Source organism: Dasypus novemcinctus, chromosome 16 (genome assembly GCF_030445035.2).
Source record: "Dasypus novemcinctus isolate mDasNov1 chromosome 16, mDasNov1.1.hap2, whole genome shotgun sequence".
NCBI lineage: Eukaryota > Metazoa > Chordata > Mammalia > Cingulata > Dasypodidae > Dasypus > Dasypus novemcinctus.
Window position 1 is genome coordinate 60452538 of NC_080688.1, and position 72089 is coordinate 60524626.

Below are 72089 nucleotides of genomic sequence, written 5' to 3' on the forward strand. Positions count from 1 at the left end.
AATATAGTCAGACACCTAATGTCATGGTGAAATTGCAGAACAGTGAATTCACTACAGTGTTATAGTAATTAAAATAGTGTGGACTTGGCATAGGCATAGATTATTGGACAAGTAAAATAGAATAAAGAGGTAAAAAATACATCCCCACATATTGGAAAGTTTTATAATTGGCAGAACTCCTATTACACTACAGGAAAAATTCAAGTAATCTAACAAAATATGTCAAAAGATAGAAACAGTCATTATGTAAAAATTAGGGGAAGCAGATGTGGCTCAAGTAATTGGATTCCCACCTACCACATGGGAGGACCTAGGTTCAATCCCTGGAAACTCCTGGTAAAAATAAAAGCATGCCCATGCAGCAAGCCCAGTGCCTGTGCAATAAGCCGAGTGCCCATGAGAATGCCCACATGGCAAGCCAGTGCCCACACAGTGAGCTAAGTGCCTACATGCTGAGCCTGTGCCCATGTAAAGGAGTCATGCAGCAAGATGATGACTCAACAAAAGAGAAATAAAGGGGAAGCAGATTTGGCTCAACAGATAGAGCATCCACCTTCCACATGGGAGGTCCAGGGTTCAAACCCAGGGCCTCCTGACCCATGTGGTGAGCTGGCCCACACACAGTGCTAATGGGCACAAGGAACGCTGTGCCACACAGGGGTGTCCCCTATGTAGGGGAGCCCCATAAGCAAGGAGTACACTCTGTAAGGAGAATTTCTCCATGTGAAAAAAGTGCAGCCTGCCCAGGAGCGGTGCTGCACACATGGATTGCTGATGCAGCAAGATGACACAACAAAAAAAAAGAGACACAGATTCTTGGTGCCAGCGACAAGAATACAAGCAGAAACAGAAGAACACACAGAGAATGGACACAGAGAGCAGATAACTGGCGGGGGGGGGGGGCGGGGGGGCAAGGAGGGGAGAGAAATTGAAAGCAAGAATCTTAAAAAAAAAGAGAGAGATGAAGGGAGAGTCAAGGCAAGGTGCAACAGAAACCAGGAACTGAGGTGGCGCAATTGACAGGGAACCTCTCTCCACATCAAAGGTCCCCAGGATCAAATCCCAGTGAATCCCAGAGAAGAAAAATGAGAAGAGAAGACAAAATGAGAAATAGATACAGAAGATCACACAGAGAGAATGGACATAGACAGCAAAAATAGCAGGGAGGGTAGGAGAGGGGGGAGGGAAAATGTTTTTAAAAAAACAGTGTAAGTTTTTCAGAAAAGAGGAAAAATGATAACTAATAAATTAAAAACAAAAGGTTTTCAACCTCTGTATCAGAGAAATAATCCACTTACAACCCTTGGTGAAAACATAGCTGCTGGGAGTTTAAATAAGTTCAATTTAGGAAAAGAATTTGGCATTCCCCATGAGTATGAGTTGATTATATTCATATGCTATGACTAAGGTGGCCATATGTGCTGGTATGCACAGTGTACCCCCATTTTCTTAGAGAAATCATTAATAATATCCACTTTTGATTTTCAAAATGTCCCAATTAGAACAACCTATTAAAAGATCACTCTACCTATAACCCAGCAATTCTGCTGCTGGCTATATTTACCTGAGAAAAACGTCTGTCCACATGCACAGAGATAAATCTATGGGATACTTCTGTTAACATTATTTGTAATAGCAAAACCTTGAATAAAACTAAATGTCCACCAGTGGTAGAATGAATAAACAAAAGGGGTTATACTGTTTAAACTGGAAGGCTATGTATAAATAAAATTAAATGAAATAAAGCTTCACCCACAACGTGGATGGATCACAAAAACAATGTTGAGTGAAGGAAGCAAGTGACTGAGAAATACATATAGTATTTATGGTTTGATTAACACAAAGTTTAAAAAAGGCAAATCTATATATTGTCAGATGTACACTTGCTGCAAAATTATTTAAAAAGGAAGGTAATGATTCACACAAAATTGAAAATAGTGGTTACTTCTGGCAAGGAAAAAGGGAATCTAAGACAAAAGGTATGTTGAGGATTTCAAATGTACTGGTTTTCCCCTTAAGATAGGTGGGGCTGTTTAATAATAATAATAACAATCACAAAATAGTATTATGTATTTAAATTTTAAAAATTATTAAGCTCTGATAATTGGATAAGTAACAGGCCTAATATTATTTTGGCTCTTTTTTTTTGCATTTAATGTCTGCATATGTGGTCTTTTTCAGTAGAAGTAATGGTGCATTTCATATTGATCCTAACATTTTTTTGCATACTTTGGATAATAACCTGTCATCTATAAAACATATAGGATGTAATTTCACCCTACCTATTGTTAGCAAAAAGATAAATTTATAAATATAATTTTGCTTCCTTTGAAATAGTCCAATATCCCATTGCCATGTCCAGTTTGGGAGTTTGAATTTTTGTAGTTTCATCACCCGACTTTACTTCTTCCAGTATACAATCCCTATTACCTGGAACTGAATAGCCTGCCTAGATTATATCTTTACCCATTGAACCATTTGTTTCTCACCTGGAGGAGAGTTTTTGGGTCTAGCCAAAGAAACTTCCCTTATTAAAAACAGGAAACCAAAGCCCCTGGGGAGGGTGGGATTGCGTCCACATTCCATGGTCAGTGAGCTACAGAGCTGAAAATGGACACAAGACCTCCAGACTCCAAGTCAAGCCCATGGACCATTCACAAAGAGGGCTTTCAGTGAAATTGTTTGTGTACTTGCTTAAGATAAAAATAAATACATATGTGACTTTAAACAGCCAGGTAAAATAACCCTGTGCATGAAGTTCTTGAGATGAGAATGAATGGATGACATATCAAAGATAGGAAACAGGGGAGTCAGGCATAATTGCTAATTACAAATCAATGATAAAAAACGTAAGGTTAATATATTAGAACTGAGCTTACAGCTGAAAGTCAAGACTTAGCCACCAAGGAGAAGAAAATCGCAGGGACTAATATGTTGTAAAGAAACAAACCACATGGTCCCACCACATGCATGCTGTACTATGTTGCATTAATCGTTACTATAGCTTTCATTTTGAGTAGCTACATTGGCCCATCAGTGTAATGGGTAGTGGAAGAAATTACATATTACATGTAATTGTCACATTGAGCTGCACTGTGATATGGGCTTTCTTGGAATTTTAATAGAGCGACCTGGCTGGTTTGCCAGCTAATATAAAATGAGCCTCCTAACTCGTTTCTTTACTGCCATCTTGATGACCTCAACTGATAAACTCTTACGACCTTTCTCAATTTAATTCAATTTGTTAGACATTTCAAATTGAATTTTTTAAAACAAATTGATGGTAAATGAGGGATTTCCCCTACTAACCTCCCCTCCCTTTTGCCTCCCGGAAAGATTAGATAGACGAATCGGAATATAACTAAATAAATTGTATAAATGTTCAACATTAACTCATGCAAGGCAGTGTGTAATTTCATAGTGCATATATTTCCCAAGTTTGTTGCTTTGGGATGAATAGCCAAAACAAATGTTGAGATTATTCTTTCAGTAATGAAAGACTACACTCTGTGGTTAAGAATATGGGCTTTCATGTTGGACAGACATGGGTTTGAATCCTGGTATGACTACTTAGTGACCTATGCTAAATATAATAGAGAAGTTGTTCAATCTCTCTGGTCTTCAGTTCCCTTATTATAAAAATGGGATTTGTACTATCTCCTATAGTGATTATAAGAATAAAGTAAGAAATTGTAGATAAAGAACTTAGATTGGTGTCTGACAAGTTAAAATGCTAGACCACTGGCTTAGATTTATTTTCACTTTTACCACCCCATCAGAGTCTGCCTTCCAGAATCAGCATCTCTTTCTGGTCCAAGATTCTTCACATCAACCAGATGTTCTAAGGTTACAATAGGTTTAATTAGCCAGGCTGGCCTAGGTTTCTGTGAAAACAGAAATCATATAGCATACCTGACTCCCACAGAAGTAAGGTTTAGGTTATGTCAAAGGTCTCTGCCTCTGGATTCTGGGGACACCTGGAAACAGCAATAAGGCAAAGCCACCCCATCCCAGGGCTTTCCAAAATTAAACTAGGGGATAAGATCTATCTTTACCTGTGGTTACCAGATAACTTTGGGTTTGTCTTACAAAGACTCTAAAATATTGAAGGGATGCCTCACATTTGGCCTCAGCTTGGATGTCATGGTTGGATGTACCCAATTCTAGATCAGGAACAAGTTTAAATTGAATAAGCCTACTTGGTACTGCTAGGCAAAATGTTACCCTTCCCCCTGCCAGCTAAAGAATGCTGGTCACTCTCTGCAATTAAGGAAGAACAATTAACAAAGTTACCATATTTTTATTTAGCATCTCTGCTAGCTTTAATTACTCTACTCTGGTCAGAAATCCAAATCATGAGCCTTCCTTTTCAGCAAAGTATATGGAAGTATATGGCTAGTGAAATCCCAAAACTGTTTATTATTTATGATCATCAAAACAAAATTTTTGAGAAGACTGAATAAAAGCATGGCTCTTAAATTGGTTATGACCTGCTTTCATTCTCAGTATTCACTAGTCAAATGGGGAAATATGTAAGATGTGAGCTGTTAACAATCATCATCTTCTTTACAAACTGTCATTTGTATCCAATGAGACCAAACATCCCCACTCTGCAAACCATACACTTTGCCCTCTTTTTCTAATACCACTCATCTCTTGAACACTTCCTCTCACTAAACCCAATGAATGCCTCAAAGATGTAACAAGCCAGTGTTATTGCAATCCCTCAGGTTCCCCTACTAAAAGTACAAGCCACATAAACTCCCTAATTCCCCATTGCCATTAATAGAATTCCAGCCTCAAAGATTTTAAGTTATCTCCTCTATAATCCAAGCTACTGAAATGTTTCCTGTTCTGCCAGCTCAGGTGTCATTATTTCGGAGATATTACTTCTCAACATTTTCCTTTTCTAGTTTCTTGCTTTTATTTTTCAGTATTTGCAGTTCAGTAGCTATTAAGATCCAGTGCTATGGAAAACAACAATAGCAACCAAAGAGGCCCTTAATAACTAAACTTAAAAACCAAACTACTCAGCAATGAACAATGCCTTGTCAACATTTCTAAATGGAGCAGAAAGAAGGGGAGCCAAAAGGACAGTGAGTGGGTGATAGAGAGAAAGGGATGCTTCCTGATGGATGAGTATGTATAAGTGCTTCTGAAAATGGCTAAGAGCTCAGACCTGCATCACATTAAAGAGGAGGAGAGAGGAAAAAAGCCAACGCCCTCAGGCAAGGGTCCCAGTGCAGTGATTTGGGCAGAGCAAACCTTGGCAAAATGCTGATGTCAATAGACTCTCTCTGCGGGTAACTTTCACTCCCCTACTCTCACTTCAAAGCTCTTTACCAGTTTTAGCATCTTAGGATCATTTCCTCTTTTCTGTGTCCTGTTTCCACAGGGCTTTGCCTTCAGATAGGTGAAATAAATCCCCCAGCTGATGAGAGCTAAATATATTCTCCCTCCCAGAGTTATTCACAGAGGCAGCAGAGACTCTCAGAATCCCCAAAGCCTTCCAGGCTTCAAAGTAAAACAACAGATTTCAAAGACAAAGATTTGGGGCCCAGTTTCCAGTATCCATCAGATCACCCCCTAAAGGTATCTGTCTAATCGGTAGTATATTCTTAAGCAGACTTTGTTTTGTGACTTTTTTCTTACAAGAATGAGATCAGAGTTGTGACCAACTGTGATGTCAGTTCCAGAATTGGGACCCACTCTCCATTTACCTCTGTGGTGGGGAGGGACATCTTTCCTCAGAGCGCCAGTCAGCTTGAGTATGTCAAGCAGACAGACCACCCACAAACTGCAACAGATAATGCTATTTCTTCTCAGTTATCCACTCTTCACCCAAGATAACTGGTTAAAATTTGTGATATCCTTCATCTTATTGGAGCACTGTCATACTTCAGTCCTTTTCCATGGTTTTACAAGAACCTGTTGAAAGAATAAAGTTTCATGTGTTGAACTTGTTTCTTGATCACTGGCCTGAAATGATCAAATCAAGAATGGAAGCTTCTATGAATAATTTCCCCAAACAGCTTTTTGTGGATCCACTGACATTGTCTCAGCCTTTTTATTTTTTTTTACAAGACCTTGCCCAATTTGTTGCTCCCTCTAAAATGGAGTTTCCTGATAGATATCATGGCCATTCTGATATCATTTTCCAAATAATCTATTACTTAAAAAGCACCTCCTTGAAAACTGCTCAAAACTCACCAATGTTCTCACACTTTATCTACTGCCCTTGTAAATAAGGCCCCTTGCTAGTGGCCTTTATTCAAGCCTACCTATATGGCATCTTCACATAAATATTTAATAATGATATCATGTCAAAAACCACTCACCTTCTCGTGAGTAAACTGAGTCACATGATTTTATCTAGATGATGTTCTAGAACAAGCAAAAAGAAACCATGATCAGAAAGTTTCAAAAGAGTGGTTGCTTTTAGGGCTGGGGTGGAGACTTACTGGATAGAGCATAAGGATACTTTCTGGAGGTAACGGTGTTTTGATACGGGTTTGTGTTAAACAGATGTATACACACTAATGGTTTGTGTATTCAATGTGTGAAAAGTAAAAAGACAAAAAGAAGCAATCAGGTGATTGCCATCCTTCCAAATTTGTTTTTTTGTCAGTGATTTTCCATCTCAGAAAAAGCCTACCATTCACCTTGTCACTCGGGCCCAAACCTTATCATCTTCTTTGATTTCCCTTCTTGCTACCAATGCATCCTTATAACTCTCCTAAAACTAATCCAGCAACAAATCCTGTTGGTTGTAACTCCCAAGTATAATTGAATTAAAACTTGTTTTATCTTTTTCATTACCAATATTCCAGGCCAAGCCACTATCAATTCTTCCCTGGACCACTGGTCTCCTCCTTGCATCTATCCTTGCCCCTGGCTCTCTCTCCCTGGTCTAGTCTACACAACAGCTATTTTGAACTATGTAAATCATAAATCAGATCATGTTTCTCCCGTGGTCTTTAACAACTTCTCATCACAATTAGAATACCCTGCCCCCCATGGTTACAAGGCACAAATTTATATAATCCCTACCAAATTCTCTGAACTCATTTCTAACCTCTTAATCATCTCTCACTCCACTTTAGCCAGGTTGGCCTCCCTAATGTTCCACCAGTTACACCAACATGCCAAGCACATCCCTAACTCTCAGCCTGGAATTTCCCCACAAATTAGCCTAGCTCCCTCCATCACTTTAAGCAGTGATTCCTTCTAATTTTACCTCCTTAGATAAGTCTTATTGAAAACCCCCTCCAAAATAATATTCCTATCATTTTCTATCATGTCTTTTTTCAAGGCACTCATCATTCTTGTACGTTGATATATATATTTTAGCATATATTTTTAATTGTCTCTGTACTAGAAGATAATCCCCATGAAGTTGAAAAACTTTATATTTTCATTGCAATATTGCTATAATAATACCTAGAACATAATAGGTGATTAAGAAATGCCTCTTAAATCAATAAATAAAGAAGTGATTAATGAAAGGTTTGAAACTCTCTGTGCAGACAGTCAATGACAGCTACCATCATTTCCTTCTCTCCCCATACTTGCAGGCTGCTCCTCCCATCAAAAGGGAGAGAATAATCTTAATCTGAATCTGGGCTGGCCTTAGTGACTTGCATAAATCAATAGAATGAGACAGAAGTGATCTTTTGGGACTTCTGATTGTAGATCATAAGACGTCTTGTAGTTTCCCTCTGAATAACTTGGAACTCTCACTCCTGACTTTGCCTCTGGAAGTCCAGCTGCTAGCTGTGAGACTCCCATGTCACCAGGAAAGCCCACATTATAAGCATTTCTGTTCAGAGTCCAGCCAGGTGCCCAGCTGACAGCCAGCATCCTTGCACAATCAAATGAGTGAGCTCTTTTGCATTTCAGCTGAGTCAAGCTTTCAGACAAGTTCAGGCCCAGTCACCATTTGATGGCAGCTGCATTCCCATTTCTAACTTTACAGCTGAATCCATTCAACCCAAAGAATCATGAGAGATTATAAATTATTTTATGCTAAGCTTTGGGGATGTTTGCTATGCAGCAACAGATAACCAGAATACTCTTCAAAGTATACTCTTCTTTCAACTGTATTTAACATCTCAGTGAGTTTTTTACATAGTAGATTGCAATAAATTAATATGTTGACTCACTGATGCTCTTCTTCATGCCTTCAGATGATGCCAGAGAGTAAAAACTATTGATGGACCATATGTACTCTCTGTGCACCTCCACAAATACTAGTACTATAGTAGTACTTATCTTATTTTAATAAATTGTTCTTATCAGGGTGTTCACTCTCCCTTGTGTATGCAACCTTTTCATGAAACCCTATGCCTAAACCCCCTACATCAATCATCTCTGTTTTATGCTCATCCTCTTTGCCTTTGAGTATACTGCATCCCCATCAAATATTCTCTTTCTCTCATCCTATAAATTTAAATTCTGCACAATCTCTAAAAACCCAGTTCATCTATTTAATAAATAATTATTGAATCTTTCAAATTATTTTGGTAGTATCATCAATTTATCAATATTTATTGGCCTATAAATATTTATCCAGAAATATTCAAGGCTTTGGACATAAAAGAGAAAACAAAGCTCAGTTCTTAACTCTGCTTTTTGATTCGACAGGGAAGAGAGTAATATTTATAAAATGCACTTAGCGTAATATAAACTATTATGTAATGCCAAGATAATTGATGCACATTGGAAATGCAATAGCAATTTGGAGAAGAGAAGGGTCTGTGTCACCTAAAAAAAGTATGAGAAAGCCTTTTGAAAGAAGTGGGTCTTGTGACAAGTCATGAAAAATTGATATAAATTGATTAAGCAGAATAAGTTCAAAAGGTATTTGAGGCAATGTCTTAAAAGATGTAGATTGGGAGTGGTATACACAGGGTAATGAAAAATATTTTGGATTCTTAGAGCTTACAGTGGGGCTGCAGAGTAATAGAAGATGGGACTAGAAGGGTGACTTGAAGTTTGATTATAGAATAGCAATCTGTTCCTCTCACTAGAGTCAGCTTGTCAGTTATTATAAGACATTGGTTAAGTACAACTGCATTGGAGCCAGACTGCCTAGGCTCAAATACAAGTTCCCATACTTGATAGTTGAGTAATTTGGGGCAAGTTACTTAATCTGTCTGTGTTTCAGTTAATCGTGTTCAAGAACAGGAAAATAGTAAGGGTTGCCATGTAAGTTTGGTAAAGGGATTACATCTACTATATCTAGAGCAATCCCTGACCCTTGGTGACCACACAATGAATTTTGGTTAATATCATTAACATTGTGACATGGAGAAAATACTTGCAATGAAATGGCCATTTTGTCCTCTGTGTCACACTGTTAAATCCTGATGAGTTTATGGTCAACTAAAACCTGCACTTTTTCATGTATCTTGAGCATCATCTTTGCTTTTTGATAATTAGACAATTTACTGACCATCTTCCTTATAAGAATATCCTCCAGAATAGCCACTAATGTTTTGTTTTACTATGAATGATAAAGTTAAAATTCATGGGTTCACTATGTGTCAGGTGTTGTTCTATGCATATTTCATTGTCACAACCACCTCCCAAGCTGCAAGAAGCTCATGATAAATGGATAATTAGGTTTGATCTAGTAACTCAAGATTGTGCAAGTACCAAAAAAGGTGTGTGTTATCCAAAATAACCACCAGGCAGAGAGCACAGTGGCATCTGAGCCCACAAATTTTTATTTTCTAATATTTTGTTCTTATACTGGAGATTCAGAAAAACTCTTAGCAACACCTTTATTTTATAGATGAATAAACACAGGTTCACAAACTACCTGATGTCACATGAGTCAAATGCCCTTTCCACTTCCCTACTTTCCTGTGGAATGTATTTGAGGACATAAGTAAGTAGTTTTATCAGGCAACTGGAGGCAACATAACTTTAATGAGGTCAACAAAACCTCCATTATAAAGGTTTGTCTTCAGGGATCCTGGAACCCTGAACAGCAGCATGTTTCTTCTGCCTTCTTCCCACCTGCTCCTCACTCCCCTCTCCAATGCCTCCCCTCTCTTCAAGTTCCCTAACTTACCTTTATCACCAGGTCACCAAAATTGTCACTAGATTTTCAATATTTCTTTTGAAAATCTCACACTTAAATATATTACCTGAGAAATATTCTTTAGGAAAAATATGAATATATAATTTCTTAGATATTTTGAAGAGTTGCACAGATTTCAAAACCTTGGAAATAGAGTAGCTTAGTTCAGAACCTCATCCCAAATGAGTATAGAAAAGTGAATTTATGATGGTGATGGTTATTGGAATAATCCTTTAAATAATTATCTTTAGTCCTTTCTGGCTTTCCTAAAAATGATAACCCTTCTTAAGAGGGTATCCAACAATTCTTTTAGCAAATGCCAATATGTAAACTGGAAAGTCTAGAAGGCTCTTGGGAATTCATCCAGCCACTTCAACCTTACCAGGGTGATTTTTTTTGTTGTTGTTGTTGTTTTTCCAGGGTGATGTTTATAGAGTCATTTCTTTTAGAGCACAGTCACTAACACTGATTATAGAAAGGGCTTCTCTTAGCCTGTACTTCCCCTGCCCAGAGCCTGAGACAAAGTCTTGCATGAGGGTAGTTTAGGGGTTTGAGGGAGAGAGGAAATGACATGAAAGCAGGGTCAATCAATAAATGATGTGTTGAATTGACTACCACAAGGCCACTCATCCTCAAAACTGCAGGACCTTTAGAGGTGCCACATGAATTACATCCAGAATTGTCTTCCAGGCGTAAAGGGGGCTTCCAGGTTGGGTATGCTGAGTGCCAGGACGGGTCCTACAACCATGCTCTAGTGTAAGAGAAGATCCAGAGAAGAAAGGTGGGGGGGGTGTCTGCAAATGGCTCTAAAGAGTTACACATGGAGATATCAAAGTCTTCGTGGTTCCCACAGCAGAGGTAGGAGTAAGAATTAGGATAAAGAGCATTTGTAGTTAATCAAAAGGGAGTGGGATATAGAATCTTAGAGATAGTCTGGCTGAGCCTAATCTTTTTATGGGTGAGGAAATTATGGATCAAGTAGTACTAACTTTCCCAGGGTTGCAAGGACAGATACTGATGGCACCAGAGATATGACGAGGGTTAATAATTCTTAGTGATATCTGCTGTCCTTACTTCCTGTTGGTAAAACAATTTTCACAAACTTGAATTAACTGTATTTCATTTGTATTTCAATTTATACTAAATTCATAGTTCCCCAGAGATGAAGCAAAAGTCTGTTCTGAGTTTGTAATTAGACAGCGTACAGAAGCCAAAATCCTCACCACTGTGTAATTTGAAGTGATGAGACCTCAAGTCCCCTATGGAAATGACATCTACCAACTCCCCATTCACGCTCTCACAAAGACTTTGAAGTGTGTGTCAGTGCATGAGTTTTGGAGGCAGATGACTTGGGTTCAACTTCCAGCTCTACTCTGTACTACACAGGGACCTAGGTCAAGTTGACTTACTTCTGTAGGTCTCAGATTCCTCATCTGTAAAATGCAGAGGGCTGGTGTGAGGAATAAATAAAGCTATCACATATCCAGTATGTGAGACTATGTATAGGAAGATTTCACAAATAAAGTTGAAGAATCCCAAATAACCTGACTGGGCCAAAACAAAATTTCCACAGCCATTGACTGCCTATAAACTTACAACCAATCCCTTTATTTTTGTGTGGAAGGCTATGCACCATATGATTATTTTTTAAATATCTTTATTAGAGAATTTATGTATTTACAGAACAATCATGCATAAAATACAAGAGTCCCATATGCAAGTCCACCACCAACACATTACATTAGTGTGGAACATTGTTTATAATTGATGATAGCATGTTTGTATATTGTGCTATTAATTCAAGTCCACAGTTCAACTTAGGGCCATAAAAGTTAGAGTTGATTGTAGTGTAGTTTCATGAATTTTTAAAAATTTATTGTTACCATTTAGATTAACTAATATTTACCCTTTTAATCATATTCAGATGAAGATTTCAGTCTGGTAATTACATTCACAATATTGTGCTACCATAACCACCATTCAAAACATTTTCATCATTCCAGAAAGAAACCCTGCACAATTTAAGCCTTAATTTCCAATTAATTTCCCTCCAAGATGTCTTATGATCTTCTATTTCTGTGTCCCTACCCCATCCCCTGGAGTACTGATTCTGACTCTATGAATTTGCTTCTTTTAATTGTTTCAAATCAGTGACATCATACAATATTTGTCTTGGCTTATTTCACTCAATGTGATGTCTTCAAGGTTTACCCACATTGTTGCATGAATTAGAGCTTCATTCTTTTTATGGCTGATTAATATTCCATTGTATGTATATACCACATTTTATTTATCCACTCATCAGCTAATGGATACCAGGGTTGCTTCCATCCTTTGGCAACAATAAATACATGCCACATGAACATTGGTGTGCAAATTTATTGAAGTCCCTGCTTTCATTTCTTTTGGGTATACACCTAGTGGTGGGATTGCCAGATCATATGGTAATTCTATACTGAGCTTTTTGAGGAACTGTCAAACTCTCTTCCATAGCAACTGTACCAGTTTACACAGTCACCAGCAATGAATGAATATTGCTATTTGTCCTCATCACCTCCAACACGTGTTATTTTCTGTTTGTTTGTTTATTTTTAATAGCAGTCATACTAATGGGTGTGCAGTGATAACCTCATTGTGGTTTTGATTTGCAATTCTCTGGTGGATAATGAGGTTGGGCATCTTTTCATGAGCTTTCTGGCCATTTGTATATCTTCTTTGGGGAGACTTCTGTTCAAATATTTTTCTCACTTTTTAATTGAATTGTACATTTTTTTTGTTGTTAACTTGAAGGATTCTTTTACATATAACAGATATTAATCCTTTTTTCAATGTATGGTTTCCAAATATTTTCTTCCATTGTGTAGGTTGTCATTCTACTTTCATGATAAAGTTCTTTGAGGAACAAAGTTTTAATTTTGATGAGGTCCCATTTATCTATTTTTTTCTTTTGTTGTCTGTGTATGTGTGTAAAGTCTAAAAAACCATTGCCTAACACAATATCCTGAAGATGCTTTCCTATATTTTCTTCCAGGAGTTTGAAGTTCTAGCTCTTATATTTAGGACTTTGATCCATTCTTGTTGATTTTTGTATATGTTATGAGGTAGGGGTCCTCTTCCTTTTTTGTGCAAATAGAGATCCAGTGTACCAGCACCATTTGTTGAAGGCATTATTCTTTTTCCAATTTAGTGGTCATTGCCACCTTGCCAATAATCAGTTGGCCATAAAAGTTAGAGTTGATTTCTGAGCTCTCAATTTGATTCCACTGGATGATATGTCTGTTTGTGTGCTGTTTTGATTACTGTGACTTTTTAATAAAGTTTAAGTTCAGGAAGTGTTAATCTTCTAACTTCATTCTTCCCTTTCAAGATGGCTTTAGCTATCTGGGGCCCCTTACCATTCCATATCAATTTGATGATTGACTTTATCAATCCTGCAAAGAAGGTTGTTGTAATTTTTATTTGGTTTACATTGAATCTATAAATTTCTTTGTGTAGTATTGACATCTCAAGGATATTTAGTCTTCTAATCCAGGAATATGGAAAACATATCCTTTTATTTAGGTCTTCTTTAATTTCCTTTAACAATGTTTTGTAGTTTGTGTGTGCAAATTCTTTACATCCTTAGTTAGGTTTATTCCTAGATATTTGATTCATTTTGTTGCTACTTGGAATAGAATTTTTTCCTGATTTCTTCTTATGATTGTTCATTGCTTATGTATAGAAGCACTACAGATTCAGGAATGTTGTTCTGGTATCCCCACCACTTTTCTGAATTCATTTATTAGCTTTAGGGGCATTGTGGTGGATTTTTCAGGATTTTCTGTATAGAGGAGCATATCATCATCAAATAGGGGAAGTTTCACTTCTTCCTTTCTAATTTGGCTGTCTTTTATTTCTTTTTCTTGCCTAGTTGATCTGGAAAGAACTACCAGGAAAATGTTGAATAACAGTGGTGGTAGTAGGCATCCTTGTCTTGTTCCTGGTCTTCAAGACAAGGCTATCTATCAGTGTTTCACCATTATGTAGGATGTTGATTGTGGGCTGTTCATATATGCCCTTTATCATTTTGAGGAAATTTCCTTCTATTTCTAGTGTTCTAGGTGTTTTCATCAAGAAAGAGTGCTGAATTTTGTCACATGCTTTTTTTGCATTGATTGAAATGATCATATGCGTTATTTTCTTCATTCTTTTAATGTGGTGTATTACATTAATTGATTTTATTATATTGAACCATCCTTGCATACCAGGGATAAATCCCACTTGATCATGGTGTATAATTCTTTTACTATGCTGTTAGATAGGGTTTGCTAGTATTTTGTTGAGGATATTTTAATCGATATTCATAAGAGATATTAGTCTACAGTTTTGTTTTCTGGTGGTATCTTTATCTGGCTTTTATATGTAGAAAGGTGATGCTTGCCTCAAAGAATGACCTAGGGAGTGTTCCCTACTCTTCAGTATTATAAGTATGAGCAGAATGTAGTTAAGTCTTCTTGGAATGTTTTTGAAGAATTCCCTTGTGAAATCCTCTGGTTCTACACTTTTTTTAGTTGAGAGATTTTAAAAATTATTTATTCAATCTCTTTACTAGTAATTGGTTGTAATCCATATGTGACAGGGTATACTTTTCTTCATGTTTATCCTGCTTGGTATTCTCTGAGCTTCTTAGATATACATATTCATGTCTTTTTCTAAGTTTGGGAAGTTCTTGTCATTATATCTTTGCTCCTTTCTCTTTCTTTTCCTTCTGGGACTCCCGTAATGCATATTTTGGCGTGTTTGATGATGTCCAATAGTTGTCTTAGGCTATTTTCACTTTTAATATTTCTCTTTTCTTTTGCTCCTTAGCTTGACTTATTTCAAGTATCTTGTTTTCAAGTTCTTTTTTTTTCCAGCTCTAAAGTGGTCTTGAAACTTTCTTGGGTATTTTTCATTTCAGGTATTGTGGTCTTCAATTCCTGTACTTCTGTTTTGTTCCCTTTTCAAATTTCTATCTCTTCCCTTAAATTCTCTTAATGTTTATTCTTTGTTTTCCTGATATCCTTTATTTCTTTCTCTGTATTTTGCATCATCTTCTTGAGCATGTTTAAGTTCATTTTTTAAAGGCTTTGTTTGTTATATCCACATTCTCATCTTCTGTACCAGTGTTTTCTATATTTTTATCCTCTTCCTTGGATGGGCCCTCATTTCCTGTTTGTCTTGTACTCTTTTGTTTCATTCTATGCATTTTAGTATTTTCAAATGTTAACTCTCAGATTTACTCCTTGAAATGTCTGTCAAGGTGAATGCAGCATGTAGGTTTTTCCCTGCCATCCTTTGTTAATTGTTTTTAAATTTCCTATTTACAAGTTCAGTTGCCCACTCTATTTTTCAGGGAGAAAATCTCCTGCTCCCATTTATTTGAAGCCAGCAGGCCTTCGGCCCATATTGTCCTCCTCTATAATTGCTGTGTTTGTTTTGTTTTGTTTTTCATAAATAAACTTTTTTGAAAAAGACATTTTAGAGTACAGAAACATTATATCAAAAATATAGGGAATTCTCATATGCCCTGCCTCCTCCCTGTTCCACATTTTCCCCTATTAATATACATCTTACATTAGTGTGGTACATTTGTTACAATTGATGAACAAATATTGAAGCATTGGTAATAATCAAGGTCTATAGTTTACATTATAGTTTAGGTTTTGCAACATACAGTTTTACAGTTTTGACAAAATATGTAATGGCCTGTACGTGTCATTGCAATATCATACAGAATAATTCCAAAGCCCTAAAAATGCCCTGTGTTCTACTCATTTATCCCCCATGCTCTGCCCCCCTCCCTCCACCCCGAACCTCTGGTAACAACTATCTTTGTATCAGTGTTACAGGTACTTTCATTTCTTTCATTACTACAATAATAAAGTCTACTTTGGGTCATGGTTGAATTCCCCTAAGGTTTGTTCATTCCTCAATCTTGAGGATTTTTGGATAGTGATGGCTGCTCTGCTTCAGACTGATACGGGCTTAGGTCTTATGGAGAAGATGAAAGAAACTGTTTTTCTTGCAGTTGTAGATACTCTTTGTTTTTTGGGATGGAGGTTGTCCATCATCTCATTTTGTTAGTTTTCCTGGGTGAGTCTGATGAACTGGAGAGTATGTGTTAGCTGCAACTCTGATGAGATTCAGGGCTCAACGGGCATATGAACAGACCAAAGATTTAAATATTTGGGACATATATTTAATGAGTATAGTGCTAATTATAGGTTCAAATAAAAGGAAGGGAAGACTCATATCTAGGGGAATTATAAATGTGTCTGTGTTACATTGGAGGAATAGATTATCATATATACCAAGGTAAGGCCCACTGATGAGGTCCTGATTTCATGGGATTGTGTGCTTGCCTATGATGGCCAGGGTCCAGATGTCTCTAGGGTCCTCAGGAGCACCCCTACTTGAGGCTTTGTTTACTCTGGCAATTAGTGAGAGCCACCTGAGATGCGCACAAGCATATCATATGGAATGATTTCCCAACTCAATTTGAAATCTCTTTGCCCTAAAAACTCTTTCATATTTAATATTTCACCATTTTGGTCAAGCTCTTTTTCCAGTGCATCAGTGGTTAACATTTGGTATTAATTCCTCAGTGACTGGGAGGTTCATCCCCAGGAGTTATGCCCCACACTGGGAGGAAGGTAGTGCATTTATTTGCTGAGTTTGGCTTAGAAAGAGTCCAGTTATGAGTAACAAGGAGGTTTTCAGAAGGTAACTCTTAGACATATTCCATTCATATTCCAAATTCATACTCCATAGAGGCATGCCCCAGGTGCACCCTTTCCAATACATCACCCTACCATCAACACCCTCTACCAGTGACCCACCCTTGCCATAGATACCAGAGGTAAACTCCCACAATTGTATTCTCCTCCAAAGTCCTCAACCATCCCAGAGTTTACCACTTACATAGTTTCTTACACTACTTTCAGATCTCACGCTGCTTTTGTAAATTCTGGGAAAAGCATCATCCAAGAAGAACTTTCCCAAGTCAGTATTCATGGTCAAACAATGGAAGCTTGAGACCATATACCCATAAAGGGAACACAGACTGGCTCCAAAGTGCCCTAGGCAGGAGATCAAGAAGGGTGCCAATAGGAAACGGACTTTGGCCCAGCGGTTAGGGCGTCCGTCTACCATATGGGAGGTCCGCGGTTCAAACCCCGGGCCTCCTTGACCCGTGTGGAGCTGGCCATGCGCAGTGCTGATGCGCGCAAGGAGTGCCGTGCCACGCAAGGGTGTCCCCCGCGTGGGGGGAGCCCCACGTGCAAGGAGTGCGCCCGTGAGGAAAGCCGCCCAGCGTGAAAAGAAAGTGCAGCCTGCCCAGGAATGGCGCCGCCCACACTTCCTGTGCCGCTGACGACAACAGAAGCGGACAAAGAAACAAAAAAAAAGCAGACAAAGAAACAAGACGCAACAAATAGACACCAAGAACAGACAACCAGGGGAGGGGGGGGAATTAAATAAATAAATAAATCTTTAAAAAAAAAAAAAAAGAAGGTGCCAATAGTTTCTCGAATGGTTCTCTGAGGAAGTACTGCATGTTTAAATTTCCACTGTCCCTTCCCCTGTCCAGAGAGGGTTGAAACAATGGCCACTACTGCCTTTGTCCAGGGTAGAATTATGAGCCAGGACCCAACAATCCTAATTCAGTAATCAAAAGCCATGATCTGTGATCAACCATGCCCACCCTTATTCTTGGGGAAGAGATTTGTATGTTCCTTTCTGCTGACGGCTGGGCTCAGTTGGCTCAGGGAAGCTGCCGGGGGGCCAGGGGCCCTTTGAGTTAGCAGCAGGCGGCTCAAGGTGTGGTGGGGACGCGCAGCACGGTGGAAGAACGCTACGGAGACGAGGGCTGTGCACAGGTCTACTTTATTGAGGAAGTACACTTAGTTTTATAGTGCTGGGTAGGGGAGGGGTTAGTGCGAGGGTGGGCTAGCTATGGGGTGGTGGTGGATAGGTGGGAGTAGGCGGATGGCTATGAGGTAAGCAGTGACTAAGGAAGGAGGCAGATTATATGTTGGCAATGTGGACGGGACTGGCGGGAAGGATAGCAACGGCTGGAGGGGGAAGATAACAATGGCTGGGAGGAGGGGTGAAGGGAGGCAGCAGCATAAGCTGCTGCTAAAAAGGGCTATAGAGCAAAGAGGTTACTAAGGGCCGGCTGGCAGGGGAATTAAGGTGGGGAACAATTGTTCCCTTTTTTGTTTTAATGGGGGGGGATGGAGAGAAGAAAAGGTGGTTTCTGGCCGTACACCGAGGTCAAAAGAGCCCTCGCAATAGGATAGGCGTGACCAGTGAGGGGGGGCGGGTGGTGCAGCCCAAAATCCCCTCTGCACAGAGGGCGGTACACCCATACCTGTGGGTCAGGCGGACGGCACTGGCGCCTAGTGCACGCCCGTCTTTGCCATCCCTAGCGACAGACTCCTGACTGTGTGGCTGGCGGGGCGATGGGAACATGGGGGTAGTTGGGGAGAGGGCGGGGGGGGGGGGGGACTAGGAGGGCGGCGACTGGGGCGTAGACAGGTGAGGTAGCGCTGGTGGCGGTGCGCACGGCAGATGGGGTGGGCTAAGAAGGCCAGGACGGGTGCAGGCGGGCCTGGAAGCGCTCTGGGTGGCTTCTGAAAAACAAAGGAGGAGAGCTGGGGGGGGGGAAAGGTTTATAGGGGGGTGGTTCAGGCTGCGCAGGTGCGGCATGCACGACGCGGAGGGGTTTCGCTGGTGGTGAGGCGTTGGTAGTGAACTTGCACGAAGGAGCTGAAGACTGCGTTTGCTTGATCTTTGGCGAGGCGGACTATCCTTCGGATAGCCCAAGGCCCCACCGTAAGGGCCAGAATGAGGACAATGAGCGGGCCTAAAAAGGGGAGAAGGTACGGGAGGAGAGTGTGGAAAAGATTAGGAAAGTAGTTTGCACTTTCTCGCTCTCGGCGGCGCTTGTCAAGTCCCTCTTGGACCTTTTTTAGATTGTCTTAGGCTAAGCCGGTGAAATTGGCGTAGATGCAGCACTCTTCTCCAAGGGCGGCACACAGGCCCCCTTCTTTAATAAGGAGAAGGTCAAGGCCACGACGGTTTGGGAGGACTACTTCAGAGAGGGAGTTGAGGGAGTCTTTGAGGTATTTGACTGCGTCTCGGAGGTAGGTGATGTCTTCGTCGACGGCTTGTCTGAGCGAGTAAAGGGCAGAAGACTGTGTGGCAAGGGCAGCGATGCCGGTGCCTGCCCCTGCAAGGCCTAGGATGGAACCCACTGTAAGGATGGCAGTGATAGGCTCTCTTTTTTGGACATGAGCGGGGAACTCGTGCCGTTGAAGGGTGGAGAAGAATTCGTCGTCACTGTGGAAAAGGACTCGAGGGGCTAGGAAAACGAGTAGGCAGATTTCATTAGTAGCATTGAGCGTAGCGACGCTGAGGCAGGGGGTTAGTCCGGTGGAGGTGCAAAGCCATTGGGAGGTGTTATGAGGGATTAAGAATTTGGTGGGAGCGTTGGGAGAGGAGTAGTTGGAGCAGGCATTTAGGAGGGGATGGGGACCCTGACGAGAATGCACACAGTGTCCGGTGGAGGAAACAGATTGAAAGGTTAAGGGGATAGAGGAGACGTTCCAATTGCATTCGGTAGGATTCTGGTTGGAGGACTCGGTGAAGGAGAGATTGGTGGCGATAGGTTCATAGAGAGGAAGAGAGGGGGAAAGGCAGAGCCAACAGTTTTGAGTTAGGTTGGGGTGAGACGCGTTTAGAGAGGTGTATGAGGCATTGATTAGTTTAATGAGGGGATTGGAGTACCGCACAGGGGGCAAGCGAGGCTTAGGGGCATGGGAGCTGAGGGAGGCATTGGCAGGGGGGGTGCCGAATGGGGAGGGAGAAGGAGGTTGAGCCTTAGGAGGGTCAAGAACTCGATTTGGGCCGATGTTGGTTGCTGGGTGACTGGAGGGGGATCTTTTCCGGATTGTGAAGAAGGCTCCTGAATCGTAACCGGTCATGTAGAGACGGATTCCCCATATACGTCCCACGAGCCAAGTGTCTGCCGAGGGGTCTTTGACGAGGAGGGAGACGTTTTGGTGTCGGGGGGATAGCTGCCTACTGAGCAAGTAGAGGTTAGGATCTCTGTTAGAAGGTTTACCCCAACCAACAGCCATAGTTTCACATCCCCATGAGGGACAGAAGAAATGAGCGGGGTCATGGCAGGTGGTGGAGGAGGAGGCAATAGAGGAGGGGCAAATATAATAGCCAGAAATGGGGGGGCCTTGAGGGCCGGCGATGGCGTATCCTCTGCCACCGTAACAGCCCTGGCCCTGGCATCCTGGATAGCAGTCGGGAGCCTGGCCAGTCAAGCTGCAAATGTGGAGCGAGAAGGAAGGTGCCCCCGCAGTGACATTAAAGGCAAGAACTGTGTCTGATTTCCAGTCAGAGAGGGTCCAGTTGAAGGGCTGGTGATTCAGGTTGGCGGTAGTGGAGGAGGCGAGGGAAAGCATGATGATGAGGATGTGAAGGAGGATGGGGGTGTTCTGGGCAGGGGGAGTGGTGGAGGATGCCTGGGCACAGGCAAGCCGAAGGAGGAGGAGTATCTGCGGCTGGAGGGGATCCTCAGGGCTATTGATGGTCAGCTGGTGCATGCGATGGGCAAGGAGGCGGCAACGGCGGCGTTCACGGCGGGTGAGCCGAGGGGTAGGCTCTGGGCTGGGCGCTGATGGGCGGCTAGGTGAGTCTGGAGGCGAGGTGGTGGGCGGCATCTGCAAAGACAAGAAGGGGAGAATGGGGGGGGGGAGGAGGAGGAGGGAAGAGAGGAATTTGACTCTCATCTAAGGCATAGGGGCGTTGCTGGTGGGGTTGGGGTCGTCAGTCGGGAGATCAGCTGGACCCTGAGGGGTGAAGGGTTTGACAAGTCGGCCAGGGATCCAAATGGGTTGCGGCTCTGATTCCGGGAAGACACAGGCGAATCCACGTCCCTGGGTCAGGAGTGGTGCAGGTCCGTTCCACTTGGTGGTGAGTGGGTCGCGCCAAAGAACGAGGGGCGCAGGGGTGGGCCGAAAGGAAGGCCCCCAGTGCTTGTGGATAGGCGAGAGTCGCTCAGAGTCGAAGGTCATTAAGTTGTGCTGGATGAGCATCTGTGTGACAGTTTCGCCGGGGGTGAGACGAGGTTGAGTGTTTCTGATTTTTTGGATGAGGTTTTTGAGGGATTAGTGGGCGCGTTCGACAAACCCTTGTCCTTGTGGGTTGTACGGAATGCCGAAGTGATGAGCGATGTTGTAAAGCTTAAGGAAGCTGGCAAAGGCGGTGCTCCGATAGGCGGGGCCATTATCGGTTTTAAGGTCCCATGGAACACCCATGAAAAGGATGGCTTCCCTGAGCGCTTGGATGGAGTACTTGGCCGACTCTCCAGGGAGGGCAGTGGCATAACAAAGGTGTGAAAAGGTGTCTACTGCAACATGGAGGTATTTCCATCGGCCAAACTGTGGGACATGGGTAACGTCAAGTTGCCATCTGGAGTTGGGACGCAGCCTGCGGGGATTGACTCCTTGGGGCTGAAGTGGGCCTAGGGGCAACAAGGGGGCACATGAGCGACAAGCACGCACCAGATGCTTGCAGGTTTCAATAGGCAAATCTGGGAGGAGTCGGTGTAAGGCGGGCTCTCCAAAGTGGAAGCGCGCATGTAGTGTTTTGGCTTGGTTGATAAGGTCCCCAGCTATGGTGGCCGGGGCCACCGCGTGGAGAAAGATTGCTTGGACTGCTTGGTCAGCTAGGTGATTGCCATGGGCCAGAGGGCCGGGGAGGCCGGAGTGGCTCCTAATGTGGGCAATGAACCAGGGGTGTCGGCGTTCTTCAAGCAGGCCTTGAAGGGTAAGAAGAGCCGTGTTGATGGAGTCTGGGCTGGAATTGATGGGCGCTAGGAACGCCGAGAAGGCGAGGACTTGGCAAACTTGCAGGCAATAAAGGCTGTCGGTGAAGATGTTTACTGGGCAGTCGGCAAGGAGGCGGAGGGCTAGGGCAACGGCTCGGAGCTCAGCGACTTGCACGGAGGACTGATGGGGATGGGCATGACAGCAGGGCTGAGAGCGATTGGGGCAGTAAATGATTACTAGTTTGCGTTTGGAGGCATCTGTAAAGGCGATGGTAGCGTTGGGGAGAGGCTTTGAGGATGGGAATGGGTAGTGGTTAGGTGCTGCTATGGGAAGCAGGCGTAAGCCTTGGAGGAGCCAGTGTTGAGGAAAATGGTTGTCGAAAGTTCCCGAAAACATAAGGAGAAGTGCCTGCATGTCAGGGGACTCTCTAAGAAGGAGGCTAACTTGTTGAGCCGTGAGAGGCCAGACAACAGAGTCAGGCTGACGGCCGAAGTGGTGGGTGGCACGCTCAACGAGAGCAGTGGCAAGTTGGATGAAGAGAAGTGACTGTGGACTGATTTTCCGAAGCTTGCTCTTAGCCAAATGGGTCCAGAGGAGTGGTCCATCCTGCCAGAGGAGGCCGGTGGGGGTGCCTCGCGTGGGAAGGACTAGGCCTAGCAATGGCTTGTCGGGGTCGAACCGCTGTAACTCGCAGTTCAGGAGGGCATCGTTGACATATCCGATCGCATCGCTTGCTTCCTGGGTGAGATGGATTTTCTTTGAAGGTGCCTGCGAAGGAGGGCCACTGGTGCACAGAAGTCTGTATAAAGGTTGTAACTGGTCAGTGGTAACTGGCAGAGCTGGGCGGAGCCAGTTGATTTGGCCACAGAGCTGTTGGAGCTCATGGAGTGTTAAAGTCATTGGGACATTGATCATTGGTGCTTGAGGGGCCATGGTTTCTGAGATCTCGAAGCCCAGAAACTGGAATGGAGGGTGTGTTGCTACCTTCTCCTGGTTGACGGTAAGGCCAATGTGTTGGAGGTTTGTGAGCAATTGGGCGACGACAGAACGCAAGTTCGACTCTTCTGGGTGAGCCACAAGGAGGTCGTCCATGTAATGAACAATGGTGGCTTGAGAGCTGAGAGGCTCTACTGCGGTGCGCACGAACAGCTGGCAAATGGCCGGGCTGTTCTTCATGCCCTGAGGGAGGACCTTCCATTGGAATCACTGGGCGGGCCTCTGGTGGTTGGGCTGGGGCACCGTAAACGCGAATTTTGGGCGGTCATCGGGATGAAGAGGAATGGAAAAGAAGCAGTCTTTGATGTCAAGGACGGCTATGTGCCAATGTCGCGGGATAGCTGAAGGGTGTGGCATACCTGGCTGCGGGGAGCCCATTGGCTTGATGTGTTTATTGAGCTCACGCAGGTCATGAAGAAGTCGTGGCTTGCCAGACTTCTTGATGATGAAGAAGATGGGAGTGTTGTACGGGCTGGTGGAGGGCTCAACGTGACCAGCACGGAGTTGCTCGTCCACAAGGTCTTGAAGAACAGTGAGCTTTGAGACAGTCAAAGGCCATTGCTCCACCCATATGGGTTCCTCTGTGTCCCATTGCAGAGGAACGGGTGCGGGAGGTTGAACATGAGCAATGGCCGAAACTATTGGGGGGGCGGCAACGACTGGGATGTGGAGAGGACGGCCCCTGTTTGGTGGAGAATGTCGCGGCCCCACAGGATTTGAGAAACTTCTTTAAGGATGAGTGGACAGAAGAAACCTTGCTGTCCCTCAGTGTCCTGCCAAGAAATGTCTCTGGCTGCTTGCTTGGACGCGGACTGGCCGGTGGCCCCGATGACGAGAGGCCCATCGACGAGTGGAATGCCTTCAGCCTGGCTTAGCGGTATGCAGGAGATTTCTGCACTGGTGTCAAGAAGCCCGGTCATCCATTTTCCATCTACACAGACAGTGAGAAGAGGCTTCTCTGCGGGCGTGATGGGGACAGACCATTGGATGTTTACGGGCGTGGCTGGTGGTGAGTTGGCACACGGCCGCTGGGAGGGGCCTCTTGGTGGCGGGGCTGAGGCTTGCCCCCACGCCCGTTTAAAGGTTGGCGATTGGGGTTGGCGGCACGGCAATCGCGGGCCCAATGGTACCCCTTGCCACAGCGCGGGCATGGGGTAGATGGTAGTCGAGGAGTGCGAGTTGTGGCTGGCGGGCCTGGAGGTTCGGGTACGGGGTGATTGGCTGGATGGTTAGTGCATTCTCTAGCGTAGTGGCCGAGCTCTCCGCAGCAGAAGCACTGGTTGGAGGCTTGAACTGCGGCGACAACCGCGGCGGCCATAGCGGAGGCCTGGCTGGAAACGCCGGAGCAGGCAAGGACCCAGTCGTGGAGAGGTTTATCGCGCAGCAGGCAGATGATAGCTCTGCATGCGGGGTTAGCGCCCTCTTGCAAAAGGTCCTTGATGAAAGACGTCTGGGCCTGAGTTCCAACGACCTTACGCTCGGCGGCTGCTTGCACACGGGCAACAAAGTCATTGAAGGGTTCCTCGGGTTTCTGGAAGAGCTTAGTCAGTGGCTCCGGGGCGGAGGCGGCGCAGGAACGGAAGGCCCTGAGTGCGCACTCCCGAAGCTGGACAAAGAAGCCGGGCGGGAGGCCTATATAGGCTTGGGGCTGGGTGAAGCGGCCGTGGCCGAGGAAGGCGTTGGCCGGAAAGGTGATGCCGGCACGCGCGTTTTCGGTGATCTGTGTCTTGCAGAATGAGCCAAAATGGGCGCGCCAATCAACAAACTGGCCAGGCGTCAACGTGCCCCAAGCGAGGGTGATCCAATCATAGGGAACACAGCAGGGGACGGCCATGCGCTCAAGAATGTCTTGCGCGTGGGGGCTGGCTAACCCGTCCTCCTTAATGGCCGTTCTAAGGGCCTGCATATCTTTGGGTGAGAAGGGGATCCAAATTTGCGGGTTGGCTGGGCTCCGGACGGGGTTCAGGGGGAACATATCGGCAAGCGGGACAGTAGGAGGGCGGAGAAAAGCGCCGTCAGCGTCTGGCTGGGGCGTGTTAGGGTGATTGCCAGGATCCTCGTCCTCATTGTTAAGGGGAGGGTGAGAGGCGGCCCATGGGGAGAATGTCCCCGGATAGAGGTAAGATGGCGGCTGAGGAGCGTAAGATGGCGGTTGATGAACGTAAGATGGCAGCACGGCCGGAAAGGGAGGGCAGTTGTAAGGCGAGTTCCGAGAAGAAGCAGGAAGGGGCGGGGCGATGGACTGGTTCCTCCTTTCGGCTGGGGCCGGCCAAGATGGCGGGGCAGCCGCGTCACTTCCGGGCGCCGGCAAAGATGGCGGTGTAGCCATATCCGGTGGTGGACAAAATGGCGCAGAAGACACTTCCGGTTTAGTGGAAGATGGCGGCCATACAGTTCCCGGGGCGGAACTGGATGTTGACTGAACAGGAAGAGGCGGGTAGAGGCGGGAAGAGGGCATAGGCGAAGGAGAAGGAGGAAGTGCGCCATGTTTATCAGGCGCGGCGGGAGACTTTCCCTGTTTGGAGGAGGAAGAAGGCGGAAGTTCGCCATCTTGCTCAGCGTCTGAGTCAGAGGCGGCGGGGGGGTCTAGCTCGAGGGCGGCTTCGAGTTGAGCAGAGAGAGAGCAGGTTTCGCAGTCAGCGGGAGGGTCAGGGCCAGTGGGGGGGCTTTTCAGACGGAGCGCAGACGAGTGACTCGGCAGGAGAGGGGACGCCTTGCAAGCAGGCGCGGATAGCGACCAAGACCGGGATGAGCCCGGGGGGAAACTGCTTACGCTCATGTTCCATGGCAGAGGTAACATGGGCAATAAGAGTCTCATAAGTCTTAGGGCTCCATAGAGTACAAGTGGCGAGCCACGGATTGAAAGGAAGTAGCAAGTCCCAGTACCGCTGTAGTTGCCGAACCGAAACTCGAACGTTATTAGTCTCTAGGAGGGCGGCGAGTGCGCGGACTTGGGGAACCTGTCGGGACGAGAGGGAGGCTCCCATCTTTGAGTGACGGGGGGGGGTGAGAGACGCCGGAGAGTCCCTACCTTGAGCGGCGGCGTGGGGGGACGGTGAGATGGGCCCCACGTTGGGCGCCAACTGCGGACGGCTGGGCTCAGTTGGCTCAGGGAAGCTGCCGGGGGGCCGGGGGCCCTTTGAGCCAGCAGCAGGCGGCTCAAGGTGTGGTGGGGACGCGCAGCACGGTGGAAGAACGCTACGGAGACGAGGGCTGTGCACAGGTCTACTTTATTGAGGAAGTACACTTAGTTTTATAGTGCTGGGTAGGGGAGGGGTTAGTGCGAGGGTGGGCTAGCTACGGGGTGGTGGTGGATAGGTGGGAGTAGGCGGATGGCTATGAGGTAAGCAGTGACTAAGGAAGGAGGCAGATTATATGTTGGCAATGTGGACGGGACTGGCGGGAAGGATAGCAACGGCTGGAGGGGGAAGATAACAATGGCTGGGAGGAGGGGTGAAGGGAGGCAGCAGCATAAGCTGCTGCTAAAAAGGGCTATAGAGCAAAGAGGTTACTAAGGGCCGGCTGGCAGGGGAATTAAGGTGGGGAACACCTTTCTGTCACCAGCAGCTAGCCATGTGAGTGGGGGTGGGCACCAGTAGCCACTATGGGGAGATAATCATTTATAGTCCTTTACTATAACTTATCAGCTTTTCTCCTGCTCTTCCCTGGATGCTGTTCAATGTTCTTCTGGCCTTGGAGTTTCAAAATAGGTGATTCAGACAGTTCCTGCCTATTTGACAGTTATTTTGGTGGAAGGAGTCCTGGAACTCCCTGCTCCACCAGCTTACCCACTACAGCATGATTTTTACGTACATTTCCTGTTTTAAATCACATCACTGGAAGAACCAGTTAATGTAACTGAAATATTATCACCTGACTATGTTTTTTACTTACCCAACTCTCTGCAGTGTTCTTCCTCTTCTAAGAATGCTCTCTGATTTTTCACTTTGGTGATTTAAATTCCATTCATCTCAATTTTGCCCAAATGATCTGTCTCTCTTTTGAATGACTACATACCATGGGCTGGCTTGTAGCAGAGACAAAATTGATGCACATCCATGGAAAGAGCTAGATGAGTACCTCCTTCACTATGGCACTGTTTTGTAGCTTCAGATAACCCCAGTTGAGCCAGTGAAGGATCAGGAGCAAGCCATCCTTTCCAGAAATACTTCCCAATTTCCTTTAATGAACTAAGCACTAAGTGCGTCTCTGGGAATACAGCAGTGAGCAAAGCAGGCTTATTCTCTGACCTTATGGCACTTATAATTGACTAGTAGGACAAACAGTCAGTGGTTAGTAAAACTAAGCTTCCTAATTGTGGTAATTGCAAGAAAGGAAAAAACAGTATTGTAAGGCCAAAAATCTAGAGGTGTCTTGGGTTTGTTCAGGTAGGTCAGTGAGTACTTCCCTGAGGAGAAGCAATAGATACGAGATATGAAACATAAACTGGGAGGTGACTACATGAGTGGATTGGGAGGAATGGGAGAGTAACACTCATGGAGAAGGAGGAACTCATTTAGAAGACCTTATGAGTAGAGGGATCTTGGTCCAAATGAACACGTAAAGGAAGCCCACTGAGACCCAGTACGACTACTGCACAGAGAGCAAAGAAAAATATGGCATGCTTGAAGCAATTGGAAATTCAATTACAAGAGCACATTTTTAATCACCAGTTATCACCATATCACCAATTCCACTTTAACTGGCAAGATATCAATATTTTATTTCAATGTGCAATGGTCAAAAAATGAAGATGTCATTAATATTCTGTTTGCATCATTTGGATGAAGCACCTCTCCAAGATTCAGCAAACCTAACATTTAGTTTGAAAATATTAATCATTCTTTCTTATTGGAACTTCTTAAATTTATGTGTGTGTTTGTGTGCATGTGTATATATTCGTGCTTGAGAAAGAAATTAGAAACATCAAGATTTGATGGACATTTTTGTTATTAAAGCTATTTCAGATTTAAGAGCTCATTTAATACAATTTTTCCAGAAATGTGGCATCCTAATTATAATAAAGAATACCAGGATTTCCAGATGGTACGTAGCTAGTTAATGGCAACAGTGGAGTTAAAATCTAGTCCTGCTCTCTCCTCAACCATTGTTTAGTCCACTGTCCAATGAAGCTATGAAAGCGTGCTGATCTCCAATAGTCTAAAAGGCAGTCAAAAAATGCTGCAGGAACTCTATTGGAATGAATTGAGTGAAGACTTTAAACAAAGATTTGAATATCTAACTTCCTCTCTTTAAAAGTTTCACACATAAACTGTAGACTTTAGTTAGCAGCAATGCTTCAAAATTGGTTCATCAACTGTAACAAATGTACCATACTAATTTATATTCTATAAATGTAAATCTGAAACTTGCCTAAAAATAAAGTTTGAAAAAACCTTCTCATGGTAACAATTCTCACTGCACACACATACAAACACACACACACCAGAATCAGGTATCTCTACAACCAACATACCAAGGTCTGGAACCTAGATAAAGAGACTGAGAGTTTCATGAAAATTCTACACTCATGTGATTAAAACCTTTCTCTCCTTCCCAAGAAAGAATAAAGAAATCCATGTGAGTGGGTGATATTATAATATGAACCACCTTGCATCTACTCTAATATATCTTTAAGAGTAAATTTCTCACAAAAAAATGTACCTTATTATTAGTAGTAAGTTACTTGTGGCATGTCTCATGACGTGTAACAGCCCATCAGTGCGACTTGAAAGCTCAGTTGGGAACTTTTGCTTTAAAAATGCCTTCTCACTTTTCTTTTTTCCCTTCCTCCACTTCTTCTTCCTCAATTTCCTCACTTTCTTTCCTCTCATGCCCTGCTCTTGTAGAAGATTCCATCCTTTAGGCTGTGAGTATTTATTTTCACAAGAAAGAGAAACAAGAACCAGGTGAACCCCAAAATGCTCACTCCTTAGCAATAGATATACAGGTACCATCTAGACAGACTGAAAGTAACAGGTCACCTGAAACCTTGGAAAAATGTGAATCTTTGCAGATCCAATGGAACAATTGTGCACGCATGTACACACACACATATGCCCACACACACACTTAATCTGACACCAGCCAAATAAATTCCATACCTACCCACCTTAATAGTGAAGGAGCCCATTTGAACAGCCCTTTTCAAGCATATAAAAGGTGAAACAGGGTGGGAGGGGGAGGAGACAGACAATCAGAAGATTATCTTGAGGGTTGGTTTAATTTATGGGGTTTATTTTTGTCCTCTATCATTCAGTGGGAAACCTTGTAAATGATGTTTGCATGTACTAAACTGTGATAACTGAACTGATGAGTTAAAGACTTGACTGAACATTTAATGCTGCTTATTAAATAATTATGACATGGTTTGATGAATGACCCTGATTCCCTGAACTTCCAACTGAGATTTTCAGCACGAGTTTCATTAGACAGCCGTGGATGGAGCCTGCTACAACCCAACTGCAAATGAACTTGAAAACATTTGAAATGGAAACCTTCAAATGTGAATAATTCAACTGTCCTGGTCTATCTTTTTCAGTCCCCAAACTAGCATTTCATTTTCATTTGATGATGGAGTGGAGGCAAATTATTCTATGTCTGTGGGGTTTTCTAAAGTATCATTCCAAGATATCTCCATATATAGTTAATGAAAAATTAATCTGTATTCTTTGTGGAATGATAAAAAAAACTATTCAGCATAAAAATAGAAATTCTTATTTTAATATGTCAGTCACTTTCTTCCGTTACTACTGAGGCAATGTATGCCCAATGCAGGTGAGAGATGAGAAATGCTACAATTTATTGAAGCCAGTGAACTTGTTCAGCTTCTGATTCAGAGTCATTTGTCGTAATGACATGTGCCATGCACTTTTGAAACACCTCCATGCACTGGTGTAAGAGCTTATCAGACCAATCAACAAAATAATTTCAAATAAAAGGTATGGCAAATCTGGGTATTTTGTCCTATATCTTAAACATTTTAAGTGGCAGTGCCTATTTTTTATGGCAGATTCAATTTATGTATCTTCTGACAATTCATATTTGTGTTTAGTGTGTTGATGGCTTTTTTTTTTTTTTTAAGAAGTAAGTCTACTCCACATTCAAAAGGAAAGTGGACTGTGTTGGTATGAAAGGAGCCCTGTGATTCAAGAGAGATGAGTTCAATTCAGAGAGACAGTAGAAGGTGGGGGTGTCTGTGTTTAAATCCTAACTCTACCCCTGTTAGCTGTGGAACAAAGATAGGCTTGGAAATCAAGAGTTTCTCATTTCAAGTTCTGTTTTTTCCAGAAGCCAAAAACTGCATCTTGAGAAGGGACAGATTCTTTAGCCTCCACTGCCACATCTGAAAAACAAAGTTATTTGACCCTATGCATGTTCATATTTAAAACTGATGATTCAGCAAGCAGTTCTCTAAAATTAAAGTCAATTGTAATTACTTAGGAATATTTCACTGGTCCATAAAAAACAGATGATGTTTTGATAAAAATGAATTTTAAAAATTTTAAAGCAAGATTTCAGTATATAGTTTGCTCACAATTTGCTGGGCTTCTAGTAGCTTTGAAAAGTTGATCTGCCTTATCCTGAATTCCTAACTCTTAAATAAAAAATGAACAAGGTACCTAAATTCAGTTTCTTCTTATGTTAATCCAAAAATAGTTTGGAAGCATTTAATAAATGACAGAGAAACACTAGAGGTCGTAAATCATAACTGACAATGTTTCCAGATATGACCATAGTTTGATCCTGATGTTGTTCAACCGTTTTTCTTCTACCCTATCCCCTCATGAGCAGATTTTTCTCCTGCACTAATTCCTACTGATCTCAGAGAAGAAAGCAGATAGAATAGGGGAAAGGTAAAGGGGTCAGTCTGCAAATAGGGATACCATTTTTCAGGTATTTGGTTTAGAGATTCTGAAAAAATGAACACCTGACCCAAGTTCTACCTTCAAATTGGATCATTGCCATTATTATCCTAAATCTTTATTTGAAATACTTTCTCACCTTTGATTGATTTTCTTTTCATGTATTCTTATTGGCTTACATCAGGCTCCCTAGAGAATAGACTTAAAGGTAGATCTCATGGATAAAATGACAAATTTAAATTTTAATGCATGTAGTGATTCCTAACCAGAGTAGCAGAATCTGTATTTTAATCTGCATTGGCTGCTAACCCACACCCTTTGCCACTGTACAGTGAGCCTGCTGTGCAGCCTTGTCGATTGGCCTGTCATCTTTTCTCCTCTAAAGATCCATTTCTACATCTTCTCCACCTACTTTTTAATCCCTAAGAGAGCAAATGCAGGAGCCTTAATGTATGGATTCAAATTTAGCTGCTGCTGCCATCACAGCATCAAAGCCATATTCTCAGAAGTCTGTCTAATCTATTTCTACATTTACTCTTAGCTGAAAAATTATTCTCCCTGATTCTGTGCCCCTATTCTTTCCTTTTTCTAGACTTTTGGATTCTCCTGTGCCCAACTGTAAATATTGACTTGCTCTAGAATTACCCCTAGCATCCCCTACATTTCTGCTTCCCCAGTAGTGTATCACCAGATCCACATATACGGCCATCATTACATGTTGTAGCTTCTGGAATTTCCCACAAACCTTTACCTTACTAGGGATTAACTGATAAAGAGTGGAAGTTAGTGGGTCTCTAAAAAAGGGAGGGAGGAACATGGAACATTAAATTAGAGAATATTCAAAACAAACAATTTTACAAGCCATCTATAAACTAGTCCTTTGTGCTATTAATATTTGGAAGCAGCTAGATAATTTACCTGAATAATTTGGGGATGAAGGGAAAGGCATTGATTTTCAGATTGGTCTCCAGGATTATGAGGACAGGTACCAGGTAAAATGTTACAAAGCACTGGCATTCCTAGAATACACTGGAAAGAGAGAATTTGCTGCAATAATTTCTGCTCAGGTGCCTCTTGATGAGAAAAAGATTCCCTGAGAAGCCAGCAGTAACTTGCAAAGTTGAGGGGGGAAAGAAGAAAATGATAGGAAGGTAAAATTTAAGGTTGGTCAACATACCAAACTCTGGATCATAGTTCCTTGGCTTCTCTTCATTGCCTTCCCTCTCACTTTCTAATTCCCCGGATAACAATTTTGTCTCTAGAAGCCCAGGTTCATCTTCTCCTGACATATATCCATTCCTGAGCACTTATGAGTGCTTGCTAGTTTTGCCAATCTTGTTTTCACCTCCAAAAGAGAAAAAAAAAAATCATTTGTGAAAAAAACAAAAAGCTGAAGTAAACCACTAGATTTAAAAATGGACAAGCAAGGAACAAAATTAGTGAACTAAATAGCTCCTCATCTACACAAGGTCAATAATGGCCTGCGGGCCCAATCTGGCTCACTGCCTATTTTTATAAGGACTGAGAGCTAAAATTGGGTTTTACAGAAGGACTTTCATAAGTGATTTGCTGAGGGGAACACAAGAAACCTCAATTAAATGAAATGTTATTCCTTCTCAAAAAAAAAATGTTCCTAAACATATACTTCACATTACCGTTATAGGTATGGAAAACAATTCCTATTTAATTTTGAGCACTGGAAAGAATAAAGTTTTCCTCAAACCCTTCGTATTATGAATGAAAATCAATTACTAGTTTATATTTCAGACATAAACCTTGTATTTTTGCCTGCAATCTATGGAAAATAATTGACATTTTATTTTATTTCTAGTGATATTATTTTTCAGTGAGAAGAGTATTAGTGTGAGTCTTGATAATTCCTTGTTTAAAAAACCTGCGGGGTTTTTTCCTCAAAAGAAAATCAGAGGTATAATGTTGAATAAATTAATAATTCCATGTTTGGTTTTGTTTTGTTTTTCATTTTAGGAGCTCATTTTTACCTCTCTCCTTAAAACATTTCTTTTAGTTGCAGGAGAAATTATTTTTATTAGCATTTTACATATTCTTAACTTTGCTTTGCTCTTAGTTGCTCTGAATACCTTCATGGTAGATATATTAATGATTCAAAAAAAATCTCAGCTTTAAATTTCCTCTATATGTCTCCATTCTGTGGGTACTTTTTCAGTTTTCTAGTTGGATGCTTCTCATTAGTTAGCTTGTGGCTATGTTATATTTAATTTGCATGTACATATACTACTAATTTTATTTTAGAATAAAAGTAAGTATCTCTATGTGAAAATGCTCAACTTCAATTAGAATTATCCTTGGACAGTAAATATTTACCAGTTAACCAGGAAGAAACAGAGAAATCAAAGCCTCATATGTAGTCCTTTTGAATGAAAAATGATGACATTAAATTTGATTCCTTATTGACAAAACAAAACAAACAAGAAAAAGTACTAGGTAATGTTAGATTTCTTGCCTTCTTTTGTGGTTTAAATGTCCAGTTATAACTTTAGAGTCTGTGATATAATTTCTTCTTCCAAGACCCTGACTCTACTACCTGCAAAGAATAATAAATACCAGGCATTTCTGGATAGCTTTAGAAGTATTCAAATCATATTCAAGTTGCTGTTGAATAGCAACAATCCCCCAAGTGCAACGGCAAAGACGAAAAAAGAAGGAAGGTCCAACAATGAGCCCTTGATTCTAATGACTATGTTTGTGAGCCAGTGCACCTGAAATAAGAACAAGGCCTAGAGCTGAAGGGTACCTTGGAGTGACCTCCTGAGAGCCTTCATGTTGCTCAAATGTGGCCAGTCTCAAAGCAAGACTCAGCATGTAAATGTGTTGCCTTCCCCCTAGTGTGGGACATGACTCCTGGGGATGAACCTTCCTGGTGCCAAGGGATTACTACCAAGTACCAGCTGATGATGTAACTAGAAAAGAACCTTGAATAAAAGGGTCAACTCGGACCAGCAGAATATCTCAGTCTATATATAATACCAGGAGTTAAAAATGCTTTTTGACCTGAAGAAAAGGGGGAAATGGAAAGGACAAATGAGTTTATATGGCTATGAGTCTCCAAAAAGAGCCAGGAGGTTGTCAGAGGGGTTGCCCTTATGCACACCTCAGCAGAGTCCCAGAGACAGATAAAGAAGATACAACCCCAGGTATTGGTTCTGCTGAGGGCTACAGAGACCCACAGGTTCTACGGTCATGGTAGGTGGAGTTCAGTGCCATGCTAGTTGGCTCTTTGGAGTTTGTGTTTCTGTGCAGTGGAGCCAGACTTAGATGTGATCTTTGTCCACAAGTCTTTACTTTTACTTTTACTGGAAATGTAGTTAGTGCTGGGGTTTAACGTATACCCAGGGGACCTGAGTCTCTGGACTGACATGTGATAGCCAGGCCCTGAGCCTCAACAGACTTGCAACTCCTACCCTCTGGTTTATTGGACTTACCCTACTCATCTAACATGGAGATGAAGAAGGTCAACCACCACACCAGAGAGCTAAGACTGCCTGCAACTGAAAGTAGGAGAATTGCACCCAGCATCCATGTGGAATCTAAGCCCCCTCTTGATATAGATATAGAGTGGACACAACCATTCTAAGGCCCACAGGATGGAGGAATAGAATATGGATTAGAGTGGACTTATTGATATTCTATTCATGAACTATTGTGATTAGTAATCGAAGAAAATGTGACATTGGTGTGGAGAAAGTGGCCATGGTGGCTGCTGGGAGCAGGGAGTGGGAGGAAGAGATGAGATGTGGGGGCATTTTCAGGACTTGGAGTTGTCCTGGGTGGTGCTGCAGGGACAGTTACTGGACATTGTATGTCCTCCCATGGGCACTGGGTAGAATGTGGGAGAGTGTGGGCTATAATGTGGACCATTGACTATGAGGTGCAGTGGTGCTCAGAGATGTATTCACTAAATGCAATGAATGTCTCATGATGATGGAGGAGATTGTTTTTATGGGGGTAGGAGTGGGGAACGGGGGGGCATATGGGGACCTCATATTTTTTTAATGTAATATTAAAAAAAATAAAGAGAAAAAAATAAAAGAAAAAGTTGCTGTTGTTTCTTAAAATTTATTTTTATTTCAAAAAAATTTTAACAGCTGTAACAGCTAGCAGGTACTAACTTTTACTTCTTAAAAAAAAGAAAAGATTTTTTCAAGGGACCTTTGGTAACCTTAAAATGTTAAGAAGTTTAAATATGATGACAAAACATTGAATGTTTAAGAGTTCTGTATTATATTTTATATTCTTAATAATTCTTCAAAGTTAATGTGTTACTAAGTATTGACTTATTTTTAAAGTTTGGGTTTAACTGTTGTTGAAACAGTAGGGATCTTGTCTGATGCTTGTATTAATGATAAACTTATTAAAATAAGTTATTTAGCAAAAAAAAAGAATTCCATTCTTATTAGTACATCTGTATTACCAAAAAAAGTACTGTTATTCTAATTATTTTTTAATTTTATAATTGTATATGTAGAAAATTGTTTTCCCTCTTCTGTTATATGAGTAATATCATAATATCATTATGATTATAATAATATAATTGATTTTTACTCTTGACTCACAAAGGCTAAAGAAAAACTTTGCTGACCCTTGTTTTATACTTACAGTCATTATACAGGCCTAAATATTAGTCCCAAATCTCCTTTTCTACAGGTCTTAAGTACTGATTAACTTTTATAAGTATCATGAATGAAGAGCTCTTTGTTCTTGAAGAATGATTAAGATGGGAATTTATCCACCATAATTTCTGGTTGCAGGTTTTAAAGGGCACATAGTAAAACATCACAAAAAGTATAGCAGTTCCTACATATGCAAATGAGTTGAAATATAAAATTAAATGTAACCAAAATACTAATATGAATGCATGCAATATTATAATAGATTTTTATTGAGCTTTATCATGAAAGTAAAAAGAAAACCTACCAAATGGGAGAAATAATTTGTAAATATCTGTTAAGGGATATATTATCAAAATATATAAAGAAATATGACAACTACAACAAAAAGACAAACAACCCAATTTAAAAATAGGCAAATAACTTGAATAGACATCTTTCCAAAGAAGACATGCAAATGGCCAATAAGTGTTGTAGAATATGAGAGAAGTTCAACTACTTGAGTATAGAGAGGCCAGGACTCAGGAATGATTTTGAGAAGGAAAAATGGTTTATTGACGGCCAGCCGGACTTGGGAACTTTCTGTTTGAATCCCAAGCCCCAAACAAGATTTTTTAGTCCCTTTTGTACAGAGAGGAAAGGCCAAAATGGTCCTTTTGTTTCAGTTCTCAATAGGCTTGAATTAGCATATATTCCCACATCTTAGTAAGCTTTTAGCATGGACCTCAGGCATTCGATAAGCTTTTAGCATATTTGCTTTGCATTTCCCCTGAATACTTGAAGTTTATAGACCTTGCATTGTTAAACTGTCTCCTGCTCACCAAGGGCAGGACTGCAACCTTTCATCATCCCACACCCACAAGTCACAGATAGTTTAGGTTACCTCTGAAGAGACAAAAAGCCTACCACCCATAGCCCACATCATAAGCACATGAAAAAATGTTCAACATCATTAGCCCTTAGGTAAGTGCAAATCAAATCCACAATGAGATACCATTCCATACCCACAGAATGGCTACCATTTAAAACACAGAAGATAAATGTTGGAAAGGATGTGGAGAAATAGGAAAACTTGTTCATTGTTGGTGGAAAAGTAAAATGATACAGCCACTGTGAAAACAATTTTGGATCCTCACAAAGTTAAGAATAAAATTACCATAAAACATGTCAATCTCACTTCTAGGCATAGTATATACCCTAAAGAAATGAAAGCAGGGACTTGAACAGATACTTGCATACCAATATTTGTAGAGTCATTATGCACAATTGACAAAAAAAAGTGAAAGCAATGCAGGTGTCCATCAATAGATGAATGAATAAATAAAATGTGATTTATACACATAATGAAAATATTATTCAGCCCTGAAAAGGAATGGAGTTTCGATACATGCAATAACAGGAATGAGTTTTGAAGACAAACTTGAGTGAAATAATCTAGGCAGAAATAACAACTATTAAAACAGATTATCAAGGGGCAGGTGGAGGTAGGGGATGTGGAGTTAGTGCTTAATTGATACAGAATTTCTATATGAGGTGATGGAAAATTTAGGCAGTATATAGTGGTGATGGCAGGGCAACATTTTGATCATAATAGGCAAGACTGAGGTGTATATTTGAATGTAGTGAACAGGTAAATTTTAGGTTGTTTTTATGTTAATAGAATGAAAACTTAAAATAATAAAAGCCATTGGCCTGTACAATAAAAACAGTGAACTCTATTGTAATGTGTGGACTCTGGTAAGGGTTTTTTTGGTTTTGTTTTGTTTTTTAGCTCATTTCAGTGGGTGTGTGTGTGTGTATATATATATATATATATATATATATATATATATACTTGCTTTTATTTTTTTTAAAGAAACTTAGATTACATACATATTACATAAACAATATGGGGATTTCCATATGCTCTGCTACCTAGCCCTCCCACATTTTCCAACATCAACAATATCCTTCATTAGTGTGGTACACTTGCCACAATTGATGAACACTTCTTGGAGCATTGCCACTAAGTGTGGGTTATAATTTATATTGGAGTTTACACTCCCTCCTGCACATTTTTATAAGCTGTTACAAGATATAGAATGGCCTGTATCTGTCATTGCAGTGTCATTCAGGACAATTCCCAAGTCTTGAAAATGCCTCCAAATTACATCTATTTTTCCCTCTCCCTCCCCTCAGAATCTCCAGTGGCCACTAACTCCACATCAATGATAAGAGTTCTTCCATTGCTAGAATCACAATATCTACAGTAGAATAACAATTAGTCTACTCTAGTCCTTTGTTCATTCCCCAATCCTGAGGATTCTGTGATGGTGATCCCCACTGTGCCTCCAATTGAGAGGAGACTTAGATCCCATAGGCAGATGAATGGGACTATCTTGCTTGCAGTTGCAGACTCTCTCTGTTCCTTGAGATGGTTGTTATCCACATCTCCTTGTTAGTTGTCCTGGCTGAGTCCAATAAACTGGAAAGTAGGTATTGCAAATCTGTTGATATTCAGGGTCCAACTGGTACATGGACAGCACAAAGACTTAAGTCTCATTGGACGTACACCTGTCAACTCTAGTACTAAGTATAGGTTCAAAGAAAAGGGGCAGAAGAGCCATGTATAGGGAAACCACCACTGAGTCCAACTCTGTCTCACTGGGGAGCAAAAGTTCCAAAGTAGGGTCCACTGGCAGGGCTCCAACTCCAGAGCTGTCTGCCCTGCTATAGGGTCTGGATGTCTCCAGAGCCCTCAATTTGAGGGAATATTTAGTTTGGCAGTAAATGGTAAGTGTTTAATTGTAGTGTTGGTGCTTTATCAGTTGTAACAGAGGTGCCCCATGCTGGTGAAGTATTGGTGATAAGAAAACTGTGTTTGTAAGGAGGGATATATGGGAACTCTGTATTTTCTGCCTGAATTTTCTGTAAACATGCAACTTCTCTAATTAAAAAATAAACAATAAAAAAGATCAAGAAGAAGGCAGAGTGAGTCATGATGTCACTGAGATTTCTTAAAGTCCTGAGTCAGACTTCCACCGCCTTTGTGGAAACTGGGCTAGATGATCCCTTTGAAGAAATAAAGCCAACAATCTTGCAAAACACCAAGGCGATGATTAGAGAAAACAGGCCACACTTTCATCCTCTTCTCCCACAGGCTGCCCTCCCAAATAAACAGAACATTTGTGTAAGAAACAGTCCTGTAAACCAAATAATTTCCCACAAAGTTCTTATCTGCTAGATAAGATTCATTTTAAGAAGCATTCAGATTCAAAATGAGAAATGAAAGTCATCAGTTAAAATAAAGAAACCAAATGATACCAGCGGAATATTGTTCCAAGAAAAATGGTGACATTTCAGTTGCTACAAAAATTCTGATGCACAATAGATAACATCAAGGAAGTCCCAAGTTTCATTTCAAAGATTCTTTCAGACAATCAATAAACAGATGGTTTCGCTAGCATTCAAATCCCCTTTTTTCCCATTTGTTCTCTAAAACAAGGCAATCAGATTAAGAGAACAGTCATTACAGTTTCACATGGTTGCTGTGTGCATGACAATCTGATATATTGTTCTTGAAGATTTGGGGGAGGAAGTGGGGTGGCCTATTGCTTAATATGAGCAAAAATGTCACATTTCCAAATAATATTGACCAAATGCTGATAGCGACCCAAGACCCTGGGTCAGTAATTGAGTTAAGGGTAGCAGAAAATTCTTTCACCAACAGTGTGGAAACACTGGTTTTGGGGCATGCCAAAAAGTCTAACTCCAAAGCATGATCTCATAGTGCAGTATGATTGACAGGCATATACAATAAAGTTTTCAGTTATAGTTAAGAGAAGGGAAAATATTATTCTCTTTCTCCTTCAGTGGCAGTGATTTATCGTATTTTGGCTTTAGATATTTGAAGATTCAGGCAGTTTCTTTATTAACTCCAGTCTGTGGCCAAGATCCAGACTGGCAAGGTCTGCAGAGCCTGGAGATGATGGGAAGGCAGCCCAGAGATCAGAGACCAAGAACAAAGAAGGATGAGGTCAAAACCAGAAAAGAAATAAACTTTTAGATTCCAACCTAGTCCAGCTCTTTCATGAAGTAATCCAGCTTCTAGACTTCTTGGGAACTGGTCAAACCTCAAGTTCCTGCCCTTGCTACAAGTTAAGCTAGTGAGGGCTGAACAGTTCTGCTACTTTCAGCCAAGAATTGGGTTTTTGGATTAGCATTCTATCTTTGAAATCAGCCATGTACTAAACAAAGTGTCTCCTTGCAGTAGGTTCACAAAATCATCACAGTGAAGTAACTCTCAGGCATTTAGGAACTATCCTTTCCAGTTACCCCCAAACTACTGTCCTCAGAGTGGACCCCAACCTAGTTGGTATGTAAGGTATCTGAGTATATCTACAAGTGAGCATGGGGTACATAATATCTGTGCATGGCACAAGTGGAATTTCAAATATCTCTTAACATACTTAAGGTAAACATTAGTATAGGAAATGTGCTACAAACAGATTTTCTCTTATATACACTACACTATCACACTTCAACTATATTCATACACTGATATCAAATCAATTTCCATTTATTAATAACCATTCAGTCATTAGAGGATAATCACAGTTTCTTGGCATTCTGAGGACAAACAGCCTGTAGCACATGTTTTTAAATGACGGAAAAAACAAGGTATGGTAAGATTGGTTAAAATAGCCACAGCTGTAAGAGATGTTAGATTTCAGGTTAGTTAATATGCACATCATGTTCAAATTTTAAGAAAGAAGAATTCTGCTACTCTCTCCAGATATTGTAGTCATACTACTGCTTTTCCGTAAGATAGCCTAAGTCAGCGGTTCTTAACCATTTTTGTTCCATGGACACTTTTGCCAGTCAGGTGAAAACCAGGGACCCATTACTAGGTCCACACTATACTGTGTATTATTTAATAAATATATCACACCTGCACCAACACGTCGCCACAAGGATAATGTTTTTTTGAATTTCAATTCAAGCTCATGGACCCCTTGTGATCTCTTAGAACTTCCTTGCCTCTTTGAAATTAATTCTACACTGATACTCAAATTCAAATACAATTCAACTGAATCTTGGGAGGTTTTCCACATATGCGTTCAGCCTCGGCAGGTGCTGTGGTAAATACTTTGCAGGCAAAAGACAAAGCAAGCTATATGCCACTGGCAAACGAAAAATTCTTATAAGAAAAGCAAGATTTACTATCTTGCAGGTAAGATCCAGGCACACAGTGGAAAGAACACAGAAAAGGTATGATGTAAAGAAATGAGGTAATGAAATTAGAATATAGACAATAAATAGAATAATAAAATATCAAAAACTGAAGGACATGTGTGGGTTGGACATCTGAGGTAGGCAGAGAAGTGGAGGAGGGATACTCCTCACCCATGGAAACGAAGGAGTTAACTTGACTTTGAACTGAAGTTAAACCACTGAGACTGAATTGATGCATCTCCTTTGATTGTTCAAAAGCCAATAGAATCCCATGATCCATTCCATTACATTTATTTATCTCGTGCTGAGCTAAAGGACAGCGAAGACCTTTCTTACTCTAACAAGTGAATAGCCCTGCCTCCCTCATTGCTGCTGCATCTTTGCTGACCTATATTTCTCGCATATGGAAGGATCACTGCTAGCAGGTTCGACAGACGCTGTAATATCATTATGCAAATGGAGGCTCACTGCCACTCGGGAATACAATAGACTGATCGCTTCATTATCAGTCTTATCAGAAAATACACGAGAATTGTGTCCCATACTCAATGAGATGAGAACATAATTTAAATTAAGTAGTTTACTGTCTGGCTACCCTATTGGCTAGGGCGGGAGATGAGGAGAGCTGATTTCAAAAACTGGGATATCAACAGGCATTACTGACTGGCTTCCTGTGCTCTCCCTCCTTCCTGCACTCTGCCCTCTTCTCTCCTCCAAATCAGGACCTAACTTAGATGCTTGGCAGTGTATAATTTGTTTACTTGTTGTCATACCTTCTTTTTTTTAATCTTTTTTTTTATTTTTTATTTATTTTTTTTGTCTTTATTTTTTTAATGTTACATTCAAAAAATATGAGGTCCCCATATACCCCCCATCACCCTCACCCCACTCCTCCCATAACAACAAACTCCTCCATCATCATGAGACATTCATTGCATTTGGTGAATACATCTCTGAGCACCGCTGCTTTTCATGATCAATGGTCCACACCATAGCCCACACTCCTCCACAGTCCACGCAGTGGACCATGGGAGGACATACAATGTCTGGTAACTGTCCCTGCTTGAAGAGCATCTGCCTTAGAGTAGAAGCAGTTTAGCCATGTGCCTGGAGAGGCAGATTGTTTAGTCCAAATATTTCCAGTGTTAGGATGAGACCACCTGAATGCTCCATGCAGTGGGTTCACAGTGTGACCTTGAAACTTTACATGATTCTTTTTTATAAAAAGTCACTTGATAGGAGGCTATCAGAGGGGTTGCCCTTATGCACACCTCAGTAGAGTCCCAGAGACACATAAAGTAGATACAACCCCGGGTATTTGTTCTTCTGAGGGCTACAGAGACCCACAGGTTCTATGGTCATGGCAGATGGAGCTCAGTGCCATGTCAGTTGGCCCTACTTTGGAGTTTGTGTTTCTGTGTGATGGAGCTGGACTCAGATGTATCTTTTTTCACAAGCCTCTCCTATTACTTTTATCAGAACTGTAGTTGGTGCTGGGGTTTAATATATACCCAGGGAATCTGAATCTCTGGACTGACCATATGATAGCCAGGCCCTGAGCCTCAACAATTTTCAGCTCCTACACTCTGATTTATTGGACTTACCTCACTCAGCTAACATGGAGTTGAGGAAGGTCAACCACCACACCATGGAGCCAAGAGTGCCTACAACTGAAAGCAGGAGGATTGCATCCAGCATCCATGTGTAATCTAAGTCCCCTCTTGATATAGATGTGAAGTGGACACAACCATTCCAAAGTCCACAGGATGGAGGAATAGAATATGGATTAGAGTGGACTTACTGGTATTCTATTCATGAACTATAATGATTAGTAATCGAAGAAAATGTGGCATTGGTGTGGAGAAAGTGGCCATGGTGGCTGCTGGGTGTGGGGAATGGGAGGAAGAGATGAGATGTGGAGGCATTTTCAGGACTAGGAGTTATCCTGGGTGATGATGCAGGGACAGTTACCGGGCATTGTATGTCCTCCCATGGCCCGCTGGGTGGAACGTGGGAGAGTGTGGGCTATGATGTGGACCATTGACCATGAGGTGCAGCGGTGCTCAGAGATGTATTTGCTAAATGCAATGAATGTCTCATGATGATGGACGAGATTGTTGCTATGGGGGGAGGAGGGGGTGAACGGGGGGCGGGGGTATATGGGGACCTCATATTTTTTTAATGTAATATTTAAAAAATAAAGAAAAAAAAGAAAAAAAAAGTCATTTGACCTATTTTGATCTTATCTATAAAATGAAGAAGTCAGTGAAGACTATCTTTAAAGCAAGGGTTCTTAAGCAGGTTTCCAAAGATTTCAGGAGGTCCATGAGCTTGAATTGAAAATTTAAAAAAAACAAAAACATTAATCTTGTGGGGACACTTTGGTGTGGGTGTGAATTGAAAATTTAAAAAAAACAAAAACATTAATCTTGTGGGGACACTTTGGTGTGGGTGTGATATATTTACCTAATAATACAAACTATAGTGTGGACTTAGTTTGGTTTATATTTTATTTTATTATTTTTAAGATTTATTTATTTATTTATTTCTCTCCCCTTCCCCGCCACCCACCCACCCCCCGCAATTGTCTGCTCTCTGTGTGTTCTTCTGTGTCTGCTTGTATTCTTGTCAGCGGCAACGGGAATCCGTGTTGCTTTTTGTTGCGTCATCTTGCTGTGTCAGCTCTCCATGTATGCAGCACCATTCCTGGGCAGGCTGCACTTTTTTCGCACTAGGCAGCTCTCCTACGAGGTGCACTCTTTGCACGTGGGGCTCCCCTTAGTGGGGGACACCCCTGCATGGCAGGGCACTCCTTGCGCGCATCAGCACTACGCATGGGCCAGCTCCACACGGGTGAAGGAGGCCTGGAGTTTGAACATTGGACCTCCCATGTGGTAGGTGGATGCCCTATCCATTGGGCCAAATCCACTTCCCTGGTTTTTATTTTGATGTAGCATGTTCTGATTGCAGTGGATGACTGCCTACAAAGAGATTGGTAAGGATAGTAGAGATGGTTTTATGACGCTATGGGAAAACTCAAATTTCTAAATGTTTGCTGAAAAGGCCATTTGAACAGATGTTGAACCTTGTTAGGTTATCAGGTATTGAAGTTATGGGAAAATTGTAAAACATAATTTTAAATATCCTAACATTTAATTTAAATACATGCTGATGTTGAGTGTCATAGAACTATCTGCCATGACATTCTGAGAAGGGGTCTGTGGTTTTCACCTGACTGGCAAAGGGATCTGTGGGGAAAAAAAAGGTTAACAATGCCTGCTTTAAATCCTCTTTTAGCAGCAATATTCTATTATTACCTGGACTTTTATTCTGAAATATTTTTTCTAAGGCTTATGTCTTACAAATAAACTATGGCTCTTGATTCCCATCTTGATTAGCGGTTATCATGGGTTTCTATAAAATGATGCATATAGAACTATTATTCATTTGTGTAGTGGATTATGAAAACTTAATGTGACATTATTACTTCTAATGGGATCAATGGACTGAGGACTAGAGACCTGGGTTCAGTTGCTGACCTTGACCATTATGTACTAGGTTGGCTGGCCCAGGGTCTCAGCTCCTGCTTCACCCTCATTCCAGAATGTAGCATTGCATATCTTCTGGAACACTCCTACTTATTCAAACCTAGGACTCAATTGTCACCCTTCTGTCAAACCTGTCCTTTGCATCATTATAACCCTCTATTCATACTGCTACTGCACCATGTTTCATATTGTAATACAGTTGCGTGTTTACATTTTGTTCTCTTTCTGGTCGTGGGCTTCTTCAAAAAATAGTCTTTCTTATCTTCATATCTACCAGTGCCACTATGATACATGCCATGTACCTAGTTCATGACAGGGCTCAAAAAATGGTTGAGCAAGACAGGTCACAATGGATCAGACTCCGGGAAAGTTGACAGCAAAGTCCTATGAGAACGTGGTGTGAAAGAGAATGTCTCAGTTCCCTCCTGGAAGAAGGGGACACATTTTCTCACCATCCAGAGGAGAAGTCTCCAGAGAGATAAAGGGGGAGAAATTTATTCAATAATCTAGGGAACTATACCAACCCAATCTGGAGCTAACTTTGCTGAGAACCTTTCTGTAATTTGCCTGCTATGTTGACTCTGGGATGACTCCAAGCATGAGAGTCTGCCAGCAGAGAGTGGAGCAATTCAGATTGGGTTAAAGCACAGAGTTTAGTTTTGAGACCTAACCTCTCATCTTGTGAAAGCTTTGACTTTGAGACAAATCCACGGGCCTGCAAGCAAGTGAGGTGAGGCACTCATTGCCTTTAGGTCAGGGAGGCATCAGATAGCCCAATTAAAATCTCTGCTACAAAGATTGCACTACCCTAGTGGTAGACTAATACCAAATGCCAAGTTTGGAATTAGAGTCCAGAAAATCAAACCCAGGTCTTTTTATCCCCATGATTCTAAAGCAGAAATCCTAATAGACAGTCAATATTTACTATTATTGAATGAATAAATACATGGTTCAGTTTCTTCATTATTTAGCTGAGTTTCTGAGTCGTTAATTGATTCATTTAAAGCCAGAGAACTAGGAAAAAGAGAGTGATACATACACAAAAAGTTTAAAGCTAAAGGGACACTTAGAATCATCCTATGTCACCATTCATTTTACAAAGGAAACTCAGAACAAGAGAGGCTGGACATTTTTTTCTTTGAGTCTTTAGTCAGTGGCCACAGGACTTCCAGCTTCCAATCAGGCATTATTATTCCAAAACCACCAACTTTGCGATCTGGTATCTTGCATGAACCACTGATTGCAAAGTTCATAGAGTTAACTAAGAACTTCTTAAAATCTGGGCTCATCATTAGGAAATCACTTATAGCATCTGCATAAGGGCTTAGGGCAATTCCTTCATTCAATAACCAATTATTGCAATACAATTGTTTACCAGGTATTCCTGTTCAACCTTAAGAGACATTCAAAATGGAATCTGCTACATTTTCTGGCTTAAAGACATTTAGAACTTATTTGAGATATTATCCAGTAGCCCTTTCCCGCCCCCTTATTAATTGGCCATATAAAGGTCTAAGCAGAAGATACTTCTAGGGCCTTTAGAATTGAAAAAAAGATGCTCAGTTCCAAGTGGCCAACTCCCAAGAGAATTTTTGTTGTTGGGGGATGCCAAACTTTGATCTTAAAGGTTCTGAGGAAATCTGAATTAGTTTGGTAGCCTTTTTGCCAATAGGATGGTCAGTTTTGGAAAGTGTGAGGGATCTATTTCCCATGTCTCCAGGGGAAAGGAGGCATATTGGCCATATAGGTGAATTTATGAGTTATATGTGAGCACAGGAATACCTCCCTCTCTTCTGGAGCTTCTTCCTTTACCCAGGGACCTTTCTTCTCTTTCTTTCTCCTCTCATTTTCATTTCTGTCAACACAGGGCTTTTTTGCAGTCAGAGGTGGCTTTGAAAGCAGGGAGAAAAAAAGGATTATGGTGGTTGAGGTTTACTCAGGCAATGTTCAGCATTATACTGGTGTCCCAGCAAGGGGGACACAGGGGTGGCAGGATCTTCCTTTTGCCTATACCAACTCTGATTTCTTTGCCTCTTCTGCTTTGGCTAAATGCTGAGTCCCTTCTGTTGAGGATATAAAAGGCTGGTCTTCAGAACCCTGAGAGCTGTGGGCAACTGGTTTAGGGATTTCTCACCCTTTCCACCCTCTCCATCCCCACTATCCTAGCATGCTGCACTACCATTCCTTCGTGCTCCACAAAGAAACCTTGTACAAACTAAAACCTGATCACAAAATATATTTAACATCACAATCCAGTATATAAGTTCACCAAAGCATCCTTGACTAAAACCAAAGTTTCATTAAATGAAACTTACTTAACCCTACTATGTGCTTACAATGTGAAATTTACTGTTGCAATTTATTATTTTCTAGTCTAGTATGTATCTTTTCATATATTTTAAGTCACAGCTCACAATTTGAAAAACACTGATCTAGAAGATGATACTACGTAGACATAATCACTTTTCAATGATTCCCATTCCAGATCTGTGCCACAGAACCTGCATACACAAGGTCTTTCCCCCTGGGATGTCTCTCAGGACCTGTCTTGGGCTGTATCCTTATTCCAGGCCCATCTCCTCTCCTATGTAAAAAATCATTTTCCTTCCTATTCCTCAGCTCTACTACCACAAAGTTCTCTGTGAAAGTGATCTCGTCTGATCAAATAATCTGAGCTAAAATGTTATACTTATCACGTAATATTTGTTTTTAAATCCAGAGAAGTATTTATGTATTAATCTAGAGAGACAGATAGCTGTAACCTTTCAGGATGTCATGTTTCAAAATTTGATATAGAGCCTCCAGTACTTATGTATGGACCTGGCTCTCTTTTACCTTCTACCCTGCTCTGCTTACCCCAACCCCTAGCTCAGGCAAATCACTAATCTCCTTGGAGTCTAGATTCCTCATCTGCCTGCTAAGAAGATAGAGCCCTGACAGGGCTGTTGTGAAGATAAATACGATTCCATGTGAAAATGGCTGGCCTAGTTTTGGGTACATAGAAAGTCCTCTTACCATAGTAATTGGCCTTTATTTCTTATTCTTCCCATCCCTTCTCCCTATGTCCTCTCACCTCCCCTCTCTTTCTTTTTATTTTCTTCCCCTTGTCTTCCAGTATATCGATTTGCTAGAGCATGTCTATTACCTTGTGAGTTTCTCTCCAGGCCCCATCCCCCATGTCTTCCTGGGTCCCCCAAAACCCTGTGATGCCCCATTCAGTCTTGCCCCAGTGGGGAAGGGCATTGCCCCATACTTCCATTCTCAAAGATCATCTCCGTGCTGTACACTTACCAACTTGAAGAAAAAAAAATCTAACCATATAATCCACAGAAAAAATGTAAAAGACAATGGGTTACTAACTTCCAATGGCAGTTACTCGTTCTTAAGGAAACAGTTGTCGAGGGAGATAAAGAACAGACTGATCCCTTCATAGCAGACTCTTCAGCATTAGCAGTGGGGGAGTTTTGAGGTGAAAAGGATCAGAGGGTTTCTTAGTAGTGCCCTCAACCATCCAGCCCAACCCTGGACCTTTGCTGTGGATCCTTTGTGGTTTCTTATTAATGACTCAACTTCATGGGGGTCAGCTTAGAGGGAGGGATGACAAATTGCTGCTCTCTTTTGATTTCATTTGCTGTCAGGAGACCTTTGATCCATGACTGCTTAGTGGAGATTGCATTGCATCAAACACAATTAGAGCTGGGCAGCCAGGCCAGGCAGCTACCTGACATTTGAGCTGTTGAGATACTAGCGATTGCCTCTTCTCCCTTAGAAATGGCTCCACCATCTGCCTGATCCAGTGCTTCAGACCCTGGACCCAGCACAGGCTCTATGGTGGATACTTCTGGAAAGCAATGAAGGTGCCCAGAATCAATCTTTGTGGCTTATTCATTCCATCCATCTTCAAATATTTACTGAGCAACTACTTTAGTAATAGTGCTGATGAGAAGGAAGAGAAAATATACTAGCATCATGGAGTAGAAGCAGGAGTTTTAAAATGTAAGTGGGGGAATTCATTTGTGTAGGCCAGCCCAGCAACCCTGGAGCAGAGTCACTTCTTGCAGATGTGATTTTGCCAGCTTTACACAAATATCTTGGCTATGTGTATATTCTTGGAATGCGTAGTAAAGACTTGGGCTAACAATAAATCAGTTCTATCCACATTTTAGCACAGGTTGACTTCTTTCCAAATAGGCACTAAATTATCTGAGTTCCATGGCTCAAGATTTGAGATCATTCACTGGACTGTAGCAGGCAATTTTGAAACTTTTGATCAGCGTGACAGGAGTCTCTGTTGGTGCTGCCCAGTTCCAAGGTGACTGCCAGCTGCCTGCTTCCCTAGAGATGCCCAGATAGATCCAGCCCAATACATACTGTGAATGATGCTGGCCTGTGTGATAGGGCACCTTTGGCACCTGCTGGTGGTCCCTGACAGTAGGCGCAGGTTTGTTGGGCAGGGTAGAAGGAGGATACTCTAGGGCACACTTTCTGAATGACTAACACTGACCTAATTTATTTCAGGGGAACTTGCTGACTTTTCCCTTTTCTCTTGGGGTAAAGCCACTGCAATTATTGACTCATATTTTGTTGGGGTTTGCTTGTTCAAGGAGTCTGTCCTTTCTGGGGCATGGACTTGGGTGTCTTGCTCAACATGATCTCTGTTGATTTCCTGAACCAGAAAGGGTGGCTCATCACCTCTTTGGTGAGGGGGGTCTCCAACACTGCATCCCCTTCTGGATGTTCTTCTGCTTGGAGTCCCCCAGGATCCTTTTTTTCTACACACGAGTCTAAATTGGTGTCTGAATCCTCCATGGGGACTGAAACTTAGGAGAATTCTGTGCCTGCCACCTCAAGTCTCTCCCTCTGTCCCCCAAGTTGATGTTAGTAAACCTGGGAAAATAGTAACCCTGGGATGTAAGAACCCTGGTTAAATCTCTGTACACACTGGGGACATGGGGCTCTGAGTCCTTAGAAAACAAACTGTTTGAGTCAAGGGGTCTTTCAGTGGCACAGACAGGAGCCTGGCTCTGTGGCTGGCTCTCCATCCAATTAGAGATTTGACTCTCTAACAAGATCGTCATTCAGGTATGGTTTCCCTAGATTTTGTACTCTCAACACAGCTCTCCATTTTGAATTAGGGAACAGTTTTGGGAGCAGTAAACTCCACAGTGTTGACCATGCCCCTATATGACTACTTCAATTTGTCTTCAGTGCTCTAGAAGGAATGAAGCTGGGGTGTCCTGCTCACCAGAAAATATTTCTAAGTCTTTTCCAAAATTCAGTTCACAGTGCTCCCTCATTTGTGTTTTAAATGATCCTTCCTCCTTTTGTTTCTCCAACCACATCTGTTTGTCCATTCTCTTTGTGACTTGCATCTCCAAGTGCTCCTGAATGGCAAATTGAAGCATAAAGAAGCACTAGCCTCATCATACTTGGTTTCAGGCTATCTCCGAGAGAGGCTTGCGAATGATGAAAAGGAAGACACTTTTTGTGGATAACCTAGTAAGAAAATTGGGAAGTGCAAGCTTTTGTCAGATATCTACATCCAGAAGAAATGAACAGGTATGAAACACTCTGGAAATGAGCTCTCTGGGACAGTATGCAAAATAGGAAAATTCAATCATATTGTTTCAGATTAGGGTAGATCATGTCATGGTGAAGCAGAGAGGTTGGAAGGGAGGATAGCAATCAAATGATACAGTGGGAGCCATGGGCTGGGCCAAGTTTGGGTGAGAAAGCAATATCCTGAGAGAGTGTGGAGTCTGGAGAAGACATCCTTCTCTTGACTCTGCCTTGACCCTGAAAGAATGTGGGGCTGTAATCCAGTTCTCACTCTCCTCTTTGGAGCAAACTATAGGCAATCATTATTCATGAATATTATGACTTTCTACCTCAAATTCATGGGACTGTGTTCCATTTTTGTCTTCTTTTTTTAAAATGGCAAAATACTTGCTATTTTTCCCTCTTTGTAAATCTCAAATAAATCCCCAGATATCCCAGTCAATAGTCCTCCAAACTACTGGAAGCTCCATCAGATAGGATTCAGTCCCCTGTGGAGGAGAGAGCTCAGATTTTAGCAACTGATCCCATGCTTTTAGAGGCCTCAGCCTTGCTCTCAGTGTCATTCCTAAGAAGCTTGACCCAGAGTCACCTGACATGGGAAGGGAAATAAATAACAATTATTGTGCAACTCTGTTCCCTCAAACATATCTTATCCTCTCTTCTAATCCATTCCAGGGACAGAGAATCACAGTGTTTGTGACTTTACCCTGGAGTATTCTACTACCCCCAAAGAGCTGAGTCTGTAAGCTTTGGATCGAAGACCCCTAGAAGGAAAATGATCTAATATTTCCCAAGAGGGTCCATCTCAGACGTCTGTCTGTGCAAACACAATTGATTTAGTAAACTGGAAAGAAAAATAGACCAGAAGTTGAATCTAGGGGTCCCTTTCCTGATTTCTGTCTCTTTTCTAGCTGCTTATTTGTCAGGAACACAGAAAGAGAAGGAAGGGGCCCACACCACTCAGAAATAATAAAATAGATAAAGTGGCCCACAAAGTTAAGCTTAAGTGCATCCATGGGGCACTGCGAATGTTCAGAAATAGAGATCCGTTTCCCTCTTCTGCCGTGCACAACCATGTCAGCCAGTGGAACACTGGGCCCTGTGCACATGTGCTCTAGCCTGGAGCTCCAGCCCGCCTCACAGTCAGAGGACATTAGAAAGGCTCTCTAGTGTGGGAGAGGGGACACGATGGAGAAGGTGAACCCCAGGCTTCCATGACCATCTAGATCCCACAGTACATCCTGGCCTGCTAGATCCTTCTACCCATCTCTGGGTCTTCTATTTTCCAAATCCAGATTTACACCAGATCATATAAGTTGATTTTCATTGCCTGCAGTAGTTATGGTCTAAAAAGGCACCTTGAAAAATAAATTAGTGAATGCTGAATCACCGTCCCTAGAGGAAATACAGCATTGGGTTCCTGTGAGCCTCTGATCTCAATATATAACCTTGCTTATGTGTTTAGATTTTAAGATACCTTATAACTTCTGCTTCTCATTAAAATTTCAGACAATGAATCCTTAGGAAGCTCTCCATTCCCCAGTCTTTTAGAGACTACCCCTATTTAACCCCATGTAGAAACAGTAGCATTGCCTTCAGAACATTTTGGAGCAACACTTAAACACTTTCTACAGCATGAAAGCTGAAACAAGAAGGCAGTATGTCTTTGACTTGTTCAGTCTCAGCTGAGATCAGCCTGCTCCATGACTCAAATTTCTCTCTACTCTGCACACGTCTGTGAATGACTGAATGACTGTGTATCTTAGTACGCTTTTAATCTACACATACAGATAGGAACTGGGTCTAGGTCTTGGTGTTCTCAGCTTTGGTTTCACCAATTCCATGCAGCACAGAAAGTTTAAAGGTTTCCCAGGAATTTTTGTTAATTCCCAGTGCTTTACATTTTCAGAATTTCCTGTCTTCAACTCCAACTTTCTACATAATCTGGTCTTTCTTTGCATCAAATCCAGACATAGAACCCAGCTTCCCTTCAAGTTTACCCAAACAAATCTACTTTCACAAAAAGCAAGCATGAGCAATGTAGCCTCTATTAAAGACAGAGTGTCACAGTGGGAGAGAGGGGCCAGTAATCTCCATGGCAAGCAATTTAGTAATTTAAACTTTAGAATTTTTTGTCCCTCAAAGTCTCTTTGGGCTGCTATGTCCCCAAGGCCTCTCATGTATGCCCTCTCTTCCCATATATAGGTCCACCTTGTTGGTCCTGTCTCCCTGGCTCCCTACCCACAAGCTAATTTCATTACCTCTTCCAAGTCTCTATACCAAGCTTCCTGACTAAACCCATCTGGATTTGTAGCCTGGGTGAAGCCTTCTTCTACGAGTAGTTGAAACAACCCCAAGTAGTGGTGCTCCTGAGGACTATGGAGGCACCCATTTCCTATGGTCATGGCAGATAGATCCAGAGTTCAGTGCCTTGCCAGTGGGCCCTACTTTGGAATTTGTGCTCCTGAGTGTAATGGCGTTGGATTTAGATGTAACCTTTTTACACATGCTTCTTACATCCCTTTTATTGAACCTGTGGTTGGTGCTGGGGTTGGTGTATGCCCAGGAGATTTAAGTCTCTGGGCTGTCATGTGCCGTCTGGGCCCTGAGCCTCAGCAGTGTTGCAGCACCCTACTCTCCAGTTCGTTGGACTTATCCAGGTCAATTGACAGGGAGATGAGGATGGTCAACCACCACACAAGAAACTGAGAGCCTGCAGCTATGGGCATGAGAGTCCCATCCACCAGCCATGTGGGATCAAAGCCCCCTCTCAATTGAGAGGTAGAGGCGGCATCGCCATCCCAGGGTCCTCAGGATAGAGGAAGAAAATATGGATTAGAGTGGACTTACTGGTATTTTACTATAGAATTATTGTATGGACTTGATACATATTAAAAAAAACATAGAATCTAAAGAAAAAGAGTAGTTGAATTCTATAAAGCAATTTATTTATTTGTTTTGAATTATATATGTGGTTTCTTACCTTGTGCAGGGTTTTCTGATTTTTGCCTCATAATCTTAAGTTTTCACCAAAATTCCTATTGTCCTCTGAAATAAAGCTTTAAAAAAATGAAATTTTACACACACACACACACATCAATATATCAGATTTATCTTCCCATGTTTGGCTGGTATATAGCAGAATTGTAATACTGGCAGGTTCATTAATATGAATATAAACTGCAGAAATCAAACATTATATCATGTCTTTACTTTGATTTTCTCAGTTGCCCAGGACTCCTAAAACTGCTTTTGTAAGGAAAGTATTCACACAGCCATATGAAAAAGATACCTATAAAAGAAGAGTTAGGAGAGGAAACTAGCCCATCTCATAGAAAAACATAATAAAAAACAATGATAGTTAAAGCACTTTGGTAGTAAAACAGGGCTAGGAGGAAAAAAAAAAAGACTTAAATACCTATGGGAATTTTGTCTTTGATACAGGAGGTATTTCAGATAATTGACAGGAAAACTGCCATCAGAACATTTTGTTGAGATGTATGCATAGCTGAGGAGAAATGGATTTCCAGAATGCTGGAAAATGACAAGCCGTTTTCAGGGACCTGTGGGCAGTAACGTCATTTTTCTCCCTAGGTGAGAGTATAGACCTGCTGACATGGAGCTCATACAGAGACCTGAATGTTTCTATATATTTCCATAAATGGAAATGCCTAGTTGAATGTGAGTGCCTTTTTCTGGAGGGATCATGAAAGCAGCAAGTCAAAAGTGTTGTGGCATGGCAATAACTAAGCTTTCCAGATCCAGCAGACTCTACTGTTGTAAGGAATATGTTTGGCATCATTCAAGATTCAGGCCACAAGGATAGTCCTGTAGAAGCTGTTTCCTCCTGGACTGAGTGATCAATTCTCCTTTGAAAATTTTATGTAGATTTCTTGTTTATGTGCTGTTTGTTCTCATTAATCTGTGATCCACCAGAAAAGCTGCAGAACCTACCTAAAGAAAACTACCTTAGTTCTCTACTTCATTTCTTCCATAAAATTAACATCAGTAAAATTTTCTTTAAATATAAAGAAAAAAATCATAAAAATGATCACAGAGTTCTTAATAATGTCATAGGCGAAAAGCTTTTTATGAGCTTGACTCAAAAGCAATTGAAAATACTGATTTATAAACTCAAATGCATGAGTTGGAACAGGTTCATTTGTAAAAATGTTGGTCACCTGGGGTTGAAAATATTTTCCTTAGAGCAGGAGTTCTTAACCTTTTTTGTGCCAGCCAGTTGAAAACCACAGATACCTTACTAAGTGCACACTATACTGTGTATAATTTAATAAATATATCACACCCACACCAACACATCTCCACAAGAATAATGTTTTTTTGGATTTCAGTTCAAGCTCAGGGACAGCTTGTTAAGAACCCCTGCCTTAGAGCTATGGTGGGTGTTTCAGTACTCGTTATTCTTCATCCTCAAAGACATCATGTGTGTCTTTACTGGTTAGTTAACTGAATTAATACATAGCATTTTCAGGGAGCAGATCATCACATCATGATTTACACATAGCTGTATAGATTATAAATCCCATTAAAAGAAGATATTGAAAGACAGAATTATTCATTGGAGCAAGCTTTAAATAAACTTATTTAACCTTAATAGCCAGATTTTCTTCATCAAAAATGGAATGATTTTTTTCTCATGCTCTCTCTACTCTCTCTCTCTCATCTTTTTCCATTATGTAGGAGGAATCAAAAGAGAATTGATTGTAGTTAACTGTGAGCAGGAGATGCGACATGTCGATTCTAAGTGTTTATGTTTTCACCTACTTACTATTTAAATTTTCTTACTATACAAGTGTATATTACTTTTAATTGTCATTGAAAATATGATAAGGGTAGAGTTCTGTTCAAGGAGATTATTCCATCCCCACCTCCATTTTAACACATGGGTAGAAGATAAATATTTTGGATTCCATGTGACCACAGTCTGTGTGATCAGTCAAAGACCCTGAGGCAAGGGCTCTATTTGGGAGGTAATCCCCGTAGGCACCGGCAGAGGGGGGAAGTGAGACAGAGAAAGGAAGCGCCCCTGTAAATGGGACAGGCCTACGGCCAGTCCCCACTGAGACTAAACTGAGATTCTGAGTGGCACGTGTCTTTCAGAGTCACCCCATTGGGGGGTTCCTCGGCTGAGGGTGCTCCAGGGAACATTAATTCTCTGGCATGCCAAGCCTTCCGGGGACCTGGGCAGCCGTGCACTGCAGTTGTAATGGCTCAGGCGATACAGGTGGGGAAGCTTCCGGTCTGCATCCAGGACTAACATTAAGTTAAGAGTGGTGGTGAACTTCATTGTAACGTCCTACTGCTACTTCTGAGTTTTACAGGGCTGTTCTGAAGCTGGTGCGGCTTCCAGACAGCTCTTGTTTGGAAGTGAAATAACTACAGTGAGGGCATCTGGAAATGAAGTGAACCTCATGTATAGATGGTGTAATGCCTATTTTTATTTGCCTGTAAAAAAGATTTTCTGTTCCTAGAAATTGTCTCAATTTTTATTTTGGAAGTACATACAGTTCAGTCCACACAAATAAACATATCCACACAAGCACATGCCTCTTTAGGATAGGTATTTGCAGTTTAAATTAAATGTTGAAAAAACCAACCAGAGAAAAGATCAACAAATTTTTCTTTAAAGGGTAAGGTATTAAGTATTTCAGGCTTTGTGGACCAAGAAACAGAAATAAGGGTATTGCACCTGCAGTTATATGATGAGAGGAATAAAAAGCAAATTTCTGTGATTTTTTTTTTTTACAAATTCAAAAAAATAATAGTATATTTTTGTAATTCAGATCTACTACTGAGAATATAATTATCTTCTTTTTGGAGAGCAATAGCATTTTGCTTAAATAAAACTAGTGTTCCCCATAATAAAAATCAATTACAAATATTCATTTGTTAATGTGGTTTATAATGCGATTTTTCATACTTCATCTTTGAAAATGTTTTTTCCACACAGATAGGTACTGCCAAATACTGATATCAATTTATGTGTATGATTTTAATTGAGGATATTCATTATTTAGAAGGTAGCTTTGGAATTCTATTAGACTCGTTTTTAGCATGTCATTACGTTGCAGATTACTCACTTCCAATGGGAGGTTAGGTGGAAGCTCCTCAATTGTACAGTTAAATGGATTCTGAACTACAGAATTTTTTTTACACTTGCATTGAGGTCTGAAAAAAGTTGCTAGAATTTAATTTGAGCTTGGAAAATATATCATACAAATTTGCAAGGGATTGGAGAACTCCTTGTTTTAACTTTGTCAGGAAATACATAAAGCAGTTTGATATTAATTGTGATTCAAGCAATGGTAGTTGTCAAATGACTATCACAATATAAATTTTACATATAAGTGCTGTTTTGCCTTGTAATTCAAGATTTAATTCACTTAAAATATTATCAAGACTGCAGCAAAAGCTAACTTTCAAAGCTACGCAGGATTTAATAATAATGGCTGAAGATGTTTCTTCTCGTCAGAAAAAAATTTCAATCTCATCCCTGAGCTCAAATGATTGTGATGAAATTTTAACACTGTTAAGCCTTAGAACCACTGTCTCATAGGGTAAGTCAAGATACTCAGTTTATATTTCTGACAGTATTTCACAATTTTGATGATGGTTAAGTCCACCAGAGCAAATGTTGCTCAACTTTAATACTACCAGTTCAATAACACAGGATAGATTCAAATAGTTCCTACAAAATACCATCAGATGAATAAAACAAATAATCATGGGCTTTAAATACCTTACATCTTCACAAACTTTTTAAAATTGTCCAGCTAAGCCTTTTCCTACTCCACACATATTTTACCATTTATCAATTTTAATACATCTTAGCAGATTCCACTTCAGGTTGCATGGAATTCAGCTTTTCTCAAACCATTTGAAGATATTTCTGCCTGTAACTGTTCCACACAGATAACTCATAGAGGTTATTTTCAGCATTGGCTCTCAGATAAACAACTGAGCAGTACTGAAAACATCTGTTAATCCATTAAGAACCAAGGATTGCCTTTTTTTTTTGATTAACTATTGAAGTTGCTCCAAACATCTCCAACTCTAAGGATCTGTTCTTGCCAAAATGCTAATGGCCTTAGAAAGTTTTTCTCTGGTCATATTTCTTTGGCTGTTACAATCAAGAGTGATTTTAATTAAGTCACCATCAGCAAATGACTTTTCTTTCTTAGTTAACAAATGAACTGCTCTTTTTGGTGGCAACTTCATGTTCATTTTTCATTGTTGTGAAGAAAGTCTGTTTTGATTAGATACTCTGTTTTAAAATTTTCTAATTTTCTTGTCCTTGTTTTCCTCTGAATTTGGAATATTGTGATGAGTTCTTAGTCCAGTAATGTCAATGAATATTGTATTATTTTAGAATGCTACAGTACCACTGTGTAATTAATATTTTGGCATCTAATTCAAGGGGATAATGCAAATGCCAGATAGGGTTGGGGCATGCTTTTATCCTTAGAGAGATAGCCACTTCACATTCTGATACCTTTTCTCATCCTTAAGAGAGTAAACCCCAGGTATGGACACATCTACCCGCATATTCATATTGAGCTACCAATCTGACTCTCTTCATAAACTCCCACATATCTGTAATCTAGAATTTCCTTTCTGTATTGGTCAGGGTTCAGTCATAGACAACAGCAGCTGGTTTAGCTAGTTTATACAGAAAGGAGTTTATTACAGGGTACTAAGGGTATTATAGAATTGTGAGAAGGGCTGAGGAAATAGATGTTAGGCAGCATGTCATTGCAGAACAGTCCCCCACATTTGTTCCTACTCCTGTCATGATCAGAAAGCTGAAGTCCTGGGAAGCTGAGGTAACAGCTACCAAATTATCAGAGAACCACTAAATTGGAAAGCTCTTGCCAAATCAGGAAACCACTGATCCAGCCAATGTCTCTGTGGTTGTGGGCAAGCCCACAAAATCATGCCTCATATCCTGCCTCTCCATCATTGTATCTCACTCCCAAATCCAAGTCTCAATCTAGTACACCTGCATGCCAGAAACCAAATAACATAGAATTCTGACAGACAGGGAGTCTGAGAAATGCCATAGTTGATCTTTCCTGCCCCAGTTTATTAAGAGGGAGTTGGAAGCCAATCCACAGTTTCCACACCTTCTTTGCTATCTCTTTCAAAATATGTCTGTTCTCTCATAACCATTCTGGTGAACTAAAGTGCATTGGGTTTTACATGAGTGAGAATGGTAAATATTGATCACTAAGTTTGCTCTCACTGCAAGTGAACTTAAAAGGAATGTTTGTGAAAAGGCATACTAGAAATGAAAATCAAGAATTAACCATCAGCTTTCATTTCATTGAAAAACTTAGACTGTTCATTTAAGAAAGAGTGATTTCATCTCATCCAAATCAAATAATTTTAAATTATTTTTTCTTGGGGACTGTAACCAATCATTTGATATAACTTTTCCTGTAATCATGAAATGTTGTGACTATGGAGCAGAGAGAGGCTATGAAACATTTCCTATCCAAAATTTTCCCTGCCAGTGGTTTTGCACATGATTCCTTAGAATTCTTTACATGGAAAAATCATTATCATATGGTTAATTCTCTAAGGGTTGGTGTTATTTATCCACATTTAAGATGAGTGAACTGAAGGAATTGGAGTACTTTTCCTTAGTATGTACAATTAGTAAGTTGCAGAATCACAATTTTTAATTTTTAATTTTTATAAAAGTATATATACATAGTTTTTAATCAGTAATATTAAAAGAATAGTGAAAAAGTCCATGCCCTACCCACCCCACAACTGCTCCACAGAGTATTCTTTTTCAATTTTTTAAGCATTTTATTTTTACTTTTGTATATCATAATCATAAATTTCTACTTTTTAATTTATTAATGTTAAACATCATCTAGAAAGAAGTCAACATAATGACTCACAGAACACCCCTATTTCTTCCACCTCCCATTCTTCCCAATTTAGACACATTACATTTTTTAAACCAATATTACCACTGCTGAATTAAGTAAGATACAAGGAATACATGTCCTTTCTTGTCAACTTTTGTTTCACTTAGAATAAATATTTGCTTCAAATTTTTTCACTTTTTTTCTAAGTAATTTTACCCAGTTTTCCCAAATATTTAAAGAGAAAGGGAAGGGAAGGAAAAAGGTTTATCCTTCCTTCCAATCTTTTAAATGAAAATATCTTAAAGTTACCATTTTTTGTACTGTACGTCATTGTATTATCCTATTATTTTGGTAGAGATCTCTTATAAATACAAAATAATAAAATAATAGCAGCAGGCATCTTTTTTATTTTCCTAATGTCACTAAATTCTATGTTTTCAACAATAAGTATGATATTTTGTGTAGTTTTTTGGTTGCTACGTTGTACCAATTTAAGAAAGCATTCAATCTTAGGATATATTTAAATAATATCTAAGGACTTACAAGAAATAAAAAAGGAATAAAATCAACTGCATAAGTTAATATAATGGAAAACAAACAAAAATGAATGTAACCAACAAAAAGTAAGTTGATTCTTTAGAAACATTAATATAAGACAAACCACTGGGAAGAATGATCAAGAAAATAGGTTTCAATAAGCAGTATTTGAAAGGGGAAAAAGACTTTACTATAAATGTCAAAAAAGTGAAATGTAAATGACTATTCAAATAAATATCTAAATGAAATAAATTTGATCTTTTTGATTAAAATATAAATTAACAAAATTAACCCAAGAGAAAGTAAAAAATTTAAGTAAATCAATAACGATTAAAATAATTGAATCAGTATTTAAAATTTTGTTCTTTCTAAAGAGGCATAGTCAGACCCAGAAAGTTCAATGGGATGGCGCTGCCAAACCTTCAGGAAACAATATTCCTGGGAATATTTACAAATTTTTCCAGGAAAGAGATAAAATGAAAAAGCTGACAAATTATTTTATGGAACTTTTACAAGTTTTATGTATAAGTTAGTAAAGAAAGTACAAAAAATGGAAACTTTAAGATATTTTCATTTAAATATAAAGAAGCAAAAATACTAAATAAAATGTAAGCAATTTGAATCTTTCATGTATAAAAAATACATAATAATAAAGGTTCTTTTCAAGAGTACAAGAAAATTTTAAATATATGGATATAATCCGCTACTTTAGCACATAAGGAAAAGTCATGTGATCATTTACATAGACATAAAATCACCTTTAATAAAATTCACTGTCTTTTTCCATTTTTTATAGTATTTTTTAAAATTATCTTGCTGTTCATTTTGCATATTTTTTGCTTAAAATCACATATTTATTCACATTACTGACCATTTTGGCTGGATAATTTTTCATTGTGGGTGATTGTTCTGTGTATATCTGGCCTCTACCTACTAGATACTAGTAACTACCTCCATTTGACAGCCCAAAATGTCACCAGGCATTGCCAAATGTCCCCTGGGAGCCAAAATTACCCCCACTTGAGAACCACTGCTTAAATTTAATCAAAACATTGTTTGAATACTCTTCTGAGCCTTGCTTTCTTCCCTTGATAATGTATACAGACAATGACTCCAATTCAGCACATAGAATCTTCAGTATATTTTAAGGTCTCAAGGTCGATTGTGCAGAAGTATGTCAAAGTTTATTTAAACTCTCTCCAACTGCTGGACAGAGAATACATTTTTGCATGTGTTTGTTCATGTTCCTGGAGGTATCTTTAGAATAAATTTCTTAAGATAGGATTGCTGAGTAAAAGGAAATATGTATGTGTAATTTTGTTTTATATTGTGAAATTTTCTTCCATAATGTTTGTACCGTTTTCCACTTTCTCTAGCAATGTGTGAGAGTGCTTGTTCATGACTGCTTTGCCAATGTAGTTTGTTTTATTCAAGGGGATGGGGAGTCGAGTAGGGGACTGTAATAGTATATTTGCTAATTTCATAGGTCAGAAGTAGGACTTCAAAGTAATCATCTGCATTTCACATGTTTAAGTGATGTAAATATGTTTCTTTGTTTAAGGGCCACTTATCTATCTTTTCTTCTGGGGACTATATGTTTACATCTCTTGTCAATTTTTTTCTACCAGGGTTTTGGGGTTCATTCTTTCCATATTTTTGAACATTTTATATTTTAGAGAGATTTTCTCTAATATAATTTGGAAATCATTTCCAATTTCTCGCTTGTCTTTTGACTTTGCTCACAGTGGTTTCTCCTATGTGATTTTTAATTACTCTTATGTATTAAAATATTTATTTTATTACTTATGGGTTTTGAATCATAGTGAGAAAGGCTTGCCACACTCACAAATTATAAAATTGCACACATCTTTTGATTGTACTTGTATAATGTTTTTATGTTCTATATTTTTACCTCAGATGTATTTGGAATTTTTTCTGATGTGAGTGCAAAATATGTATCAAAATTTTATGACTATCCAGGATTTTTCACACCATTTATTAAAAAGTCTATCTTTTCCCTAGTGATTTGAGATGTCACCCATATCATATTCCAAATTTTCATGTATACATTGGTTTCTTTTTTTATCATCTACAGAATTAGATTCCATTAATGGGTCTAGATGCACTTGTCCTGATACCACAATGTTTTAGAGACTTTATAGTATATTTTAATGTATATTGAAACTTGACATCATCATTGTATTTCTTCAAGATGTTCCTAACTAATGTTGCTTATTAAGTTTCTCTGTAAATTTTTGAATCAACATAACTAGCATGAGAAAAAAATGATATTTTATCCAACACTGTCTATTTGTTCAAGTACACTTTTTTCTCTTTCAAAATGTTTTAACTATTTCTTCATACGGCTATTACACATGTCTTAGTCAATGTATACCTGGGTATTTCAGCTTTTCAGCTGTATTGTAAATAAAGTCTTAAAATATTGAAAAATCAGGCTTCATCAAAGTTAATAACTTTGATTTTCCTAAAGATACTCTTTAGCAAAGGAAAAGACAAGCCACAGCTTAGAAGAAAATTGATATCTGATAACTAGTATATATAACATAACAGGATATATAAAGAATTCTCACAGCTCAATAATAAGAAAACAAAAACCTTCTTTTTCTAAAGGAAAAAAGGCAGATGAATGGATCATTTACCAAAGAAGAGATACAAATATTAAATAAAAACATGAAAAATTTTCAATGTTACTATTTATTAAGGAAACACAAAACCACACTCTGATACCACTACACACATAATATAATATCTAAAATCAAAAGAAATCAAAGGGCTTCACCCAACCCCAGCTGAACAGGGAGGTTCCATCCTACCATGGACACAGATGAGTCTTGCAAATATTGATGAGCAGCATTGATGGTTCCCAGAGAGGGCCTTTGGTGTTTTGCCTGGTCACTCATCTAGCTGCAATTCAAACAAATTCTTCAAACATCTTCCTTTTCTCCCCAGCACCAGTCTTCTTGACCTTTTATTTTCTCTCCTTCATACTCCCCATGTTATTGTGAACTACTGGACTTCAATACATACAGTTTCCTCTACCTTGAGTTTTCTTCTCTCAACTATTCCTAGTCAAGTTCTACTCTTCTGAAGATGTTCTTGCCTTTTAGTTCTTCAGCTTAAATTCCTCTCCTGTCACAGTAGGAATCCAATATTAATAGTGGAGTTATCTGATTAATGGATTGCTACCTACTAACCTAAAATCTCTAAAGGAGTAGAGACTACACTTGATTTACTCCTCATTATATCCTTAGCCCAGCACAGTTCCGAAACATTGTAAGTTTGCATTCAACATTGTTGAATTAATATATGAATGAGTGAATGAATGAATGAATGAATGGAAAGGTGTGGTTCGTTTTCTTTATTATTATGGTCATGCAGTGAATAATACACATGTGAATGAAGTGTGAAAACACCTGATATTCATTGAATTGAGGGCAAAAATCTTTAAAGGACTTTTAAGTGAAAAATGTGCTAGCCTCTCAGGTAGACTTTTACTTTAAAGTTAGATGGAGTATAAAGAAGTATCACCTTTTATAATTGAAGCAAGGTGATAGTAATTATTGATAAAAGTTAAGACTTAGAGATGTTTAAAGTATTCTCAGATAATTTATTATTTCACCATGAGTTGTCTCGAAAATACAATAGTCTATAGAATAATGGAATTATGAAATGCTAGAATTTGAAGAGATTTCGAGATATTTACCTTTAAATTCAGTTAACTTATTTTACAAAAGGAAGTTCAGGTAGTTCCCAGCTTAGAGAAGACTTTGAGTACATTTCTTCTCATCTCTTAGTATACTGATACTAGTTTTCTCTTTCTTAACTTACAAGTCCTATTTTTATCCCCTTTAATGGATTTCTAATTTTTCCAAGGAACATTGTTTGGAGCACTAGGGTAACCAAAACTGATCTCACGACAGTTCACACACCTTACAATCTTACAATCAGGCAAACAATTCAAGGCAAAGTAAGTATTCCTTTGTTTGCCCATGTTTTTAACATTAAATATTAAAGTGGTAAATATTTTCATGCAATTTGGTGGCTTTTAGAATATTGGCAAATATTTTATTAATATATTAAATTATTCATATTGCCTCAGAATTATTGTTCCTAAATATGGCATACTTTCAGTGTCACTTATCCCTGACACATTACTTGTAATATTCTGAATTTTGAGTGCAGATTTTGCACAGACCCTAGGAATTCATATTTTAAAAATAAACAAAAAGACTTCCTAAGCAATCTAAAAGCAAAGCTAGGTCAGAAAACCACTGTCTTAGAGCATTATCAAATTTTGATAAACTCTGAAGCTAATCTTATGAAATATATCTGACCCAATCTAAAATAAATACTTCTCAAAGGGTGATATAGTATAATAGAATAAGTGAATTACCTAAACTTTTAAGGCCTTCCTATTGAAGCACCCAATTATTTGCACATGCAAAATTTAGTACACATTGGATTGGTTGAACCAATAAAATAATCTAGAATGTGAAATGTCTAAATCCTATATTATTCAGATTTAGAGAGCACCCCTCCTGACATTCCTTTCCGCTGCTTCACAAATGCCATCATCTTTATGACTATAGCCTTTTTACTTCTCCTTACTGCTATTGCCTTCCTGCAGACTTTATAGCAGCTTTGACAGTTCCCCTCTTGATTCATTTAATCTCCCCCTCCTTCTCTCTGCTGTCTTTTTCCTCCATCTATTTTAAGTTACAGGGGAGAGACAAGAAAATCACAGCCTAAAGGCTTTCAGAATTTAACGTTTTCACTCCATGGAATATATGAATCACCCACTTGCACATTCTGGGGTTTAGTTATTTGTTTCTTTTTCCAAAAGAAATTGTTTTTACAGATTGCCAAAATATGGATTTAGATATCAACTGTTTTTCGACACTTTCTCCCCATCTGAAATTTTCCTTGTTCTCTCATCATGCTTAAACATGTTCACAATATGTTGCCAGAAAATTAAATCAGTGCATTACTAATATGGTACCTAGACTTAAGTAGGCAGCATCTTTAAAGTTATACAAATCCGGTGTTTGTTAATAGCACAAGTAGAATTCACTCACTAGCAGAAGTTCAAGACCTCATTCTAGGATTAGATCTGGGATGAGAAAAGCTGGCATGGTTTAAAACCAAAGACAATTTTCCATCTAGGTGCCAGCCAGGCCCTAGAGCTTTTGACATCAAGCTGGTTAAAAGCTGTTGCATTATTAGATATTGTGCACTCTATGGAATCTGCCCTTTGTCATCTTTTAGAAATATATTTCTCAGAAATATATTGGGAGCTGACATAAAACTGGACTGAGATGCCCCCTAGTAGTAAGGAGTCTTGGCACTTGCAATAGCTAATCAAACAAGGGAGGGGTTCATAGGAAAAGGGCAGGCAGTGGTTGCCTAAACCAGCTCTCAATACTTTGAGAAGAAATGCTTCCATAACTTAATGAGCTTTTTTTCTGGATGTTTCCCCTTATTCTCTTTGTTGGAGTGTTATATCATCAAAGGTCAGAGAAGGGGATGAGACAGGCTGTATTTAGTTCTTGCAAATGAAACCTCAGACACAACCCAGCTCAACTCATGCAGTCTTGGACTAAGAGCAATAAGCCATGCTTTTTTCCCTGTTTCTCTTTTACAAATAACTCACTTAAACAGATCTCTAGTCACAATAGGTGAGTGGACAAGCTTGAGTGATTGGAAGTTTAGTTCATTACTCACTGTTTTTTTCCCCTTGCAAATAGATCTAAGGATAATTTTTTTTTTTTTAACCAAAGTGAAAAACCATAGGTCCCAAAGGCCAGTGGATGGTGTATGTCATGGTGTATTTCTAATAGAGGCCAAATCTCAGATTCGGAGCTCAGTAGAGCCAACAAGGGGAGCAAAGAAAGAAATAGAACAAAGAAATGCAAGTCTGAGATAAGGGCAAATCCAAAGTTACCTAGAGAAAATTAGAAGAGAATTCAAGAATCAGTACAGTCATAATGCACACATACACATCCTTGGCAGCCATGCCAGTACCAAGGAAAATTTCCAAAATCATTGTTTTTGTGGAGGTCTCAATTTATGGATTCTCTAGACATTCTAAAACTCCCCCAGGGGGTGTGCTCTCTGTATCAGGACACTCTAGTTTTAAAGGAATCTTGACCCATCTACTTCCATTTGTTTATCTTACTACGTAGACATTGTAGGACACAGACAATGCTTGGACTTTTGATAAAGGAAATATCTAGAACTCTAGAAAACATGCCAAATCTATTTCTTTAGATAGGGTCATTTATTGCAATGGAACTTGAAGCTCAAAAGAGTCCCTGTCTTCAGAGAATGAAGCCAAATTTAAGGCGGAAATGAGGATAAGGAAAACAAGCTGAATCTGAGGTCCTGAGCATCTCTTCATTGATTTATCCTCTCTCTACTACTGCTACCACCACCACCACCACTACTACTACTTTGAATTTCACTGAGACAGGTAGACCAGGTGATATTTGTAGTGACCAACTTTCACTTCTGCTTTAGAAGAGACTTCAATGACCCACCCAAGCTCCATTTTATACTTGTACATTGACTTAGTACATCTCTGTCATTTTTCCATTTTACTCTTAGAAAGTGGTCTTCTTCAAGAACCAGTGTTTTGATTCATCATAAATTTGAATCAGTTTGACAAGTTTTTCCACTAAAGTTCTCTATAGAGACATCTTGGCTGCAAACAAGAGCTAGAATTCAAAAATTGCTGAAAACCTAATTGAAAGTCAGAATCAGAAAGAGACATCTTTAAAGTAAAGTTATCCCTGGCAGACCCATCTCCTGCTGGAATCTTCTCCTTAAACATTGGCCTTTTTCCCTGAAATTCCCTTTCTAATGTCATTTAAATAGTAGAAGATAGTTTTTCTTATTCAGTGTGTGCATTACATATGCTACCATTCTGGTTGCTAGTATGAGCAGAGCACTTTAAAATGACACTCTAAGAACCTGACTCAATTCTTTGGGTATGGTTGTGACCAATGGAGAGTTGAGCAAATTCCCACCTTCTTTGTTTTAGATTATATCTTTTACTCCATGATGAATTAATTGGATTTGTAAAGAAGAATAGAATAAAGATAAAGGAGTGAAATAAAAAAGATAATTTAGATATTCTGAGTTTATAATTTAGATACTCTGAGTTCAGCTTTATGCCTTGCATCATATAGTATTTAGAGATTCCAAGGCAGTTTTATAAATGCTACATGAATTGATTTGCACAGCAAGCCTATAATGTAGATACGTCAAAGTCATAGTCCCATTTGATTTACACGTGATGATTTCTTAAAGCTGATGCTAGCCCTACCCATATTGGAACTCTCTGTCAATGGGGCCCAAACCACTGGTATAGATGTATTTCCCTCAGAGAGTCCATTCCACCTCATGCTTTCTTCATTCCCTGGCTGTTAACCATCAAGTTGCAAATTTTGGTGTCAATATCACAGGGTATATTCTTCCACTTTTACCTCTTAAAAAACAAAATTCACAGTATAGTAATGTCATGTAATTGTCATCCTTCCCTATACTTTCCTCTCAAGATCCACTATTCACTTTTATTTGGAGCATAAGTCACATGAATTTGAGATCTTTCCTCTATTTAACATAATAGGATCAGTTTGTTTTCAGATCATTTTTTCTCTTGCATTGTTGGGCAGCACATATGTATATGTGTTCTTGTGTATGCATGCACACATATTGGTAATTGTACATGAAGGAAGGTGGATAGACTTCTAATTCCACCTCTAGGATTTGGGCTTCTGCCTCTAGGATTTAAGAGTATGTTTCTGGGCTTGACTTTCAGGCTGTGTCTATTTGGACATAGGCATCATGACCTAATTACACATGAGTCCCACCCAGTGTGTTCCCAGGTTCACTTCTACTGTGTTCTGTTTCCCTGATATATTTCTAACATCCCAGATATTTCTTAAATTGCTCTCTCATTTGGCAGATCTGAAATCAGTGGGGTTTGGTGACAAAGGGAAAGGGTGGTTGTTTCTTAATTTTGTTCCCTTCCTTCAAAGGCTCCTGCCCACCTGTATACTGACAAATCTATCTCAGCCTATCCCTCTGTGGCAAATCTCAGTTTTGGTTTCTAAAATTTCATTAGCCCCAACAATCTCCCCTGGAAGCCATTTAATTCCACATAACCCCTTGCGGAAACTAACAATCTCAAAAAAGAGAAAAAAAGAGTATTATTGTGGTTTTATAAGTGTGTCTATGATGCCCCATTGCAGGTGCATATAAAAGGCTGTCGAGCATGAAGGGAAGTTCCATGATCTATTCCTGTCGGCGGTTTTCTGTAAGCTGCTCTTTCCTCTTCCTGGGCACTTGTAAATTTTAAGGGTTATTACTGGTCAGACTCAGTTGGTCACAGAAATGTTGAGAGAGCACAATCCCGCTGATCGTTTTGTAGAAACATCCTTTATGGCCTAACTCAATGGAGGATATGTGTAATATAGCAGAAACAGGATCTGGATTCACAACTAAGCATTTCTGCTAGCTAACTGGACGACATTGGGCATGTTAACTTCTCTGGACCCAGTTTACTCAACTTTAAAATAAAGGAGTTCGGTTGACAGTCTCTTTGCTTTGCTTCAAGCCAATATTCTTTGTTTATAAGTCAGTTATTAGCCTAACAAATGTTTATTGCTTGCTTCGTTATAGCAGGCTTTATACAGGACTCAAGGGACATAAAGATATATAAAACACAGTGTCCTCCCTCAAAATCTTATAGCCTAATTGGTGTGAAACCTACATAAGTCAATAAATAAGTACAAGACATAACCATGAGTGCTATAGTCAAGATTCCTGGTGAGGTATGGGTATAGAGGAAGATATCCTAACTCAAATTGTGGTGATAAAGTGAGCAGTGAGAGCTGGATTTTATTCATTTTTCAACTTCTCATTTGGCCAAGAAAGGATAAGCAACATTCTATTATTGTCTTTGTTATTAATTGTATATAGTTATTGAGAATTTACTGTGTGTTAGCACTAGGCGTTGTACTAAGCATTTAACGTGCATTAACACTTTTAAACCTAAAATGATGTTATGACGTAAGCACATGTGTTCAGTAATTTCCCGTAACAAATCCCAGATTTCAGGAATATAACATAATGAATTGCTATATCACACTTAAGGGGCCAAAGCTTTAAGTGTTGTAGTTTTGCCCATTAAAGGCTCAGGATTCAGGCTTCTTCCATTTTGTGATATTGCTACATTAAACATATGGCCTCAAAACTTTTGCAGGGAAGAGAGAATCAAATCTCATTTCTCATGATTCTCCTACTCCCACTTCCCATTTCACAATACTAAACTCTTTGTAGCTCTTTGAATAGCCATACTATTTTATTCATGGCTGTGCTTTTAATCTGGAAGTTATTTTCCTTTCTTTCCTCTTAGAAAATTCCTATTCCGCTTTTATAGGTAATGCTCTTGCAAATACATTTCTTAAAGTATTATAAAATGTTTCAGAGACTATCTGGAATTTTGTTCTCCTTATGGGATGCTGTAGCAGTTTGATATTGTTTATGAAATCCAAAAAGAGATACTGAATTGTGTTTATAAACTTGTCTGTTCTTCTGGGGATATTAGATTGTATTGGATTCAGAGGTTTTATTTTTACTTGATTAAATAATGATTAAGGCTTTGATTGGACCTCATCAGCAGGATGTTGAGTCCCTGCCCCCTTAGTAGACTGGGACTTAAAGAGAAAACTACACAGCAGAGGAGCTGAGTTAGAGTTTTGACGTGGAGCCTGGAAAAATAAAGACATGGAGAAAGAGGACACAAGGGAGTTTTTGGATGCTGGAACCCCAGGAAGGAAACAACAGGAGAGGAACACAGAGTAATAGAGATGGCTCCATAGACACAAGAGAGGCCCCAAGAAAAGAGTGAGCCTGATAGTTTACAGCTGGCCTTGTGGAGAGACCAAAGCAGCTGAGCCCAGAGAGAGACCAGTCCGAGAAAGAGACAAGACTTATCCTAGCCATTCAGCTGATCCTGGAAGAAGCTGAGACCATGGAGCCTTAGGAGGAAGAGGAAAGTTGGACCCTTGCACATGTCAGCAGCCATCTTGCTCCAAAACGTGGCAACAGACTTTGGGGAAGGAAGTAACTTATGCTTTATGGCCTGGTAACTGTAAGCTTCTACACCAAATAAATTCCCCTTTATAAAAGCCAACAGATTTCTGGTACTTTGCATCAGCACTCCTTCGGCTGACTAATACAGATGCTATATGTTAAGTCAGGCTTAGAGTCAAGCAGACAAATAACTTCCCCTTACCCAGATGCTCATTATTGCCATTCAATTGACCATATCAAAAACAAACCTCATCTTCTCATTACACCCTTCCTTGTATGGCCCTTATTCTTTGTTGACAGTATGATTTTCTTTCTCCCTGACATATGGACCTGGCTCTCTTTGCCTTGAAACTGACTTGCTAATAGTCCTGACAATACTATTTCTGAAGCATTTCTCATGCCTACCTGCTATCCCCTTTGTGATGGTTATGGCCATCACCATGGTTCAGGTCCTCGCCACCTCTTACCCAACCACTGCAGAAGTTTCATAACCTCTAGCCACTTCCCTCTTCAATATATTTTATTTCTACTCCCAAAGAATTATAATTTTTTTACCTCCATGTTACTGTAGGCAGGGACTTATGTAGAGAAGGTGCTTAATAAAGCACTTTGCTATTGACAATTAAAATGACAAAAATTTATTAAATAATCTAAATAATTAGCTGCATATATTTTTAAAGGCTACATATTATAAGGGCATCAATGAAGGTGATTACTGCAAATGAATGTATAATGCTCTTAGAAATCCAAAACTCTTAGAGGTAAAATTGAGAAAACAGCTCTACATAAGTTTGAATTGTGTTCAAGTGTGCAAATTTGTTTGCCTATGCTTATATAAGTAAACACACACAAATACAAACACAAGATGTAATAATCTGTCCTGAAAAATAAACCTAAACTGTACTCAGCATTATTCTTCAAGCAATATGTTTCTTGGAGTAATTTATTTCATAACTCTAGCTAAAGCCAGATCTTAGAATGTTAATATCAAGGAAATAAACAACCAAAAATTCTCTGATCAGAAAAAACAGGAGAAAGGGATCTGTTCATCTACCTAAACTATATAGCTATATTGTTACCAATGACCTGTTCTCAATCAATGAACATAAAACTAGAACTGCACTGGGCATTTTGGATACACACAGAAGTAAACTATATAGAGCTTGCCTTTAAAATGTAATATTCACACCTTTGGGTTATTATAAATTATTAAAGAAATATCAAGTTCAATCAAATTAAAATATAAAATATATATATGAATAAAGTGCTATATATAAGTAAAAGGCAAATACAGTGGAAAAATTATACTAGAAACAGAAATGGCAAGTGCTAATATCCTTAATATACAAATAGTTGTTGAAAATCAATAAGAACATTCCAGGAGAAAGATGAGCAAAGGATATAAATAGGCAATTCACAGAAAAGTAATTATAAATGCCCAGTAAATGCATGTGAGAATGTTTAATCACATTAGTAATGAAAGAAAAACAAATTAAAACAAAATGTAAAGTTTTACCTGTCAAATTGACAAAGACTTAAAATAAAAATAGTGTTCAGTTTTGGCAAGTTTAAGTAAATAGGCTCTCTTGTATTCAGATGCTGAGAGGGGGAAGTTGTGCTACTTTTCTGGAAGGCAGTATTTCCTTATATCCTGAAAAGTCTTAAGAGTGTACAGAAAGTAGATCTGCTAGTTCTACTTAAAGAAGTATATTCTAAAGAAAAAGTTAGAGAATTTTTAAAAATACATGTAAAAGGATTTCCGTTGTGCCATTAGGTACAGCAGTAAAAAAAATTGGAGATAAGTTTAATATTTAAGAACAGGAAATTCATAATATACTATGCAACTATTCCAATGATTTAGACCTATATTGACATGGAAAGAGGCTTATAATGTACTGATGAGGTAGAAGAGCAGTCTGGAGAATAATATGTGGACAATGAATCTGTTCTTTAGGAAATTATTTTTATAAATAAAATTCTGGAAAATTTTATACAGATTTTAAGTGGGTGTATATCTGAATTAAATTACAAGTGAGTACTTTCCTTTTTCTTATCAGAATTGTAATTGTTAGTATAAATATGGATTACTTTATTATGAAGTATGTTGTATTTATGCTCAAGGTTTGGCATAACAGAATCTTAAAATCAGAAAGAAGTCATTGCAATAATCTCAGCTAGTTCAACTTATAGACAGTTTAAGAATACCCAGCTCAAAATGTCCCTAATGGATACCTGTGCTTTTCCTGGATAATGTAAACAAAGAGGAAGCCACTACTCTGTGTTCTATCTGGGATCATTCTAGTTATTAAAATTTCTTTCCTCCTTCTTTCAAACTGAAATCTTTTCCCAATACTCTACTGATTAGTCATATTATGTGCTTTGGGACAGTGGAGTAGAAACCTACATCTTTTTCTAAATGATACCCCATCAACTCTTTATAAAAAACTATTATGTTCCATCTTAGACTTGTCATCTCAAAAAATATCAACCCCATGATTATATCTGCAGCTCATATGGATTCTCATCTTAAATATCTCTGCAGTCTCCTCCACACTGAGGTTTGACACATTGGAGAAACTAGGGATCAATTCAGAATAGGAAAAATGGTAAATGAGAAAAGACTTCAGACAGTCAGAAAAGACTATCATGGTGAGTTGGAATGATAAACTCAAACTTCATGGAAAAGATAGAAATTATGGGAGTTCTTATAGAAATTGTGGACTTTTGACTAAAGAAGGAGAGAAGGGGAAA